This window comes from Theropithecus gelada, chromosome 10 (assembly GCF_003255815.1).
Source record: "Theropithecus gelada isolate Dixy chromosome 10, Tgel_1.0, whole genome shotgun sequence".
In the NCBI taxonomy this organism is placed as follows: Eukaryota; Metazoa; Chordata; class Mammalia; order Primates; family Cercopithecidae; genus Theropithecus; species Theropithecus gelada.
This window is the reverse complement of record NC_037678.1, coordinates 51,394,244-51,466,332: the sequence shown is the minus strand read 5'-3', so window position 1 is coordinate 51,466,332 and position 72,089 is coordinate 51,394,244. Positions and strand designations below refer to the sequence as shown.

The 72,089-nt window shown below is 45.0% G+C and overlaps 2 pseudogenes across 1 annotated transcript; one reads left to right on the top strand and one right to left on the bottom strand.

Moving 5' to 3' along the window:
* Window positions 1-29,575: 29,575 nt before the first annotated feature.
* Window positions 29,576-42,814, bottom strand: LOC112632464 (annotated as a pseudogene).
* A 6,181-nt stretch (window positions 42,815-48,995) lies between these two features.
* LOC112633501 lies at window positions 48,996-49,505 on the top strand (annotated as a pseudogene). Its single transcript, XR_003121538.1, has one exon. The product of XR_003121538.1 is annotated as a 40S ribosomal protein S12 pseudogene (transcript).
* Window positions 49,506-72,089: the final 22,584 nt, after the last annotated feature.

The following is a 72,089-nucleotide window of genomic DNA, read 5'->3' as shown; positions in this document are numbered from 1 at the left end:
AAGCGCATTCTTCACTGATACAAGCAAAACAGCCTTAAGGGAACCACCTCCCTCATTCTCCCAAAAGCCCTATCCAGAAAGGACTATCATTATCCCCATTTCACAGATAAAGAAGCAATCTAAGAGAGAATGAGCTATTTCCCAGCATAAGACAGCTGGGGAAGTTGGTGACCCCAGGTCCGCCTGGCCCCGAGACCTGGGCACTGCAGTGGTGTTGTGCCACCTTTTCAGCTTAGCTCTACATGAGGCTCATCCTCCAGCCGCGCTGCCAAGATCGCCACCACTCAGGCCGGCTTGCCCATCTCCCCACGTGCCCTGGGCCGTGAACTCTCCTCAGCAGAACCCTGTTGTCTGGCTTTGCAGTGCCAGTCTCTCTTTTTCTTCACTGTTTCCCAAAAGATTTCCCCTTGATGCTGCATTAGTTCGAGTTCAGGGAAGAGTCCAACCGCCCTCTGATTCTCTCTCACTCAAGGCATGCACCTTTCTCATTCACTAGCTTCAGGATTTCAAGTTAGAGACACCCTTTTAAACAGTGTGCAGAGGAATTACCTGGGGAGAGTGAGGACACATTGAAAATGCAGATTCTAGGGCCTTGATGTCCAGAGGGTCTGATTTAGCTGGTCTGAGGAGTGGGGCTCAGGAACCAATCTCTCAGGGACGGCTCCCCAGGTGACTCCAAGGAGCGTTCAGCCGAGGCTGGGAGAGTTTGGCAGAGTGATGAGGGCAGCACAGGAACTGCCATTCCTCCTTCTCTCTCACTGTTTTTTTTTTTTTTTGAGACAGTGTCACTGTATCACCCAGGCTGGAGTGCAGTAGTGAGATCTCGGCTCACTGCAACCTCCACCTCCTGGGTTCAAGTGATCCTTGTGCCTCAGCCTCTCAAGTAGCTGGGATTATAGGCAGGCACCACCATTTCAGCTAATGTTTTTGTATTTTTAGTAGAGACAGGGTCTCGCCATGTTGGCCAGGCTGGCCTCAAACTCTTGGCCTCAAGTGGTCCACCTTCCTCAGCCTCCCAGAATGCTGGGATTACAGGCATAAGCCACCATACCTGGCCCTCTCTCACTTTTTTTTTTTTTTTTTTTTTTTACTGCCACCTGATAAATGTTTGATTTGAGTAGGTACAGTCTGGTTGGTGTTGGCTACATAACAATCTCTGGAGGCTCTTGAGGAAAAGACAACGAATCAGGGCCGTGCGGTGCCCCGTTCAGATTGCTGGAGTTGCGAGGTGTGTTCAGCTCTGGGCATACGTTTGGAGACAGACAGCTGGGGTTCATTCGGACTGGATGCAGTATGGCAGGCCTAGTCTGATGTGTGGTGTCGGGTGATTAAAAGTGAGGTCAGGTGCTCTTGAAATGAGGCGGCAAGAGAGGTGGGATCTGTAGTTGGCAGAATGGCCCACAAAGATGCCCACACCCTAATCTCTGGAACCTGCCAAACCATATGTCGCATAGAAAAGGGGACTTTGTGGATGTTAAGTTATGGACCCTAAAATAGGGAGGTTCTCCTGGATTATCTGAGTGGGCCCAGTCTAATTACCAGAGCCCCTAAAAGCAGAGAAATTTCTCTAGCCAGAGGCAGAGAGATGGGACAGAAGGTGAAGTCGGTGGGATTGGAAGTGGAGAGTGTCCCATGGAAAACCTGAGAAGGAATGCAGGCAGCTGTTTGGAGCAAAGAGCGGCCTTGAATGACAGCCAGCAAGGAATGGGAACCTCAGTCCAACAACCACAGAAAACAAAATTGAACCTCGAATGAGCTTGGAAGTGGATTTTCCCCTAGAGCCTCCAGGAAGGAACACAGCCCTGCTGATACCTTGACTTTGGCTTTGTGGGACCCTAAGCAGTGGACCCAGTCAAGCCTGCCTGGACTTGTGACCTACAGTAACAGTAAGACAATACATCTGTGTTGTTTTGAGCTGCTGAGTTTGTGGCATTTTTGTTACGGCAGGCGTAAAATCTAATACAGGGCCCTATTTAAGAATCTGGGAGAGGACATACGCTGCGCCATCTTCTCATTGTGCCCTGCCCTCCTCTGACCAGCCCATCTCTCCTTTTCAGGTGGGTTGTTGCAGCCTGACATCGTGATACAGAGTGAATTCCCACCTGCACCTTACACGCTGCCCTCGGTCTATAAAACCATTTCCTCTGGTTTTTCCATCCTCACCCGCTTGCCTGCTCCAGTTAACATTTTGGTACATTTCTTTTCAGGGTTTTTCCATGCATTTTATTCCCAGTTGAGATGTGCAAAGTGTACCAACTTGTATCCTGCTCCTTTACGTTAAATATTTTCATATCACTAGCGTCTTTCCGTAAGCCTCACTGTTAATGGCTGTGTAGTAGTTCATCAGACGGAGGTGCTGTAACTTACTTGTTCATTCTCCAATTCTCGGACTTCAATTTATTTCCTTCCCTTGCATCCCCAATTATGAATAACTTAATTATTTTACCTAAAGATCCCCCTAGCATTCTACATTAAATCCTTATCACAGTTTCCCAGAAGAATTACTAGACCAAAATGCACACACCTTTTTGCGGCTCTTGATAGAAATGCTAAATTACCCTTCAGTTTCTGGGCACCATCTAAGCAGCTTACTTTTGCTGCCTAATTTCTTCTCTTTGTCTCCTCCATAGAGTCCTCCTCTGAGCCCTGAAGGGCTGGGGTGATCTATTAGTTGATAGAACTATAGGACATCCGGTAGAACGCACTGGGTGTTCCATTAGTCTCGGCAATTTATGTTGTTTCTTTATCATCCTCATTGACTCATCACGACGTCTATGACCCACACACAGAAATGGAAGTTTGGGAAGGCATGTGTATCCTCTTAGAGATTCATTCTGCCCTTTAGCCCTTGTTACAGACATGAATCTCAGCTGGCAAACTTCAGGTGTGCCCCAATTCCTGCATTTTGTTGTTGTCATTGATTTTTTTAAAAAATACATTTTAAACCCACTCATCCTTCTCTGAGCTGCTCTCCCGCAGGGCTACGGGAAGATTCAGCCTTGGTCATCACAGGCGTTTCCTCACCTGGTGTTGCACAAAGTCTTGGGAGGGGCATCTCAGACTGCAACAAGGCATGGGGTGGTTGGGGGGGGCTCCTCCAGTTATCAAGCATCCTCTGAGTGATCACTCTTTTTGTTTGGAAGCTTTGCTGCCTCTGACAAATGGAATTCTTTGTCAGCGACTTCTCTGGGTCTTGTTTTCCACTTGGTTGGTGGGGGCCTGTGGCTGGGGGGTGGTGGGGGTGGGTGGAGGGTACCACTTTGCAGGGCACTGAAGCCCCAGAATATCTTCTGTCTCTAGTTTTGAAGATTCTTTTATCTCTCTCCTTGCCTTTGAAACTCATCACCGTTTTTCTGCCGCTGGAAGACATGTCACATTCCCGTGCTGTTTCACCTGACTTATTAAAGGCAGAAAGCAACTTTGATTTGAGTCTGCTTCTCTGCCTATCCTGCAATAGTTCCCAGGGCCGGGAAGCAGAAATGGGTCTCCATGCCTTCTAGGAAAAAGACCCTGGAAAATGTAGGAAGGAAAGACACCTCACATATTAATTTTTCAAGAAAAAAGATTGTCCCTCTCTGTAAAGGCTCTGAGAAATCCTGCAAAAAGCAACTTGCCTAACTTCCTTCAAGCCAGTTTTTCTCAAGCTGAGTTTTTCATGAGGCCTTGTCTCTTGCATTACAGCTCATACTTTTCTGCAGAGTTGTACCAAACACACTGGAAAATATGGGTCTGGCTCAATGACTTGAGTGGTTGACAAATGAGGAGACTGATACCAGAAAGATTAAATGGCTTTTAAAGCCTCTCATGCCATGTTCATTACCGGTAATCTGACCCATGTATGAGGCAGGACTTAAATGTCTATCATCAGAGAGAGACGGTCCTAAAAAGGATGAAATAAATTACACTTCTTTTCAGGCAAGATGTATTTTTCTTCTGCCAAAGGGGCTCACTATTTGGAGCAGTCCCATTTAAATTCTTTTCATAAAGCAATGAATCAAACTCCCCCCTCCAGGTGATCCTTTGTATCTCCGGGTTTTGTGTTTCAGCTTTCCCATCTACCCTGGCTGCGAAATGTCACAGAGGACTTGAGGTCATCTCACAATTAGGAACCTGACGTTCCCAAGCCTTAGACCCCAGTTTCTCTCTCAGAAAACCCAGCAGTGGCCTGGCCTCACACAGAACACGTCAGTCTGCACGGCTTGGAAACTGCTTTCAAGACGTGAGTTGTTGATTATGTTCAAGAAGACAGAATGTGACATTAAAAAAGTACTGTCTGAGAGGCTCCCTGAGGAGTGAACAAAAGTAGAATTTGAGGCTGTTCCAAGTCAAACAATGTGCTAGGTGTTTTTGTTTTTGCTTTTTTTTAATTATATTTACTCTTTAAATAAGTAGTGCTTGTCCATGGAACCAAATTCATACAAAAATTGAGACATATCAAGGCTTTCTTCTGTGTTGATGTCCAGCTATCTGGTTACCCTCTGCTATGGATGGAATATTTGTGTTCCTTTCAAATTCATGTTGAAATCCTGACCCCCAAGGTGATGATATTGGGAGGTGGGGCCTTTGGGAGGTGATTAGGTCATGAGAGTGATCTCGTGAATGGGATTAGTGCCCTTATAAATGAGGCCCGAGAGAGCTCCCTTTCCCCTTCTACCATGTGAGAATGCAGCAAAAAGACGGCCATCCATGAACCAGGAAATGGGCCCTCACTGGCGTATTAGTCCATTTTCATGCTGCTGATAAAGACATACCCGTGACTGGGTAGTTTATAAAGAAAAGGAGGTTTAATGGACTCACAGTTCCATGTGGCTGGGGAGGCCTCACGATCATGGCAGAAGGAGAAAGGCACATCTTACATGGCAGCAGACAAGAGAGAATGAGCCAAGCGCAAGGGGTTTCCCTGTATAAAACCATCAACTCTCGTGAGACTTATTCTCTACCATGAGAACAGTATGGGGGAACCTCCCCCATGATTTAATTATCTCCCACTGGGTCCCTCCTATAACATATGGAAATTGTGGGAGCTACAGTTCAAGATGAGATTTGGGTGGGGACACAGTCAAACCATATCAACCAGACCCCAAATCTATCTGGCACCTTGACCTTGGACATTCCAGTCTCCAGAGCTGTGAGGAATAAATTTCTGTTGTTTACAAGCCACCCAGTCAATAGTAGTTTGTTATAGTGGTCAGAACAGACTAAAATGTCCTCCAAGGAGGTGACAACTGTTACAGTCTTCTTGTGCCCTTCTCCTGAATGCAAATACAGTGAACATAAAAGTCAGCTTCCTATAGATGCTGTTCTGCTCCTTGACTTTTTTGCTTGAAGGTTGTTCTACATCGGTTTGTATAGGGCTGACTTACTCTTTTTAACTGCTGAAGAAATTTCACTGGAGAAATGTGCCGTGATTTATTTAATTGACCCTCTATGAATAGACTTTTCCATTGTTCTTAATCTTTTTACACCAGGTCAGCAGTTCTCAACGGGAGCTGATTTTGCACCCTGCCTGCCCCGGGAGATATTTGGCAATGCCTGGGGAGATTTCTGATGGTTATACCTGGGAGATGGGGTGCTGCTCACTAGTGGGTGGAGGCCAGGGATGCTGCTAAACATCCTATGGTGCAGGGGACGGCCCCATCACAGAGGATTTTCCCACCCCAGATGTCAGCAGGGCTGAGGCTGAGAAGCCTGTGCTAGGTGATACCTTCAGGCTGCAGGCTGCAGGTGAGAAATCTGGAGGGAGTGAGCTGTCAAGTCCAAAGGCAGGGACAGGAGGAAATGCGCGTGCCATGGCAACACTGCACTTTGCAGGAAGGAGTAGGGAAAGTGCTCAAGCTCATGCCCCTCAGAGTCTAGAGGAGACAGGTCTGGAAGGGGCCGCCACCCAGAGAGGGGAGGGACTCCCCTTATTCCTTTTGTGCCCATTTATGCCCCTAGATTCTGCCTGGGAACACCAGAATAGTGGGTAAGAGATGCAATTATTCTCAACAAACCAAACGCAGTCATTAAACAGAATCTCAAAGCTCTTAATTACTAGCATATTAGCATATTGCGAATGAAGAAACAGCGTTTAGTATATAACAACAGAAGCTTTGGGAAGAAATGCCTATTTTTACCACTAATTAAGAGAATATTATAGAAGAGTTAGAGAATTAATTGTACTTCAGTATATCTTTATAAGGAGGATAATTGGGTAAAGATTGTTTCTTCATTCCCACATCACAATATTTGCAGGCAGATGGTATTGTTCGTGCTGAGAAACTGTTGTGGTATCAACACAAACCATTTTCTCCTTCAAAAATATTTAATACGTTAATCGGCCTCCTCTTTGCAGAATATTATTATGATTATTTACATCTGTGTTGCACTTCACGGTTTTCAAACACATCCATGATCCTATGGAATTCTCGGGGTGGCCAGGATACTATTATTCCCTTTTCACAGGGGATAAAACAGCTAGGAGAGACTTAAGTGACTTGTAAGAGGCCAGCAGCTTAACACGGTTGCAATCAGGACCTGAACCCAGCCCCCAGCACTAAAACATCTGCTTCTGGACCATGGATGATTCTTCATTTTCTCTGTAACCTGCATGATCTGGTACCTCACTGTGGGTGTGTGCAAAGTGTTTACCTGCTTGGGGTGTGTGTGTGTGTGTGTGTGTGTGTATGGGGGGGGTTCCATACTGAAGTGAGAATAGCAGGACCTATGTGGTCCAGGAGTCCTGGGTTCAAATCCCAGCTCTGTCACTTACCGTTGTGTGACTGGGCAAGTGAAATAATCTCTTTCAACTTCCGTTTCCTCATCTATAGAAGAAGGGTTGTGATTCTTATTTCCTGGGGTTGCTGTTAGGATGAAAAGAAATGATGTCCTCAGGGGCTCAGTACAGTGCCTGCCTGGTACGAGGTGGCTTATGGTTGTTATTGTTACCCCTGCCTGGATCTGCTCACTCATCAGACACTTCTGATTGTATCCAGGGGTTTCACATGTGCACACATATCAGCCCCAGCCACGTGTGGCTTCCGTGGCCACAGTTTCTGATGCCTCCCCTGAGACAAGCCTCTAAGTCCTGCTGCTCTGCCTGTGGTGGGGAGCAGGTCCCTTTGGTCACCCAGCCACCAGCGCTTTCTAAGCTCATGGTAACTGATCTGCACAGCAGCTAAGGAGGGGATGGTTCCTGACTTTTGCCATATGCTTTCGTGGAGGGCTACTGCAGTGGGCTGCTGGGACCCCGATGCGGCACAGTGCTTGGAGATTAGGCTCTATGCACTATACCCACAGCCTGCTCCTCCTCAGGGTGAGCACACATGGTCAAGGCCACCTGGCTAAGGTGGGGCTCAGAGTTTAGATACCAATGTATACTGAGAATCACGCCTTCCCTTGGGATCCCAGGCTCACACAGTGGCAGCATTAAGCCATCTCTCCTTGAGATAAACTCTCCCGGAGCCTCTACTGGGTGATGGTGGTTCTGATCTGACCAGCATCCCTTCCTCCTTATTTTGGTAACTGAGCCTTAGTTTGACTTTGATGAGTTACCAGTTCTCTGCTCTCAGACCCTGTGGTCCAAGAAGGGCTGACTCCAGACCCTTGGTGCTAGGAGGGGATGTATGACCCACGCTTGACATAGGAGAATGCATACTCCTCTGGTCACAGAGAGTGGTTTAGGGATGCACACGTGACCCAAGTTGGGCCACTCACAGCCAATCCCAGGACTTTTGCAGGCATTATGAAACGAGAGAGGATCTTTCTGCTGTGGGTGCTCAGCTGGTAGGATGTAGGCCTGGGACTACAGATGCCATTTTGCTAGGACATGGGGGATGCCCTCTAAGAATGAAACCAATGCAGAAGAAGACAGAGACCAGAGATGGTCAGAGATAAATTCCTGATTGCAGCATGAGTACCTGGATCCATGATGCATCCATGCCTGCAGACAGTTTGAGTTTCCATCATTTGCAACCAAATGAGCCCCAATGCTGCCCTTGACATTGAAGCTCTTCTCAACTTCTTCTCCTCCTGCCCACCAGAAGTGCTGGGATTTGCCTGAATTCTGTTAATGGGCTGACTGCAGGTTCTTTTATAGGCAGCCCTTGAGAAAACAGATAACTTCAAGAAAAGGATGAAGAGAAAGGAGAAGAAAAAGCATCTCCCAATGCATGCTTTCCATGCTAGATCTCCACCCCGGCTAAGATGCTGCCTTGTACTTTATCAGGCTCCTTTCCCCATTTACTTTCCACTGGACATTTTCAAGAGGAAATGACAGAGATTACTTTTTCATGATGGCTGCCTTTTGTAACTCAGCCGATGTTTAATTAAAATTTTTATTATCTCCTCAAGTTAACACAGAAATTCATCTACTATGGCAGCACAAGGCCCCATCTTTGAAACTGCCCTTTTATGAATTGAGAATTCCACCATTAGCCAAAGCCCAGCATCTTTCCCAAGCATCTCAGTGTATAGCGCAGGTGAGGATTTGACAGCCCCTCACTCCAGCTTAGATGTGACCTCCATTATGCTGCTTCTCTTGAGACCCCGCCCACCTATCCCCACGCCTGTTGCCTTTTCCCTTCCCTGCTCCTTTTGCATCTGCAGCACCTTATGCTATGACTTGTTTACCCGCCTCTCTCTCTAAGCTCCGAGGACAGCACCTCTATTTTCTTTATTCTAGAGTAGATGGGTATTTTGGCCTGGTTTGTAATTCATGACTATATTCCCACAGCTTCAAACAGTGCCCGGCACATAGTACATGCTCAATAAATGTTTACTAAATGCCTCTCTGCATCCCACACATGTGGCAGTCCTTAGCACAGCAGAAGGACTTGGGACCTGCAAGAATGAAGCGAGGGGTTAGATATACCCTTTTACTCGATGTGATGATTACACATTGCATGCCTGTATCAAAATATCTCCTGTACCCCATAAATATACCTTCTACATATGCATAACAATTAACATTTAAGATAAAAAAGGATAAAGTAGGGACGTTGGTTCCCAGCTCCCCCAGTATCATTGCTGTCCAGGACTCAATCATGGCAGGTTCTTCTGTGTCCTTTTATCCAATCAGACACCAATTGCCTTTCTTCACATTCATTCATTTTCCAGATCCCCTGCACACTTATTGGTGCCTATGCTGTGTTAGGTGTAGATAGGTGAGCGTGTACAGATTCTGCTTGAAACTCACCTGCTTCAGCATGTGCCACGAGGAAAGTCTCATCACTCCCATTTCACAGATGTAGGATCCAAGACTCTGAGAGGTAAGAGTCAGAGGTCACCTGATGTAAGAGGTGAAGTTTAGATGAACACCATTTTGCTTTTTCCTCAGTTGTCATATACATGCATCTTATCTACCAGCTACTGTAGGAAAAGCAGGATAGATATCCTACATTCTGAGAGAAAGACTTGGCATGAGGCACCCAGGGGGCTCTCAGTCAAGGGGCAGCTAAAACCTCATCGTCTGTGTTGCTCTGCCTTTTTCCCTGCGAGAGGTACCCTGTCGTCTTACCTTTATGAGGGACATGAATCCCTCTACTTCCTCCTGGCTTTCATTCTGAACCTCTGCACCCCTAGCAAACACCATCAGTTCTTCCTGACTTCAGAATGGACTGAGTAACTGACGCCAGAGACAGGGATGTTCCTAACACTGCCTAGAATGAAGTCACTTTTAACAGAGTGAATGCAAACACAATGTATGCATATTGCACATACAGAACTACCTGACAGTGCTAAATAATTCAGAGAGGATGCCGGCAGCTCAGTGCCTTTTAATAGTAAATAATTCAAGCGCTCTTGGCATCCCTCCTACCGAAACAGCAATATATCTGCCTGTGTCGGAGAGAAGCAGGGGTCTTACATGAATGAATGTGAGGGCCATTACAACCAGAACCTTCTCCCCCATGGATGTTTACAGAGTGCAGCGGGCAACATCATTTGCAATCGTTCTTTGATTTAGGTGGCCAGCTGATCAGACTTTCAGCGTGCTGGCTTTTGTTACATATATATATATATTGAGACAGGAGTCTCGCTCTGTCGCCCAGGCTGGTATGCAGTGGCACAATCTTGGCTCACTGCAACCTCTGCCGCCCGGGTTCAAGCGATTTTCGTGCCTCAGCCTCCCAAGTAGCTGAGACTACAGGTGTGTACCACCATCTCTGGTTAATTTTTGTATTTTTAGTAGAGATGGGGTTTCACCATGTTGGCCAGGCTTGTCTTGAACTCCTGACCTCAAGTGATCCGCCCACCTCGGCCTCCCAAAGTGCTGGGATGACAGGCTTGAGCCACCACGCCCAGCCAGTTACATATTTTTTAAAGTGAGAGAAGAAAACAGTTTCCCCAGACATCCGCTGTGATTAAAGACCAGCAAGTGTGCAGTTATGTACATATACGTTTGTTAGCAATTTAGGTCATCCTTGGCCTACTGTTCAAACTGAGTGGCTTGAGAGCAGAGGGCATCTTGAGTGGCATAGCAGCCTCGCATGTGTTCTATCTTGCTAGCTATGCAACTCTGGGCAAGTGATGAAACTTTCTTGTTCCTCAGTTTCCTCATCTGTCAAGTGGGGCCAATAATAGTTCCTATATCATAGGATTGTCATGAGGACCCCACGGAAGTTCACCTGTAAAGGGTTTAGCACAAAGTGGGGCACAAAGTGGAAACTGCCCTCTAAATAGAGACCCACTGCTAACAGTAAATCAAAGTCATCATTTTACTAATGAGGCCACTGAGGCTCAGAGAAGGACATAAACCCAAGGTCACACAGCCATGACTAGCAGGAAGAGGGCAAAGGTCAGGTGCTCAGTTTCCCATTCAAGTGAATTTATGGCAGAAGGGAGTAACAGCATACCCCAGGGACTGGAGTGTAGCCAAAAGATCCTTTGTAGCTGAAAAATGCTTTGGGCTATTAAGCTTTATCAGACAGAGTTTGAATTTCTCGATGTTTTAGTGTAACATAACGGCAATTACTTTTACTCAACACATGTTTCTTTAGCTCCCACTCAGTGCCTGGCACTGGAAAGGCAGCAGTGAACAAGACAAGGTTTCCACTCTCATGGAGACAACCAACAAGCAAACCAATGAACAGGTCATTTCATGTCATGGTAAGCACAAAGGAAACTCTAACACAGGGTAAGGGGCTAGACAGGGATTGGCAGCTCCTTCTATGGTGGGTGGGGGTGTCAAGGAAAGCATCTGTGAGGAGCTGGGCATGTGGCGAGCTGGCACAGGGGCTGAACCATCAGCTTGTGCAAGGGCCCTGGGGTCGGGCAAGTTTAATGCCTTGCCTTTCCTTCTCAAAGCATGGAGTACTTTTCAGGGTTGTATTAGTTTCCCTGAAATCTGCTGCTGCTATCGCAGATGGTCACAAATAGGGTGGCTTGAAACAACAGGAATTTCTTCTCTTGCAGCCCTGGAGGCCAGGGTCTGAAATTAAGGCATCAGCAGGGCCATGGTCCCCCTGGAAGCTCCAGGGGAGTGTCCGTGTTCTGCCTCTTTCACCTCTGGTGGCTGCTATCACTCCAACCTCACCCCGTCTCTGTCAGTCTCCCTCTGCCTACCTGCCTGCCTTTTCCTTCCTTCCTTCCTTCCTTCCTTCCTTCCTTCCTTCCTTCCTTCATTCCTCCATCCCTCCCTCCCTCCCTCCTTCCCTCCCTCCCTCCCTCCCTCCTTCCCTCCGTTTCTCTCTCCTCTTTTCTTTTCTTTTCTTTTTTGGATACAGGGTCCTTCCTCCCTTCCTCTCTCCCTTTCTCTCTCCTCTTTTGTTTTCTTTTTTGGATACAGGATCTCACTCTGTCACCCAGGCTGGAGTGCAATGATGCAGTCATAACTCACTACAGCCTCGAAGCCCTGGGCTCAAGTGTTCCTACTACTTCAGCCTCCCGAGTAGCTGGGACTACAGGCATGCCACCACCATGCCCAGTTACCTTTTTATTTTTTGTAGAGATGGGAGTCTTGCCTAGTCTGGTCTTGAACTCCTGGGCTCAAGTGATCCTCCTGCCTCAGCTACCAAAAAGGTTGGGATTACAGGCATGAGCCACCATGCTTGGCTAATTTTATTTTATTTTTGTGAGTTGGAGCTTCACTCTTGTTGCCCACGCTGGAGTGCAATGGTGTGATCTCGGCTCACTGCAACCTCTGCCTCTTGGGTTCAAGCGATTCTCCTACCTCAGCCTCCCAAGTAGCTGGGATTACAGGTACTCACTACAATACCCAGCTAATTTTTGTATTTTTAGTAGAGCCGGGGTTTCACCATGTTGGTCAGGCTGGTCTTGAACTCCTGACCTCAGGTGATCCACCCGCCTCGGTCTCCCAAAGTGCTGGAATTACAGGCGTGAGCCATCGTGCCCAGCCCCTGGCTAATTTTTTATTTTTTGTAGAGATGGGAGTCTCACCCAGGCTGGTCTTGAATACCTGGCCTCAAGCAATCCTACCGTCTTGACCTTCCAAAGTGCTGGGATTACAGGGATGAGTTACTGCACCCAGCCTGCCTGCCTCACTCTAATAAGGACACTTGTCATTGGGTATAGGACCCACCCAGATAATGCAGGATAAGCACCTCCACTCAAAATCCTTAAATTAATCACTTACTTTACCATATAAAGTAATATCCACTCTTTACTACACAAGGTAATTTTGACAGGTCCCAGGGATTAGGACATAGACATACCTTTTTGGGGCCACCAGTCAGCCCACTATTATGGCTGAGGAATATGTAGCAGGTTCTGGACGCTAAAAGCACCAATAAAAGGCAAAACTTGGCCTCTGTTTTGAGTTGAACTTGCAAGCACAGTATCCAGTTATGTTAGATATTGCTGACAATTTTGGCTCTGAATAAATATGTAGAATGAGACCTAAATATACCGCTGGGGATCCTGCAACGCAAGCTGAAATACGGATGCTTAACTCTGAAGTCCCCCTAGCCTGCACTTTCTCTGGTCCTGTTTTGATTTATTGAGGACTCTGGCGGACACTGTGCTAAACATGAACGTTCCCTGGGGAGCTTGTTAAGTGCATGCTCTCGGGTGCCCTCCTGGGAATTCTAACTGGACATATCTCGGAGAGGCCCAGAAATCTGCATTTTAAACAAGCATGCCAGGTGATTCTGGTTCAGATGCAGGTGGTCTGAGAATGACAGGTAGAGAAATGCTGATGTTAGGGGGTGGGTGATGCATGTTTAATTACCAGACAGTGGTAGTGGAAAAAAAATTCTGGCCTCATACTCCATTTGAGGCAGATATAATTGAAATAACTACATATACTTTTGCAAGAAGGCTCAGGTTGGCCAGGTGTGGTGGGTCACACCTGTAATCCCAGCACTTTGGGAGGCTGAAGTGGGAGGATCACTTGAGCCCAGGAGTTAGAGACCACTCAGGGCACATGGCAAAACCCTGTCTCTACAAAAAATACAAAAATTAGGCTGGGCACGGTGGCTCATGCCTGTAATCTCAGAACTTTGGGAGACTGAGGTGGGCAGATCACTTGAGGTCAGCAGTTCAAGACCAGCCTGACCAACATGGTGAAACCCCATCTCTACTAAAAGTACAAAACTTAGCTGGGCATGGTTGTGGGCGCCTGTAATCCCAGCTACCGTAATCCCAGCTACTTGGGAGGCTGAGGCAGGAGAATCACTTGAACCCAGGAGGCAGAGGTTGCAGTGAGAGGAGATCATGCCACTATACTCCAGCCTGGGCAACAGAGTAAGACTCTGTCTCAAAAACAAAGTAAAACAAAACAAAAAACCAAAAATTAGCCAGGCATGGTGACATGTGCCTGTAGCCCCAGCTACTTGGGAGGCTGAGGTAGGAGGATCACTTAAGCCTGGGAGGTCAAGGTTGCAGTGAGCCATGATTGTGCCACTGCACTCCAGCCTGGGCGACAGAGTGAGACCCTGGCTAATTTTTTAATTTTTTGTAGAGATGGGAGTCTCACCCAGGTTGGTCTTAAATTCCTGGCCTCAAGCAATCCTCCCGCCTTGAACTTCCAAAGTGCTGGGATTACAGGGATGAGTTACTGCACCCAGCCTGCCTGCCTCACTCTAATAAGGACACCTGTCATTGGATATAGGACCCACCCAGATAATGCAGGATAAGCACCTCCACTCAAAATCCTTAAATTAATCACTTATTTTACCATATAAGGTAATATCCACTCTTTACAAGGTAATTTTGACAGGTCCCAGGGATTAGGACAGGGATGAGGATTTGTCTCATAAACAAACAAACAAACAACAAACAAATAAAGCTCTGGTTGCCTGGAATGATCTTGTACAATATGAAGCCCTCAACTGGCGGGATGAATCCTATGTAGGCTTCATAAGGTTGGAGAGCGCTTTCGGGAAGTGACCCAGTGCAGGCGCCTTGGGTTAGGAGTCTGAACCGCTCAGGCTGTCATCTCCACTCTCAGCTTACTGGACCTGGAGTCTTGGGCAGGCTGCTCTGCTCTTTGAGCCTCAGTTCCCCCTCTGGGAACAGGGCTATCCAGACTTGCCTTACCCAGTTCACAAACATGCCTTGAAGAGTCATTGTCACTGTTTAGAAGTTACAAATCCCTAGAGTGTCTGGACTTTCCTCCTCTCTGAGAGCTGTTGAGTGAGGCTGAGTGGGTGTTTTCTCAAAGGCTGTCACACTGATGGCATGCTGGAGGAGCCCCAAGACCACCCTCAGGATTGACAGTTCGGTAGGAAGCCTCACCAGGCCTCAGCATACGGTTATCCTCCTGGCTGTGACTTATGACGAAAAGACACCAAGTGAAATCAGCAAAGGAAGAGGCTCATAGGTGAAGGCGGAAACCAGGCAGAAGCTTCCAAGGGTCTCTCCCGCTGCATCACACAGGATACCTAATTCCCCAGCAACGAGCTGTGACAGCACATGTGAGATGCTGTCCATCAGGGAAGCTCACTAGAGACTTGGGGCCTGGGATTTTTATTGGAGGCTGATCACGTGGCAACCTCGGCCTGGCAGGTACCAAAATTCCAGACTCCCAGGGGGAGCCCAGGCGTTCAGCACAAATGCTATTCTTTGTATAGGTATTTTAGGCACAGAAGCCATTCTTATCAGTTAACGGTGGGTAGGACCCTCATGAAATCTGAGTTCCCAGACTCTAGCCAAGGGCCAACCTCATAGAGATTTTTTCTTGCCTTCCAAAGGATGGTGACTGGGCTTGCTGTGCTCTCTTTGTGTAACGGTCATCTCTCATTCTTTTGTTGACATTTGGGTATTCAACCTCCCTTCCCATGCCTGGGGAATCTCCCATCTTTTGAGACAAAAATCCACCTCTCATGATAGAAGCTGAAAATGTCACTCATTTTCCCAGCCAGCTTTGCAGCTAGAGGACAGTCACATGACCCCCATCCTGCCAATCAGATGAAGCACTCAAATTTTGAATTAGAAGCTAGTAACATAAAGAAGGTGGAGCCTGGGCAACATGGCAAAACCCTGTTTCTACAGAAAACACAAAAATTAGCCCGGAGTGATGGCTCACGCCTGTAGTCCCAGCTACTTGGGAAGCTGAGGTGGGAGGATTCATTGAGCACAGGAGATCCAGGCTGCAGTGAGCCATGATTACATCACTGCACTCCAGTCTGGGCAACAAATCAAGACAATTGTCTCTGAAAGAAGTTGGGAGCACGCTGGTAGTGAGGGGTTGCAGCAGCTGCACTCTATTTCTAGGGGTGGTGGCAATGGCAGCAGCTCTGCTGTCAGAGGCCGGTGAGCAGTCCTGATGGTGGTGGTGACACCTGTGCCCAGCACGAGCTTCCAGGAACCTTCCCTGGGCCAGTTCTGCAGGATGCTTTGAGCCCCGCCCCTGAGTCTCTGGCCCTCCCGGAGTCTCGGTGAGCTCACCGTTCACTTCTTTACAGCCTCTTGTCTTTCCTTAAGTCAGACAGGCTTGGGCTTTGTTTCAAAGGTTTGTTTGGGTTTAGGTTTTGTTTGGTTTTGTTAGGAAGATAATTCTAAGATGTACTCATACATGATATTAACCAAAATTGAGTCACAGGGTGAAATGGTCCTTTTTCATTCTCTCTCAGACTTTCTGCTTACTTAGGAGAAAGTCTCTGTTTGTTTCTGGAGCCCTTAGCCCCTTTAAGCCATTTCTAGCACTTGCAAATTTCCATTTTAAACAAAGACAGAGCATGCCTGAGGCTAGGATGGTATCTAGCTAGAATTTGACAACAAGGATATTGCAAAATGTTTATTTCATGGTTACTTTCTATTTATGGCAAGTATTACATAGCAATGATACAATGTTTCCTTTTAAAATAAGAACATTTAAGAAAAAGTCCGAATCCAATTCCTGACCGTGAAGTAGTAACAGCACAGTAGTGTAAGGATAAGGCGGTAACAGGAACATGTTCTTGAATGAGAGAAGTAGGGGGAATGATGTGGCTGGAACTCACATTTGGGGTCTGCAAAAAGTTGTAGCAGATTCTCAGAAAGAGTAGGCAAGCTCCCTGAAACCTGAGGGCTGTGCTGGGGAACCAGGAACCCCTCAACCCCAGCAGGGAAGATGTGGTGACTGTCCCCTCCACCCCAGCATTGTATCCATGGCATGTGGACAAGAGAAACCCCCCAGGGCCATCGTTGAACATTGTCCAGCCAGCCCTTCTCATTGCAGAGATCCTGTTAGGGAGGATCTGGGTTTCAGGACCAGCCTTAGGTCTTGCAGTGAATCTGGGCAAGGTCCGACCATGAGCTGGTGGGTAGGGGTCCTGGATCCTCCCCTCAAGCTGCACTGAATGGCCCCCAGCTCTGCTTAGGTCAGTGCCTTCTCACTCACTCTCCAAGCTGCAGCCACACCGACTCTTCCCTGTCTCTTCAGCTTAGCAAACACTCTCCTGCCCTAGGGACTCAGCCCTTGCTCTTCTCCCCCTGCCTGGAAGGTTCTCCCCACCCACCTCCCACCACTGCGTGGCTGTGTGGCTGCCTGGCTCCCTCTAGGCACCCGCTCAGGGAAGCCTTCCCTGACAGCCTCGGCCAGGCCACCCTCACTGGTTGGCACCCACCACCTTGGTTCACTTTCTTCACAGCACTTCTCCTCTGGGGCTTGACATTTCAGATTCACTGTCTGTTGTCTCCCAGTAGAATGTGAGCTCCCTGAGGGCAGGGACAGAGCAGCTATACAATTTGTGGGACCCAGTGCAGGGTGAAAATCAGGGCCCTTGTCTAAAAACAGTTAAGAGTTTCCAGACAGCCACAGCAGAGCCTTAAAGCGAGCTCCGGCCCTCTTGAGGCCCGGCTGCTGTTCTGCATCTCCCTATGGCTTTGCAACTGGCCCCGGCCAGGGACTTTGTCTTGCTAACCACTGTCCCCTGAGCATCGGGGACACAGCCTGACACATAGTGGGCCCTCAATGAGTATTTGTTGACTGAATGAATCAATGAATGAATGAGCTGATGGCTTTAGTTGCTACTTCATCTGCAAACCAGAAACAAAACACCTGCATCTAACCATTGATGACTGAGATCAAGTTACCCATTAAGATGGAAAGACAGTCAGATGACTGGGAAGGCCCTGCCAGGCTGGCTCTAAGAGCAGCTCTAAGGGCCTCAGGAGCCTCTGGAGCAGGGCGGTGACCAGTGGGGTTCTGCTGTACTGTATCACCCGCGCGGCTTGTGGGCAGCACAGTGAAGGAGGTGCCAGAACAGAAGCAGCACTGGGAGCCAGGAGGCCTCACCAGTGGTCTGATAAGCACAGTGGTGGCGGAGGAGGATGAGAGAGAGATGGGATATGCTGATCCAGGCTGGGAGGATGAGAGAGGGAGATGGGATGCGCTGATCCAGGCTGGGAGGATGAGAGAGAGAGATGGGATGCGCTGATCCAGGCTGGGAGGATGAGAGAGAGGGATGGGATGTGCTGATCCAGGCTGGGAGGATGAGAGAGAGGGATGGGATGCGCTGATCCAGGCTGGGAGGATGAGAGAGAGGGATGGGATGCGCTGATCCAGGCTGGGAGGATCACACCCAAATTGCACACATGCAGTGGGGGAGACTGAAAGACTTCAGTGATGTTTTACGTCTCTAGGGTGATACCTTGTGGTGTAGGTTCTAATCATCTGGGTCCCAGAGTCTGTCCTGATGTTGTCACATGTGCACATTCTCCATGTTTCAGCCCTTCCCCTAGTCCTGTGGGACAGAGGAGATGGTTTATGCTGACAGCACTGCATACCCCATAAAAGTTAAGTGTATTTATATATAACAGGCAGGCCTGGAGAGCCCACAGTGGGATAGTTATGAGAAGAAATGTAGCCTTTGGAAGAAGCCTCTTAGAACCAGTGACACAGAGCCAGGGACTCCTACTGGAGGGAGTGTGCCCTCTCCGGAACCCGGCAGGTTACAGTTCAAGCTTGCGGTGGCTCTGAGGGGTGAGAGGAGATGGATATTTCAGATCCAGCTGGTGTTCTGGGTCATTAGTGGCAATGTCAGGTGGTCCAGAAAGCATCTTCCCACGGCAGAGATAGCTGGTTCTTTTGGAGATTACCAACATGTGAAGTGAGGAGAAAAATCATACCAGGAAAGACCTCAGTGGAATTTCCTATATGCCAGGCACTATTCCAAGGCATTTACATACACACGTTTGTTTACCTCTGACAGCAACCCTGGGAGGTGTGTACTAATATTATGACTGGGAAAACTAAGGCACAGAGAAGCTAATTACTTGCCCAAGGTCATGGGCCAGAGGGCAGCAAAGCCGGAGTTGGAATTGAACATCTGGCTCCAACTCCATGCTCTTAACCACCACTCAAGGTCAGGGACCAGGGGTGCCACTGTCTCGTGTCCTCATGGCTGTGGCAACACGAGCTTGCTGTACTGGCCAAAATGCTTGGAGGCCTTTGCAGGCAGCCTAGACCTTATTTCATCCTTGAGGATGGACACCCAGGACCAGCCTAATGGTAGGATTTGGTGTGAATGATCACATTTGATTCTTATGCTGACCCTTTGCAGCAAGGGCTGTGATTGTCCCCATTTTACAGATGAGGAAACAGCTGCAGAGTGGCTATGCACCTTGTCCAAAGCGCCACAGCTACTAGGCTACCAAACTAGGCTGGACTCCAGGGCTGACCAAAGCTGTTGCAGTTTTTTCACGTCAGCCACTGGGCTTTTCTGTTTTTCTGAAACCTTTCGGCTGTGGGACTGTCTTTCTATGGCCTTCAACGCCAGAGCATCCTTGTCCCTTCAATAGGCATTGAGAGCAGAGAGGTTCAACACTCTGCCTGAGGTCACACAGCTGGTGAGTGGAAAAAGGGGATTCAATACCAGGCTGGTGCATGTCCAGCCTTCATGCCTTCTTTCTTCCATGCTTTGTTTCTAAGCAGTTTAGACTAACCATGGTTTAAAATTCTAGGGCATCTTCCTTTTTAAAATGGACTTTCCCATGGGAGGGGGTGCTAGGGACAATCTATAGCCAGCCCAAAACTTGGTCTGGGGAGTCAGAGAGGTCTGGGTTCCATTTCCAGATCTGTCTCTCACCAGCAGCATGGCCACAGCTGGTCATACTCCTCTCTGAGCCTCCATAAGATGACAGTAACAGCCCCACCTCCAGGATGTCAGGATGAAGGGACATAATAACGAGGCTACTAGAAAAGTTCAGACTCCACAATGTGCCTGCATGTTCCATTATCTAAATCAGTAGAACATCTCTGGAAGGAAATGAGGGAAGGCGAGGAAGAAGGGAGGGAACCATTAACATGATGGCTATTAATAGGCCCTCATCCATCTTCAGATCATCCTTCTAAAGTACAAAGAGCGCAAAAGCAAATCTACCCCCTTTGCAGGTGGAGAACCGAGAACCTGAATGTGCAAAGGGAGAGCCTTCCAGAACAAACTGTGCTCACTCACATAGATTTCTTTGCTGCTTTGTTCTTAATCAGGATCTTTTAAAATTTCTTTCCACCGTTAAAAATGTCAGAACTTCAACATGACAAAGTTCAGGACACTCCCTGGGGAGGAGTGGCTCAGCTCCCTCTGCCGCCCGCTGTGTCCTCCTGGCTGGGCTCCCCAGGACTGTCTGCCAAGATCCGCGCATCCTTGAGGCAGTGCGCCCTAGCACGGAACAGTCTCTCCAGGGCTGCCAGCAGCAATCCCCCGCAGATAACATGTTCTCTTCCCGAGGCCTGGGCTCACAGAACATGTAGCCCTCGTAGGCTCAGGGGTTGATTCTGGAGGACTCTGTATCTCTTCACAGAAATGCAAAATTGAAATGTCAGCCTGGACATCTTCCCAGGGAAGTCCAGGTCTTCGCAAGGGATGGGATACCTGTTGGACAAATTTCTAGCTAATTGATTTTCTTAAGTCTAGCCTTGCTTCCTAGAAGCTTAAAATCGAGTGGGGAGGCATCCTGAGGGAGCATGTGCTGTTTGGTTTTAATATGGCTAACAAATAGCGTCATTCTAAACCCTCGGAGTCCTCTGCCTCCACCCACGCTGTTCACCTGGGATGCCTTGGACCTCACTGATGTCCAGCAACTAAAGGGTTAATGCCTAGCCCAGCAGGGAATGCTGCCCAAAGCTGGAGTCACAGTTTGTTCTGATTTAGTCAATACTTGCTTCTCCCTCATGACACTGATGGTTAAATATTTAGAACATTACTCCAGAGGCAATGTATACAGTCATGAAATAAGTCACGGTACAAAGTGCACAGAATGTCTGTCATAAGGGCCAGAACAAGTGGCAATGACCCCCCTGCCACCTCCCCCATCCAACTGGCAGCAAGCTTCTTCTCTGGAAGGTGTCCATCCTCTTCCTCAGGCCACCCCCACAATGAGCGAGGCCTCTTCCTGTCTCACCTGGATTCCTCCCTTAGCCTCCTCTCAGGCGTCCCTGCCTCTATCCTCACCCCTGAGCCAATCCATCCTCCTTACAGCAGCCAGAAAAACAGATGTGGTCACACCAATCCTCTGCTTAAAACCACCCCGTGGTTTTCTGTGCTCAGGGTCAGGTTAAGGCTCCCGGTTCCCTTTAGAGCAATCTCTGCAATGTGCAGTTATACATTTGTTTGTTTTGTTTATTTTGCCATCCTGGAATGGCAAGCCTCAGCAAGACTCCCTAGTGTTTATATCCAGCGTCTAGCACCGTGTCTGGCACACAGTAGGTGCTCAATAGGTGTCTGCTTAGTCAGAGAAAGAATAAATGAATGGATGACCGAGCACTCACCGTGAGGTCTGTAAGAGCCCAGAAGGACCGGAGTGTTTCCTCGGCAGGTTCGAATTTGCAGAGGCAGAGAAGAGATTGCCATTCAGGGCAAAGGAATGGCCAGGGCAAAGGCTGGGAGGTGGCGTGTAGGCGGCTTCCTCTGCCCTAGAGGGCTCTGTCAGCAAGAAGACAATACATGGAAGGGACTGAGAACTTGCGGTTCCGAGTCAAAGGGCCTGGGTTCAAGTCCTGGCTCCACTATGATTAGCTGATGACCTTGAGAATGAGGTCACCTTTGTTTGACTCAGTTTTCTCATCTTACAAATGGGGACAATGATGATCTCTACTTTATAGAACTGTTTTGAGGACTAAATGAGATAACATAAGTCTGGGTGAAGAAAAAGGCTCAATAAATGTCAGTGAGTATGTTTGATTCTGGGAAAGAAATAACGCTCGTCAAGTATTTTCTGTGCAGAGCAGGTACTGAGCCGCTCATTTAATCCTTTTAGCAACCCAGTGAGGTTGACTTTGGTATTTCAGTTTGACAGATGTATGTGACATTTTCCCCTGTTATGGGTATCCCAGCACCTGGTTTATTGTGGTTGGTTCAGTGCAGTGATGTTTAACCCTCACCTGGGCATTAGAATTACTTGGGGAGTTGCTGTAAAATACCCACACTTCCCACCACCAGCCAGCCAAATAAATCAGAATTTTTGGGAATGGGCCCAGGTGTCAGTATTTTTTTAAAACTCCCTGGATGATCCTAATAGACCAGTCAAATGGTCTAAGTTTGGATGTGTGGTTGTCACAGTGAGCCCCAGGACTGGGGCTAGGACTTGAGGACGGGGGCTGTGAATCACTTCTTACTCTGACTACTGACAGCAAAGCCAGACAAGTCACTTCATAGAGGAGACTCAAAATCTGTTACCACCCAGTGTGGGCATGCCTGAAGTGTGGCTTTCAAGTGCTCAGCAATATTGCTTGGTGGAGTCTTCCAATCACAAGCATGCCTCACTTTTAAGGGGCTGTCTGCTCCAGGCATCCAATTTGTATTAGCAAAAGCTCCCTTTCCTTCATAGGAGGGTGTAACAAAAGGGAATCCAAGACATAGATTTTCTCTCTGCCTGTTGGAGGGCTCACTGTTCCCAGATCTTACTGAAAGAGGCCGGGCATGGTGGCTCACACCTGTAATCCCAGCACTTTGGGAGGCCGAGGTGAGCAGATCACTTGAGGTCGGGAGTTCGAGACCAGCCTGACCAAAATGGAAAAACCCTATCTCTACTAAAAATATAAAATTAGCTGGGTGTGGTGGCACATGCCTGTAATCCCAGGTACTTGAGAGGCTGAGACGGCAGAATCACTTGAACCCGGAAGGTGGAAGTTGCAGTGAGTCGAGATCATGCCATTGCCCTCCAGCCTGGGCGACAAGAGTGAAACTCTGTCTCAGAAAAAAGAAAAAAAAGAAAGAACTTTGGGGCCCGAACCTGACTTTTCCTAAAACTGCTGGACCGCTATATTGCTTTCAACCCCTTCCTATAGCAATTTGCAAAATAAGTCATTTCTCTAATTAAAAAACCAACCAACCAACCAACAGGATGCCTAAATTAGAAATGTAGTTACACAATGAATAACATTGCATGATACAGTTTTAAAAAATTACTGGTTGTGTACCTGAAATTCAAATTTACCTGAGTGTCCTGTAGTTTATCTGGCAATCCTACCTGGGTCTCACTTTCTGGGGCTACTTCAGAGTTAATAGCATGGACATTAACACACCACAGACATCCTCCTTGGAACCCAGCTCTGTCCCTTACGTGGTAACTGAGCTGCAGGCAAGACATTTAACTTTCCAATGGTAAATGCTTCTTTTCCCATAAGCAAATACAGATAATAATAGTACCTGTTTCCTGCGGTTATTATAACCACAAGAAAATAAAAATCATCTATCTAAAATAAAAATAAATAAAAATAAAATCATCTATCTAAAGTACATACTAAGTGCTCGATAAATAGTAACTTTTACTGTATTTACTGTATCAGGAAACAATATCAGCAATGTATTTTTGGTTTATAATGAGAAGAATTATAAATTCCTTTTATCCTGTCTGTAAGAAGAATGTATGTATATTATGGAAAATCAGAAAATGCAGATATGAGAAAGAAAATCTACTCACATTTTTAATATTTGGTGATTACTCTTCCAGGTTTTTCCTTAAAAATATATCTATATCTGGCCGGGCGCGGTGGCTCACGCCTGTAATCCCAGCACTTTGAGAGGCTGAGGCAGGCAGATCACCTGAGGTCAGGAGTTTGATATCAGCCTGACCAACATGGAGGAGCCCCATCTCTACTAAAAATTCAAAATTAGCCAGGCGTTGTGGCACATGCCTGTCATTCCAGCTACTCGGGAGGCTGAGGCAGGAGAATCACTTGAACCTGGGAGGCGGAGGTTGTGGTGAGCCCAGATCATGCCATTGCACTTCAGCCTGGGCAACAAGGGTGAAACTCCGTCTCAAAAAACAAAAACAAAAACAATTATATCCCTATCTATCTATCTATCTATCTATCTATCTATCTATCTATCTATCTATCTCTGTACAGAAAAGTTTGTTTTGTGCTGTGGGTCCTGCTTTTTTTTTTTTCCCACTTAATATTATATGACAGTTGACCTTTGAACAACATGGGTTTGAACTGTGCGGGTCCACTTACAGAAGGAGTTTTTTCAGTACAAGTGACACCCAGCGTGCCTGCCTTGCCTGCCTTGCCTGCCTTCCCTTCCACCTCCTCTCCATCTTCTGCCTCTGCCACCCGCAAGACAGCAAGACCAACCTCTCCCTTTTCTCCTCCTTGTCAGCCTGAAGAGAGGATACACATCTTTATAGTGATCCACTTCCATTTGATGAAGAGTAAATATATTTTCTCTTCCTCATGATTTTCTTAAGTTTCTTTTCTCTAGCTTACTTTATTTTAAGAATACAGCATATAACACACACAACATACAAAAATATGTATTACTTGACTATTATTAGTAAGGTTTTAGTCAGTAGTAGGCTGTTAAGTTTTGGGGAAGTCCAGAGCTCTCTGAAAATTTTTGACTGCCTGGGAATCAGTGCCTCTAACTCCTGCATGGTTCAAGTGTCAACTGAATAAACATTTCTCTAAGTTGTTAGATATTCCTTGAAAATCTAATTTTCACTGTACAGATATACACAAATGTACTTAGTCAATCTTATGCTGATCAAGTTTTTGTTGCTGTTATAAACAGTCCTGCAATGAACTCTTTATCTTTTATTAAACATTGCGCTAGAGCTCAGTTGGCCCCTCTGAGGCCTGTCTCAAAGCACGGTCTTCTGGCTTGTGTTTCTGGCTGCCTGGCCGCTGCTTTTGCCAAAACCCAAGACAAATGGATTTCAGCCTTGATGGGTAGGCCCAGGGCTGCTCAGAGGCCCATTTTGTCACTCTCTGTCTTTGGAAGTGGAGCTGGCTCTCTGCTGAAATGTATAAACACAGAATCCTTTTTGATCAAGGGGAGATCCTTTGCTAGCCTTGGGACTCGGTCCCTTCTGTTCCTGGTTGCATGTGTGCCATCTCCGTTGATTGCCCTTGTCTTTCGTGTTTCACAGAACTGGAAAAACAAAACAAAACCAAAAAACTTCCAAAGTTCTGAAGTCCTCATATCCTTAAAAATCCATCAGAAAGCCCCGAAGCTTTCCACTGCTGAGTTTGCCTTTTCCAGCCTTGCCTGATCTCACTTGGGAACATAACTACCCAATAACTCAGTTGCAGCAATGGTGGGAGAACAGAGCCACCACATACAAGCAACGTCCCAGAGAGAAGGGTGCTTACAGCAGAGGTGAGGCACACTGAAGCAATCAGTTCTGCTGTACAGGTTTTCTTAATGTTTTGACATCTTAAGTTCAGAGAACATAGCTTGGTTTTATAAAATAGTTTTAGTCCAGATGGCAGAGGGCACAAAAGTCTCCAAACAAGTCCTTCCGGGTGGAAGACACTACAAGTGGCTCTTTACCTGCTTTGCCATCATCTTTGCCCCAGAACCTTATGGAATATGTTAAGTCACTGCATAGGTCCACTTGTACAAGGAGTTTTTTTTAACCGAAGTTACACTCAGTGTGCCTGCCTCACCTACCTTCCCTTCCGCCTCCTCTGCCTCTGCCACTGCTCAGACAGCAGGACCAACCCTTCCCTTTTCTCCTCCTAGTCAGCCTGTTCAACATGAAGACAGGGTAAAGATGTTTTTAATGATCCACTTTCTCTGATGAATAGTAAATATATTTTCTCTTCCTTGCAATTTTCTTGTTTCTTTTCCCTAGCTTTTCTTCCTACAATTACTTTTGCACCAACCTAATAATATTCAGTGCAGATTTGAGGCAATGAATTGATTTAATTGTAGGGCTCATTTGAGCCCCTAGCATGTCTTTCTGTATGCACAACTTTTTTTTCTAAACTGGTTGAGTTTAACAATATAATAACTTTGCCCAGACCCACATAGCCATTTTCTTCCCAGAGAATCAATGTAATTTGCATGTGTTATTTGGCCACAGGACATCCTAGAGCAGTGCAGCTCTTGTTGATTTTGCGGAGCTGCTGATGGCCTTGTTTAAGAAGTCAGGGCCCAGGAGGGCAGCCAGGATGATGCAGGGCTTGTCAATTTCCAGGTGAATTCAGCAGGCAAATGGGAGCGGCAGGTGCTGGTCAGCTTGGGTTTCAACCTCATCCTTCACACGTGCCAGCTTTGAGACTTTGGCAAGTTACTTCAGCTTTCTGTGCCTTGTTTTCCTCACCTATAAAATGGGATAATAATAGACTCTACCTCATAGGATTCTTTTGACTCATAAATGAATTATTAAGCATTAAACACTCCAAACACTGCTTAGTTCATTGTTAGTATTATTTATTATGCCCCAAGTGGTATTTGGACGTCTTAAATGAGAATCACCAAAAGCAGGGCTTCTCAAACTTTAATGTAAATATAAAACACCTAGAGATCTTGTTTAAGTACACATTCCGATTTAATAGGTTGAAGGGCGGGCCTGGGAGTCTGCATTGGCAGGTGCAGAGCTATCGCAGTTGATAGCCGAGATGCTGTTTGAAGACCTTGCTTTGAGGTTCAAGGACTTTGAGAACTTAGAGTAAAATTGCAGATTCCCAGGCCCCAACCCAGACTGTCGGTTTCAGGACCTCTAAGGGTGGGTCCCAGGATCCAAGTGTTTAACGAGCCTCCTAGGTGATTCAAATACACCAAAGCTTGACAGGCTAGAATGAGGAAGATGTGGCTTGTTCATAACCTTTGTGGGAGAGAATGAGTCATTCTGTGTTTAGGACTTAGGTTTCTTCTTCTCTCCTTTCATTTTCCGTCTTCTCTTTCTTCATTCCTCCCAGGCCAGGCAGCATAGCTCAGTGGTTGGAGCGTCTCCTCTGGATTTGCCTCACGATCTCACCATTAGCAGTGATACCTCTATGGAGGCATGTGCTATGAGAGGACTGTGAAAGGGAATCCAAGGGTTGATTTGGGAAGCTGGCCGTCATCAGCCAAGTCCTGACCGTTTTGGGCTGACTGCTGCAGAGGCTGCAGGTCAGAGTGTATCATCGTATATGTTCTGGCCACTGGCTTTGGACAGTAGCAGTATGTGTGGGTGTGTGTTCTCCTCTGGATGACAAACAGCTCAACAACAGGGCCCTTTATTGCTCCTCTTGGGCCTTCCCCAGCACAAGACTTGACATCTGGGCTCATCAATGCTTCCTGAATGAGTGAATGAAAGACATGCTGCAGCCACTGAGTCATGCACCACTGAGCTATTGTGAGCTGAAAGGAACTCAATGGTTCATAAACACTGGCTTTGACCACCTTCGCTCAATTCAAGTCAGCAAATAATAGTGATCATGTATCTTGCATCAGGGCCCATATCCGAGGCCACAGAAAGGCCTGTGGGGGCAGCCAGATCCGATAATTATAATTTCTCTGTAAGTTTTCCTATGCCTCACTTATATTTGAAGCGTGATTACAGTGGAATGAAACTGGCCATTCAATCAGTATTTGTAAAATAAAAAAGAAATCAGCTCTACATGCTGTCATTTCCAAGATTATGTGTGTGGAGGTACTCTTGTTTTATCTTCACAACCACATTATGAGGTAGGTATTATTATCATCCCCATTTTACTGATGAGCAAACTGAGGCTCTGAGAAGATAAGTAACATATCTGACACCTGGCAGTGGGGAACTTGAACCCGGGTCTGGAACTCTGCCTGTTCCACAGGCTGGAGGTGGGGCATAGGAAGCGGGTCGTGGACGGACTTGGGCAAGAAAAATAGAGCTGCAGTTCCCCTGAGAAAGGAGGAGGGATGCTGGTTATCGGGGCACAGCTGAGCTCACCACACCACATCCCCTCCTCCAGGCATGCACAGCATCATGGAAGGGGGCTGGTCTGTCGCACCCTCAACACTGAGACCCATCAATGAGAAGAATTTCCTGAGTTTATAAAACAGCAACAGGTTAGGCAGCCTCGTGAGTGAATCGATCGCTAAGCTGAATCTTACTTAACTCCTAGCTTTAAAATAATCAGCAGGAAGGAGAACAAAAAGCCACAAGTGTGTTTACACACAGGCACCCCTCTCTGCAGGCCCTAAATAGAGGTTCAAATCAAGGCAGCCTTTCCTGTGGGTGTGGGTGCTGGCACAGGAGCCAGCTTTGCACTTAGTGCAGACTGGACAGCCACATAGTTTAGCAGGGGCAGCATTGACAGAAACCAGAGAGCTGTAAATGCCACACTGGGATGGCTGGGCCACATGTGCTGTTAACCAGACAGTCTTGTTCCACGGCTGGAGCCTGAGCACATTTTAGGCCCTGGTGGCTGGTAGCACCCTGTGAGGACCGTTAACCACTTGGCTGAGACCCACTGGGCTGATGTCTCTGAAATCTATGCTGGTCCGAATCCCACCTGGGGTATTTTGTGCTCTTAGGGACACCATAGTAATTGATGTAATATGCCTAAGATGGACTGAAACTGTCTGATATTGGAATAAATTCAACCTCACTGGTAATAAAAGCTAAGTGCATGAAAATAAGATGTCATTTTATTATAATTTTCCCTGGCCATTTTATTTTATTTTATTTTATTTTATTTATTTATTTATTTATTTATTTATTTTGGAGACGGGGTCTTGCTCTGTCACCCGGGCTGGAGTGCAGTGGTGCCATCTTGGCTCACTGCAAGCTCTGCCTCCCAGGTTCACACCATTCTCCTGCCTCAGCCTCCCAGGTAGCTGGGACTACAGGCGCCCGCCACCACGCCTGGCTAATTGTTTGCATTTTTACTAGAGACAGGGTTTCACCGTGTTAGCCAGGATGGTCTCGATCTCCTAACCTCGTGATCCGCCCACCTCGGCCTCCCAAAGTGCTGGGATTACAGGTGTGAGCCACTGCGCCCGGCCATTTTATTATAATGTTTAGGTTGGCCAAGATTAAAAAAGATGACAGCTCTGTGGGCTAGAGGGTGGAGAGACAAGCCCTCTCCTACACTGATGAGGAGTATCAGGATTCTGCAGCAACACCTTTGAGTGGGCATAACCTTGGACTCAAACAATTTTCCTTATAGGCAATAACCTACGAAATAGTGGGATATACGGACAAAGATCTATGTGCCAGGATATGTGCTGGCGGATTTATATTTGGAGAAAATTAAATGTGCAATGAGAGGTGAGTAGTTTGGTATATCCATAGAATGAAATTCCAGGCAGTCATAAAATGACGCCAGCTTTTATGTGTTGTTATGGAAAGATGTTCCAGATATATAATTGGGTAGAAAATATAGGTTACAAAATAACATGTATAGTATGAGCTCATTTTTGTTAAAAAAAAAAAACCCAAACTATCTATATCTAGATGTGAAAAATGCATGGAAATATTAACAATAGTTATCTTTGGGTGATGGGGTTATGGATGAATCCCATGCTTTCTAACATTTTTTAAAGGGAAAGTGATAACTTGAATACACAAATGGACTGTCTTTAGAGGCAAGAGACCAGGCTAGTAAGGCCTGCAAGAGGGTGGCATGGCAGCTGAAAGGAGGGTGCTGGGGTTACTGTAGGCCTGACTGTAGCTTCTGCTCAGACAGGAATTGTCTGTGGGGCTCTGGGCAGGTGGTGCAAGCTCTCTGAACTTTGGTGTCCTTATCCAAAGAAGGGGGTCTGAGGATACCTACTTCACAGTTGTATTGTGAGGATTAAGTGGGATAATTTCTGTAAAGTACTTGGCACATGATAAGCATGCAATAAATCTTAATAATATATAAACATTCTATCAATATTGAATGCTAGCATTATCTACCTCTCTAAACACACACACACACACACACACACACACACACACACACACACATTAATCCACATATCTAAAAGAGTGGACTTGTTTTCTTTTTCTTTTTAAAAGCATTTTTAGAAACTGGTGTTTATTTTCTGTCAACCTTATTTCCATGTTGCTTCAGAGCCTGTGCAAGAACAGTGTAAGGCCATTCAGTGGTTGGTCCTACCCATTCAGTGGCCTGAGCAGGGGGAGTGGCAGACCAGTCTTCTGTGGCAGGCTGAGCACTCCAGTCTTGGGTAGGGAACTGCTGAATAGGCAGAGAGGGCACCTGCATGCCGTCAGACCAGTCTGCAACCTCAGGCTGAGTAGCAGTGAACTCAGGAGCCGGAGCAGTGTCCATTCACCCTGAAATTCCTCCTTGTCACAGCCTTTTCAGCAGCAGCCTGCTCTTCTTTTTCAATCTCTTCAGGATCTCTGTAGAAGTAGAGATCAGGCATGACCTCCCACTGCTGTTTGCAGGCAATTGAGCCGCTGCATGGGCAGAATTTCCTGGGCCAGTATCCACATCAAGCCCACTGAGTGAGCTTCTTGTTGCATGGGATGGCAATGTCCACATGGCACGGTGGAGAATCTGTGTGACACAGAGCAGTGGTAGGTAGGTTGTAACATAAGATGCCTCTGTGAGATACTGGTCGCTGGCCCTGCAATCAGTAACCACAAGAACCCGTGGATCTGGGAAGGTTGCCTAGATCTGGCTAGTGAAGGTTCCAGGAGTGAAGTGGCCAGCAATAGGAGTGGCTCCAGTGGCAGCAGCACACTTCAGCACGGCCCTCTGGCTAGTGCTCCTGGAGGATATGACACTGGCATCAGCAGGGTTTTCTATGGCCACGATGGTGTGAGCCACCAGCAGAAGCTTCTCCCAGGTCCTCTTTAGATTCATGACGTAGATGCCGCCACTTTTCCTCTTACAGATGTGCTGTTCCATTTGGAAGTCAAGGTTGGTACCATGTAAGTGGGTTCCTGCTGCAAGGAACTTAAGGACATCCTCCTCTTTCATTTGCAGGACATCAAGGGCTCTGGACCTTGTGAAAGTTTCCCTTTGAGTTATGACGGGAATCCAGAACAACACTCTGTGGACCCCCCTCTGTGGGTAGCAGGGAAAGCGAGTAGACTTGTTTTCTAAAACTCCCAAAGATGGACTCCATAGACAGCGTCACAGGGAAACCAATGTCAGCTCCAAATTAAGAAGAATCTCCTAGTTATTCAAAGGTGAAAATGGGAGGCCCGTAGCTGGAGGTATTCCAGTAGCTTGTGGGTAAACAGATAGCAGGGGTATGGGAGGTGATATATGACAGTGAGATGATTGGGTTGACCTAGCCAGTGGCATCCCCTTCAGTCTCCACATTGAAGCCATTGGCAAAGGGGATGAGAAGCTGGCTCAGGGTCAGGCTACCTGGGGCCTCGCAGCAGCTCTGCCCCTTTCCTAGCAGGTGGGATGCTGGGAGTCCTCTCTCCTCTCAGTCCCAGTATTCACAGGGCCAGAATAATTTCTGCTGTGCAGTTGTAAGAATTGGAAATAATGCAATCTAGCTCCTCCTTCTATTAGTGGTTTTGTTCTGAAAATAGTGGAGCTAGGACTTGAGCAAATATTCCTCCATTCACTCATCTGTGCCTGCATTCATTCACTAGACAAATATCTATGGAGCTGTGTGCCCAGCTTCCGTAACAGGCAGGGCCCCTGGAAGGCTCCCAAGCTCCACAGACCTGCTGTCGAGGGTCTGCAAAATCCTAATCCCACTGTCAGGCTTTATTGTCGTGTTCTGCATGGGCACCAAAGGGCAGCGCTCGGTGATGATGAAGCTGGGCTCCTTGCCAGAAAGACAGCAGGAAGTTTTGCCGCGATGTGCAGCCTTCCTTGAACACAGGGAGGGAAACAAGAAAAACCCCATGGCCAATGTCATGATGTGGGAGTTATTCCGGCCATGCTAAGATAATGTGCCAGATAAAGGGCATCTCAAACTCGCCAGCTCTCCCTGCCTCTACCCTCCTCCCTCCCATTCCCGAGCTGTGAAGGTGGCAGGAGGAAGAGAGCTTGGAACCACGGGGACCCTGCTTGGGAGGGATTGTTCCTTCTGGACTTTCTGCCTCCGAAAGTCTGCTTCCATCTCAGCTCCAGCTCAGCTGCAGGTCTGTCACAGATGTCCCCAACCTTGGCCCATCTTCCCCATCCAGCAAACACAGTCACACTTTGACCACGGGCTTACCCCTGCATTATGACTGTGTGCAGGTGTGAGTTTGGCCTCCGCCACACCCAGGGTCCTCTTCAAAGTGGGGTGCGTGGAAAGAAAGTAGCAGCACTGGGGACTTTATAACTTTGGTTTCACAGTCTTTTGCCTGTTTTATAATGTGTGGGATAGACTGGAAAAGTGGTATCCACGGCCAGGTGTGGTGGCTCATGCCTGTAATTCTAGTACTTTGGGAGGCTGAGGCAAGGGGATCACTTGAGGTCAAGAGTTCAAGACCAGCCTGGCCAACATGGTAAAACCCCATCTCTACTAAAAATACAAAAATTAGCCAGGCGAGGTGGCGGGGACCTGTAATCCCAGCTACTTGGGAGGCTGAGGCAGGAGAATCGCTTGAACCCAGGAGGCGGAGGTTGCAGTGAGCCGAGATCATGCCATTGCACTCCAGCCTGAGCTTCAGAGAGAGACTCTGTCTCAAGAAAAAAAAGAAAAAAAGTGGTATCCACAAGCAATTTATAAGTAAATACATATATAATTAATAATTCAAGTATTAATTAGGAATAAAAAGGAATGATCATTGCTTCTGAGCTGCTCCTGGTTCATCACACCAGGGGCAGCTCAGGAGCTATGGTCATTTCTTCCTTTTTATTCCTAATTAATAAATAGAACTTTGTTAATTATAACAACAGATATTATATTTTATAATTATATTTTATATCTTATAATAAAATATATTATTATGTGTAATTATGACTACATGGCTGGGTGCAGTGGCTCATACCTGTAATTCCAGCACTTTGGGAAGCTGAGCTGGGCAGGTCACTTTGAGGTCAGGAGTTCAAGACCATCCTGGCCAACATGGCGAAACCCCATCTCTACTAAAAATACAAAAATTAGCCGGGTGTGGTGGTAGGTCCCTGTAATTCCAGCTACTCAGGAGACTGAGACAGGAGAATTGCTTGAACCCAAGAGGCGGAGGTTTCAGTGAGCCGAGATCATGCCACTGCACTCCAGCCTGGGTGACAGAGTGAGACTCTGTCTCCAAAAAAAAAAAAAATTATGACTATATAATAACATAATTATTATTATATAATACCATAACAATAAATAATGCTGAATACATATTAATAATTGATACATATTAAAGGCGAGTGTTTAGCAATTTTTAAAGTTAGGAATGCGTGATCAGATAATTCAGAGCCAACCATCAAAGACCAGGAGCAATGGTTAGGTTATTTACAGCTTTTCTCAGGGTTCTCTGAGCATAGCTTGCTCCTGGTTGGGGATCTTAAGTGTTTGCGAAATGAATGAATAAAAAAATCGGACTCCTGGTCTTTTGGGAGGCTGGAAGTAACTTGAAGGTTCATATGCGTTGTGTCAACAGAAAAAAAAAATCACAAATTTATAAATTTAGAAAGGAGACTATTTCTTATAAAGGATTATAGCCTGGAAAGTGGCCATTCTGCCAGACTGGAAAACATTGCCTCTGGAAGAGGCCGGCCATTAGCAGATACTTTGAGGGAGGGAAAGATGAGACAGGAATCCATGGGTGGGTTGGCCAAGTAGACATATTCAACAAGTTACAGGAGGAGCTATGAATATTCATGAAAGGGGTTCTGATGTATGTATGAGCAAACGTGTGTGTTATGTGTGCCTTATGTTCTCTTTGGGAAGGAGACAGTGTTTAAATGCATTCTAGTTAGGCAGTGTAGGTTGAAAGGAAAAGTAGGGCCTTGAAGGCACTCAGTGTGCAGCCTCTATAAACCGGCCAGAACCTGTTTACAGCTGGTGGTCTCTTATCAGGAGGAAGTACTGAAATCAGCCTCTGTCCAGTCAAAGCTGAAGCTGTGGCTTGCGGAACAGAGGGGCAGTTAGTCAGCATATGGCGTGAGTTGAAGTTGTTTAGTGTTGCCGATCTTGAGGTCAGTGCTTGTTCAGATGCTAGAGAAACCTTAGAGTCATTAGAACATGACTACAGTAGTTTCTTTAAGGATGGGGTTGTGTCACTTAACCCTTGCTTGGCTTGGCCTTAGATCCTGTTTATAATTTGGTACCTTATTGCCACAAAGAGTCCATTCGATCAGTCTTATGATTTCTATGTTCACATTAACGTTGGTCAGTTATTGTGTTCAAGCCACAAAAGGGAAGGGGTTTATAACAGGGTGAGTCTGACCTCCTGTCCCGTGATGGCCTGGAGCTCAGTTTTTACAGTTTCTCTGAGGTTCTCTTGGCCAAGGGGGGTCTATTCAGTTGGTTGGGGGCCTTAGGATTTTATTTTTAGTTCTTAGTTGAGATGGAATAGTCCACCTTACCTCAATTCAAAAAACAAGTATCAGTGGTCACTGACTGTGTGCTATGTTCCACATTCTGAGGGTTAGGGGTTCAGAAACCATGAGTCCCTTCCCTCTATGAGCTCACGGTGTAGGAGGGGCAGGAAGACAATCTATACAGATGACTCTAACAGTTAAAAGTCACAGACAATGAATTGCACTCGAATTCTCTTTTATTTATTTTTAAAATTAACTTATTTTATTAAAAAAATTTTTTTGAAACAGAGTCTCACTCTGTAGCCCAAGCTAGAGTGCAGTGATGCCATCTCAGCTCACTGCAACTTCTGCCTCCAGGGATCAAGCAATTCTCAGCCTCCTGAGTAGCTGGGATTACAGATGCCCACCACCATGCTTGGCTGATTTTTTGTATTTTAGTAGAGACGGGGTCTCACCGTGTTGCCCAGGGTGGTCTCGAACTCCTGAGCTCAGGCAATCCACCTGCCTTGGCCTCTCAAAGGGCTGAGATGACAGGTGTGAGCCACCGCACCTGGCCTAATTCTCTTTTTATATGAAGACTCTGTCTGATCTTTAATATTTATTTCTCAGCCTTGTATAGTGAAGATGAGGAACTAGCAAAGTATTTCTGAACCTTCAGTCATTTGAGTGTCCCATTTATAATTTTTGCCCTATTTGCATAAGACTATATACATTCAAATGATATTTCCCTTTAAATTGACTTTTTACCTAAATAAGTTTAGGTAAAAAAGAAACTATATTATCACCACGGTTGAAAAATCAGTATCGCTTGCTCTAACGAGAAAGTAAAAGTAAAAATAAACAATAACAAGAGCTAATATCGATTTAACACTGCATACCATGTCATGTTCTAAGCACTTAATGTGGATTAACTCACTTCAGGCTCATAACAACCTGCTGAGGTAGGTGCTGTTATTATTCCCACTTTACAGAGGGGAAGGCTGAGGCTCAAAGAAGCAAAGTAACTCTCTGGAGTCACAGAAGTGATAAACTGAGGAGCTGGAATTGCAGAGTCCAAGCTGGTGATGAGCACAGTGGACTTCTCTTCTGTGGCCACCATCCTACTCTACAACAGAGTCTACAAATTATGGCCGTGGCCAGATCCAGCTTGCCGCCTGTTTTTGTGCTGTTCCCAAGCTAAGAAAGATGTTTTCATTTTTAAATGGTTGGGAAAAAAATCAAAGGAAGAATAGTATTTCATGATATGTGAAGAATATTTAAACTTTCAGTACCCATAAGTAAAGGTGTATTGCAACACAACCGCACTCATACTTTATGACATTTTGTCTATAAACTTTAGGACTTTTTGTCAATGGCTGCCTTTGCCTTTGATTGTGACAGAGACCATGTGGCCTGCAGAGTCTGAAATCGTCTCTCTCTGGCCCTTTGTGGGAAGTATTTGCTGACTCCTGATCTATAAGGAAAATTCTAGCTGGGCAGCGTGGCCGCTGACCTAACGCCTATTGTTTCAAAATGAAGTGTTAAAGAACTAGTAACGTCAAACAGAGACTCCTTCATCGATGTAATGGGAAAGATGAATTGAAAAGGGAATGTCTTTCTTGATAGGTGGATTTAAAGATTTTGTTACTCATTGCTGGGCTCTTGTACTCTTAGAAACATCTCATGGTGGGCTGGGTGTGGTGGTTCGTGCCTATAATGCCAGCACTTTAGGAGGCTGAGGCTGGAGGATCACTTGAGCCCAGGAGCTCAAGACCAGCCTGGGCAATATAGCAAGAACTTGTCTCTACTGAAAATTGAAAAGTTAGCTGAGCATGGTGGTGTGTGCCTGTAATCTCAGCTACGCGGGAGGCTGAGGCAGGATGATCACTTGAGGGCAGGTCAAGGCTGCAGTGAGCTATGACTGCACCACCACCACTGCACTCCAACCTTGGTAACAGAGTAAAATCTTGTTTTTTTTTTTTTTTTTTTGAGACATAGTCTTGCTCTGTTGTCAGGCTGGAGTGCAGTGGCGCCATCTCGGCTCACTGCAGCAACCTCTGACTCCCTGGTTCTAGCAATTCTCCTGCCTCAGCCTCCCAACTAGCTGGGATTACAGGCATGCGCCACCACACCCAGCTAATTTTTGTATTTTTAGTAGAGACAGGGTTTCACCTGTTGGCTAGGTTAGTCTCAACCTCCTGACCTTGTGATCCGACCACCTCGGCCTCTCAAAGTGCTGGGATTACAGGTGTGAGCCACTGCGCCTGACCCTGTTTTATAAAAAACAAAACAAAACAAAAAAAATCTTATGGTTCTTGTTTTACGGAACCTTAGTTGCCCTAGGTAATGTCTAAAAACTGTTCCAGCTCAAACTGTCTATATTCCTGAGAGCTGGGTCACTATTTCTCCCAGCACAGTAAGATCCTGTAAATGGAGTACTTCAAGGGCCTGGCTAAAACCCTCTCCATCCTGCCTAGTGCTAAAGAGTTTATTTTCTTTCCTGGCTTCATTTAAACTGTGAGTTTCAGACTTTACTCTTCAATGTGGCCAGGAAATAACGCCGTGGGTGCAACAAGTTGAATCTGCCCAGCTGTGGCATGTATTGAAATTCATCTTCATTACTGAAAATCTAATTTTGTTTCTCAAAATCTTCGCTGGAAATATTGAACTGGAGCAGAGAATTAAATTAGCTCAAGTTCAAATGTGGTTTGCTGTCATTCGAGCAAAATGAGTCTCTCTCCTGAATTTCTACAACTTCCTGTCCATTATTTTGGTAGACTTTCCTGAGGAAAGTGGTCATTTGCTGAAATCAAAACATAGTAAAAATGGCCCCCATTTTCTAGGATCTTAAGCAGGTGGAGCTGACTTTATTCAAATCCTGGAGCAAAGATGAGACACAGACTTCCGTTCTCTGAGCTGGCCACTGTGTTGGACAGGGGGCACTGTCAGGAGTTACACTGGTTTCTTACAACAGTTTTATTTCCCCCTTGTTGTTTTTCTTTCCTCCTCCTCCTTTCTTTTTCTTCCTTCTTCTGCTTCTGCTTCAAGAAAGCGTCTGTCTCTGTCACCCAGGATAGCTGGAGTACAGTGGCATGATCACAGCTCACTGCAGCTGTGATCCTCCTGCTTCAGCCTCCCAAGTAGCTGGGACTACAGGCACACATCACCATGCCCAGCTAATTATTAACTTTTTGTGAAGACAGGGTCTCACTACATTGCCCAGGTTTGTCCTGGACTCCTGGGCTCAAGCAATCCTCCTGCCTTGGCCTCCCGAAACTCTGGGATTTTGAATGTGAGTCACTGCACCTGGCCTCCTCCTTGTCTTTTAAACAAGCACAAATTGAACTTAACATCTGCGCTGTCTGTTTCTCCTCACATGTACCCCAAGGCCCTGAAAAGTTGGCCTGCCCATCTCTCTAGCCACAGAAAAGTTTAGCAACTTGCTTAAGGTCACTCAGGAGGACATGTGAGAAGCTGGAATTTGAATACAGGTCTAGCTGACTCCTGAGCCTGGGCTCTCTGGATGTTGGAGCCCCTGGATCACTAATGTGAGCATGGACAGGGCAGGGATTGCATGCCCACAGGTGTTAGTAAGTGACCTTATCCTTGCAGAGATGACCAGGGGACAGGATGAGGCACTGATGGCATCTGCTGCAGGGGCCGTGTTTCCCCTCCTTCTAACCTTCCAGGGGCTCCCTATCGCCTTCTGGGCAAAGTCTCAACTTCTGAGCGTGGCCAACAATGTCTGTCCTTCAGAAAGTCTTCCTCTCTACTGTCTCTGCAGGGGTTTGTACTTTTTTTTTTTTTTTTTTTTTTTGAGATGGAGTCTCACTCTGTTACCCGGGCTGGAGTGCAGTGGCATGATCTCAGCTCACTGCAACCTCTGCCTCCTGGGTTCAAGCAATTCTCCTGCCTCAGCCTCCTGAGCAGCTGGGATTACAGGCCCATGCCACCACACCCGGCTAATTTTTGTATCGTTAGTAGAGACGGGGGTTTCACCATGTTGGCCAGGCTGGTCTCAAATTCCTGACTTCGGGTGATCCGCCTGCCTCGGTTTCCCAAAATGCTGGGATTACAGGCATAAGCCATGTTTTCTTAAAGAGTTGAAAGAAATTTTCACCTTAGCAGGCCACCCACAGTCTCTGTTGCAACTTACACAACAATTCAGCTCTGCCCTTGCAGCAGGAAAGCAGCCCGAGGCAATATGTAAATAAAATGAATATGGGAGTGCTCCAAAAAATGTATTTACAAAAAAACAAGCATTGGCCGGATTTGGCTCAGAGCCTAGAATTTGCTGATTCTTTTATGGCAGATGGGAACTGGACAGGTCAGTAGGAATGGGAGTATTATGAGGATGTTGCTAATAATTATTATAAATAATTATCAACAAACAAAATATCTTAAACATGCCCTGAGGAATGAGGAGAGCCCACCTGATCTCTGATTACACAACACACGCAGACGAAATCCAAATTCCTTTCCTGAGTATTGTGTTTTCTCTCTGAAAATCTCAAAGCAGCATTTGTACTAGATGAAATTTAATTTGAACCACAAAGAGATCTACCTTATACAACTAACTGCCTGGTTTAGCCCACAGTTAATTGAAGTCATTGGAGAATCATTTGAAAGTGGATTTTGTTCTCCTCCAATCTGGGGGCCAGACCCTATTCTTGTCATTGTAATCAAGTCCTGTGGTTCTCTTGCTTCGGAGAGCATCTGTCAGTAGTTGAGTGGATATTTAATTCCATTTGCCATTTGGGGTAATTTTCCTGAGAGCTGAGATCAGCCATTCTATCACCAAGGGTGATTGTCTTTAATTAAAGGTGTCAGTAAAAATAGTTTAGCCTGCCATCCAGAAAACCTCTTTGCTTTTCTTTATTGAAAGAATCCCAAATATGAATAGAAATTTTTGGTTTTTTCCTTGCCTTTAGTACCTGCTTCAAAATAATACTCTGCTTTCTATAACAGATTTTGGAATGGGATAGATCCAGGTTTAAATTCAAATTTAGTTATTTGCCTATTATTTGGGTGACTTGAGGACAATCCATTGTAGCCTCTCAAAGTTGTAGGTTCCTTACCTACAAAATGGGAATGTTGGTGCCTAACTCCTTCTCACTTACTCCATCTCCCCACCTCCATAATAAAGATAATCACAAACATTTATAGAATATGCCTATGGGGCAGGCACCTTGGAGAAAATGTTACAGTTATCATTTTGTTCAATTACCACACAACACTATGAGGATGAGATTATCTCCATTTTAAAGATGGGGAAACTGAGGCACAGAAAGGCAAAGGACCCCGTTAAAGTCACATGGTGAGTGAGTGTCAAAGCCAGGACCTGCAGAGGCTATGATGGGGGAGGGCACTTGGGGGAAATGGGAAGGAACCGTCGCAGGGACAGGTCTCACCCTCACTAGCGCTCACTCCATTACTTGCAGAATACATTGGGAGAAACACGCCACTTCTCTTGACCCATCTTTCTTCCACACGGTGAGCTTTTGGCTCCTCAGCCAATCGATATTTCTCTGTTTTGTTCACTTCCATGTGGCCGACATGGTGAGACTGGCCCTGGGGGTGCCTCATGCTCGGGGGGTGCCTCCTAAACCTTGGAAGTCCCTACAGGGTCGCGGGAGGGCTCAGACAGAAGGAAACTAGGGCATGGGCTGCTCTAGACTTTATGGGAAAAGCAAAGGTGTTCTTGAGGGTCCCATGGTATGTCAGGATACGTTTAGCTGCAAGTTACAATGTAATGAACTAACAGTGACCTAAGCAATCAGTAAAGGAGTTTGGAGGTGGGTTACTCCAGGGTTGGCTTGGTGGCTTCACTGTGTCACCAAGGACCAAGGCTCTTTCTGCCCCTCAGGCCCACCCTGCTGAATCTGACTTTTCATCCTTAGGTTTGTGCCTTGGTCACAAAACGGCTCCACGGCTCTGAGCATCCCATCCTTACACAACCTCATTCAAGGCAGACTATAGGAGAAGGTCTCATCCCTATTGCTACTTTTATCAGGAAGTGAAAACCTTGCAAGGAACAAAAACCTCACCACATCTCCTCTTAACGTCTCATTATGCAGAACTAGGCCATAAATCCTAAACCAATCAAACCAAGCTAAGGAGAGTAAAATTACCATGCTGCGGACCATCTACTGTCATTCTTTGGGGTTGGGTAGGGGAGGAGCTCACCTTCCCTGTACATGATAGGCCCTGCACAAAATTGAGGCCCTGTAATCTTAAGCAGGAAGAAAGAGGAGGGACTACATGTTGGGTGAGTAGGAACCACCTCTGCCACCAAGAGGGCCATCGTGATAAGTGGATTAGAAGCAGATCAGTCAATTTCCTCCTCTTGTATGGACCTAAAATAAGATGCCCTGACTCCCTGGATTAGAGAGACCCCACCCAGGGAAAAAGACTGAAGTCCCAACTCATAGCTGAGTCCTCTAGGCTGCATATACTTCAGCTGACTGTGCCTCAGTTTCTCACCTGTAAAACTGGGATGATATGGTACCTGCCTCATAGAGTTGCTGCAAGGATTAAGCAAGCTAACTCACTTACAACGCGTAGAGCTGTGCTTAGCAGAAGATGCAAATAGTATGAATATTGTCCACTATGTTTATTGGGGCCAGGTGCTACCCAAGATAACTGACCATCTCAGTTCTTCTGGGACTGAGAAGGCTCCCAGGACATGAGACTTTCAGTGTTAAGGCCAGAACCATCTGAGGCCAACCAGGATGAGTTGGTTACTCCATTGGAAACACACAGGAGCGAAGTGGGGGTAGGGATTGAGGCAAACTGGGGAGCCTGTGCCCCGGTCATTTGGTTCCATCTGGTTGGTGCCATATTGTTGGCCCAGTATGTTCAGATCTGATTTTTCCAGGAGAAGCTTGACAGCTGGATTTTTATGTTAAATCTCTGAATTTTTACATATTTTTAATGTTATAAAACAAAACAACAAAACACTGCGTGGTCCAAACAAAACACCTTTGCCGGCCAGTGTGGGCCCTCGGGCTGCCATTTTACAACTTTTTCCTCGTTCTTCTCAGCCCCTCCCACTTACATAACGGATGGGATGTTTCTTGATTTGGATACATACATATTTCCTGTCTTCGTAGAGCGGCTCCCTCACTCAATCTTATTTGTTTCTGCAGGAAGTACGGGACGGAAATTAAAGGAGAAAATGGTTCCACAGGTTTGGTGGCTACAAAAAGATTTCCTCGATAAACACTGCCCCCAATCACTCATCTGTGAAAGCTGCATGACGTGAAATTAAACTTGGGCAGAGTTGCGGTGGGTGATTATGTCTTAGTGGCTTAGGGAAATGAAAGCCATTCATCTCAGGCAAATGTGACAGGCAGGACCATTGGCCTTCTGTCATCTCTGGGCTGCCTTCCCATGGCGGTGGTCTATGCAGGCCTTACGTTTGTGCAGCAAATTTGTAAAGAACCAATCAGTGGCCTTCATGTCAGGCAACCTAGGAAGGTTTTGGAAGTGGGACTATTTGCCTCACTGTTAATGAGTATTAGGTATCCCTCTAGGAAGGTTCAAGAGCCCATACAAGCCAGGCGTGGTGTAATCACGCCTGTAATCCCAGCACTTTGGGAGGTTGAGGTGGGCAGATCACTTGAGGTTAGGAGTTCAAGACTAGCCTGGACAATATAGCAAGACCCTGTCTCTACTAAAAATACAAAAATTAGCTGGGTATGGTGGTGGACGCCTGTAGTCCCAGCTACGTGGGAGGCTGAGGCAGGAGAATCTCTTGAACCGGGGAGGTGGAGATTGCAGTAGAGCCAAGATTGCACCACTGTACTGCCTGGCAGCAGAGTGAGACTGTCTCACAACACATACACACAGAGAGGAAAAAGAAAACAGAGCCCACAGAAAACATCTTGTGAATGCTTAAACGCACGTGGCTGCTTTTACAAACTTCTTTCCACTTCTCTTGAGTACCATGTGAAAGTTCTCACTGCCCCCACCTGCTTCTCACTTTCTCCTTCAGACTCTCACATCTGTCTCTTTCAGTCTCAAGAGGTGCTAGAAAAAATGTTGGATTACTTAAAGAAGTGTTTATACTGGAAACCAGCATCACTTGGAAATGGCTGGTCCTGACCCCGAGGAACTTATCTCTGGCGGAGGTCGGTCAGGCTGGTACCCGTCTGCTCCCAACTGACCTTCATTCCTTCCTGGTTGGGTGGTAGGAACTAAATGGCCAGGCCCCTTGGTGTGGGTTTCTGGCTTCCTAGGTTCCCTGGGGTCCCATCTTTTGTTCTCATCATCATCTGTCTGTTCCCAGTGAAGCAGAACTGCTTCAGGGCACTGTTCCTCAAATTTCACTTCTTTGCACACAACCTTCATGGTTTTTGCTCCAGTTATGTACAATTAAAGCGACTATTAACTTAATATTTTTGTTGACATAAACTCTCAAAAGTTTACTTAAACTTATGTCACTAAGGTAAATGGAAAGCCAATATCATGCTCTATAAACAGAAATACAGTGAAAATCATGTTATTGTCTACTAGCTAATACTTTTGCCTAAGAAGGCTCTTAACCTGAGACCTGCCCGTCTTTTGTTAAGAAGGATGATGGACATGTGTTGGAGAAGGGTTAAGGACCTCCTAGCACCATCCTGAGCCCTTCTCCTTGATTTAGTTGAATGGACTGAAGGAGGATAGAAAAAGAGTTACTTACTCTGGGATTCAATGCTGTTTCAAGTGGTGGCCCCTCTACCATGCAAAGTCACCTGGGTTCCCATGCTTTGGGAAACACCATTCCAGCACATACTGTATCTTCAGATCCCACTCGTTCTGGCCTGGAGATCCTCTATAGGGGGTCCCCAAATTGGGTCCTCCTTGAATTAGGAATTCCAGGTCTTGGGCAATTATTAGTGCTGGAGCCATTGTTGCTTAGGGTATATTTTCCCAGTAGATGTTGGCCTTAGATTTAAATTAAAACTCCAGGATGGGGTCCAGAAATGAGCTCATATCAGTCTTCTCCTGGGGGGGTCTTATGAGTGTTAAGGTCTGTGGGACCTCTCATCCCCACCTTAGCTTCTTGTCAGCTCCATGGGGACTTTGAAGGAAGAGGATGGTCTTCCCAACCCCCACAGCATCCTCCACAGACACAGCAAGGAACTCTGAAGGGTATGCATTCACTGAACACATATTAAGTGTGTGCCAAGTGACAGACACTGTGACAGCTATGGTGGGGCTGGGGGCAGGGGTCCTAGAAAGAGGAGGAGAGCATGGATGCAAAGCTCAACCCTGACTTTGAGACGATTGTTTTTTAAGGCTGTTTTTAACACTTGAAGGTACACGTCTACCTCCAAAAACTTTTCATAAACAAATGGGAAGGTTTTGCTTTCAGCAATGGCAGCTAACTTGTTTTAGACAAATCCTCCTTCTGAGAACAACTAGAAAGTCTGGGCATAAAAAAGAAGATCTGATTTAAGGCTTTGGAAAACTACCAAAGGCAACCAGGATTCAAGGGGCCAAGACCCCAGAAGGAAAATAAACCCTTAACGCTCAGTCTGATATTTCAAACCACTTTTCCCCCTAAGGCATTCATTGATTTGAAGGCAGATTTATGGAGCTGGGGCAACAAATACGGGCATTCAGAGCCAGCCACAGAAGGATGGCCCTGGTCAACACCCTAGGATTGATTTAGGACCCCGGAGAGCTGCCGCTTAGAAGTAAGGGAGAACTAGGAACAGACCATCCTTCAGAAGGACTGAAGCTCGGCTCTGAGCCATTAAAATCCGTGATTGAATCAGGTTCATCTTTTCCTAACCCAGTTGCCTGTTAGAAGCAAAATACATCCTCTTTGGAAAGAGACTGGAAGTTTTTTCCATCCCTCCTCATATCTCACTGTTCTGTATTTTATTCCAGCCACTGTTGCCACAACTAACTTTGTGCAGGTGTAACTCTGCATCACCTGTCTCAGCCTTTGCTGTCTCTAACTTCCCATGTCAGGGCTACTCTGATGCCTCTGGCCATGGGAATCTACCTTTCGATCATGTACATGCATCCTGGAAGTGAAACAGAATTAACCACCCATAAGCAACCCTTGATCAATGGGGAATGCGAGTTGGGGAATAAATGTTTCTTCATTCTTTAGGCAGGACATTTTGAGATGCAATTAGATTTTTGTTGTTGTTGTTTAGGAGGTCTTAGTTTGGATCAATCCTCAGTTACCCCCAGTAATGACCAATTCAAGTGTGTACCCATGAATTGGCTTTCTCTCTTTCCCTGTCATATTCTTCTCAGAATCCCACTCCTGTGCACTTGGATTACTAACAAAATTAACTACCTGCACACAAATCAAGGTCTCAGGTTCTCCTTTCTGGGGGAATCCAGGATAAGACAAATACAATGTAGGGGGTTAAAATATTCTACACTTTAAATCTACAAGGTCTAGCATACAATTACAAAAATCCTGGAAAGACAAAAAGGCAAGATTAGAACAAAAACCAAGAAAAATACAGTCAACAGAAATAGGACTATAGGGAATTCAGATACTGGCATTGTCTGACAGGGACTTTAAAATAATAATTATTAAAATGTTCAAAGCACTAGGTGACAAGATGAGAATTTTGGTGGAGAATAACAAACTGTAGAAGAGAATCAAATAAAATTCCTACAACTGAGAAATGCTTGAAAATGAGAGCTCAGTGGATGTGTTTTTGATAGTAGATTAGATGCAGTTGAAAAATTAGTAATCTGAAAAATAAATCAGAACATATGTAAATGAAGCAAAGAGAGACAAAAGGTGGAAAATGAAAGAACATGAGACACACAATATAAGGTGCAACAGTCTAAAACATGGAATTGGAATCACAGAGGAGAGGACAGAGTGAATATGGAAGAAATACAATTAAAGACATTCGCTGAGAATTATTCAAAAATGATAAAAGACATTCATCCATATATTAAAGGATCTTTAAGAACCCTATGCAGCAAATGCAAAGAAAATCATCCCTAGTCACATCATAGTCAAACTGCTTAAAGGTAAAGAGAAAAACTTATAAAGCATCCAGAAATTAGATATGTTACTTTCAAAGAGACAAAGATAACAGCTAAAAATAATGGAAGCCAAAAGGCAATAAAATGATAGCTTCAAAGTGCAGGAAAAAAAACTGTCAACTTAGATTCTCTATCCAGAATACTACTTTTAAAAATGAAGGAGAAATGGAGACATTCTTTGACAAAAGCCAAGATAATTTTTCACCAGAAGATTAACACTAAAGAAAATAATAAATAGTATTTTCCAGGTAGAAAAGTGATCCTCAAAGGCAATTTAGGAATTCAGGATGAAATAAAGAACAATGCAGAGAGTAAATAAATGGATAGATCTAAATGAACACTGATTGCATAAATTAATATGTTTATCTTTTTATATGATAGGTTTATAATGATAATACATTTATTATTGTAGTATGTTTATAATTATTACATTAAGATAATATACAGTTGACTCTTAAACAACACTGGGGTTAGTGGTGGTGACCTGCTGCACAGTTAAAAATCCATGTATAATTTTTTATTGATTAATTTTTAACCAAAATTTTTTTAATTTAAGAGATAGATTTTTACCATGTTGCCCAGGCTGGTCTCAAACTCATGGGCTCAAGCAATCCACCCGCCTCAGCCTCCAAAAGTGCTGGGATTACAGGTATGAGCTACCGCACCTGGCCAAAAATCCATGTATAACTTTTGATTCCTCAAAAACTTAACTACTAATAGCCTATTGCTGATCAGAAGCCTTACTGAAAACATAAACAGTTGGTTAACACGTATTTTACAAGTTACGTGGATTATATGCCATATTCTTATAATCAAGTAAGCTAGGGAAAAGAAAATGTTATTAAGAAAATCAGAAGGAAGAGAAAATATATTTACTATTTGTTAAGTGGTGTGTGGATCATCATAAAGGTCTTCATCCTTGCCGTCTTCACACTGAGTAGGCTGAGGAGCAAGAGGAAGAGGAGGGGTTGGTCTTGCTGTCTCAGCGGTGGCGGAAGTGAAAGAAAATCTATGTATAAGTAGACCTATGCAGTTCAAATGCACGTTGTTCAAGAGTCAACTGTACATAGAATTGAAACACATGACAATAAAAACATTTAAATTAGGAGGTAGTAAATGGAGTTAAAGTGTTCCAAGGACCTTTTGTTTTCTGGCAAATGGTAAAGCACACACACATGCACATATATATGCATGTGTATGTGTGTGTGTGTGTATATATATAAATATGTGTGTGTGTAGATGCAACTTAGGGATTCAGAATGAAATAAATGTGTGTATATGTGTGTGTGTGTGTGTGTATGTATATACTATTTTTTGAGATAGGGTCTTGCTCTGTTGCCCAGGCTGGAGTGCAGTGGCACAAATATGGCTCACTGCAGCCTCGACTTCTTGGGCTCAAGAAGTGATTCTTCCAACTCAGCCTCCTAAGTAGCTGGGACCACAGATGCATTCCAACACATCCAGCAAATTTTAAAATTTTTTTGTAGAGATGGGATCTCACATGTTGCCCAGGCTAGGTTTATTTTTTGTGATACATCACGGATATATGTTGCAATCTCTAGGTAAATCCATAAGACAGTAACAGAATGTATAAATAATAAGATAATTGAGAGTGTTATGTAATAATATATATTGAATATTTTCAAAAAGAAAATAATGAAGATGGGAAAAAGGCCTATACTGGATGATACAAAAGAAAGGTAACAAGATGATAATATATTTAAAATCAGATGAATTACATATTTTAATTAAGAGATGAAGATTATTAGACTGGATAGAAAAACAAATCCAACAATATGCTGCTTACAAAGACTATCATAAACAGAAGGATAGACTGAAAATAAATGGATAGAAAAGGATAGATTAAAAGAAAGCTAAAATAGCTTTGTGAATAACAGACAAAGTATACTTTCAGGCAAAAATATTACTAGAGATAAAGAGTGATATTTCTTTTTTAATTTTTTTTGAGACGGAGTTTTGCTCTTATTGCCCAGGCTGGAATGCAATGGCGCCATCTCGGCTCACAGAAACCTCCGCCTCCCAGGTTCAAGTAATTGTCCTGCCTCAGCCTCCCAAGTAGCTGGATTACAGGTATATGCCACCACACCCAGCTAATTTTTTGTATTTTTAGTATTCTAGAATTCTAGAAAAAATTCTAGAATTTTTTGTATTCTCCATGTTGGCCAGGCTGGTCTCGAACTCACGACCTCAGATGATCTGCCCACCTCAGCCTCCCAAATGGCTGGGATTACAGGCATGAGCCACTGTGCCCAGCAAAAGAGATACTTCATAATGATAAAAAGTATAATTCGTAAGGAAGATTTGGCAATTTAAAATTCATTTGTATCAAATAATGTAATCTCAAAGTCAACAAAACTGAAAAGAAAATAGATAAGCCCACGATCACATTAAGGGATTTTAATATGATCCGATGAAATAAAAAGGTAAGGATTTACAATACTTGATCAACATGATTAATAAGTTGGCCTAATTGATATACATACAACATTGCACCCAACAACTACAGAATACACATTATTTTGAAGAGCTGATGGAACATTTAACAAAGCAGACCATATGTTGGGCCATAAGGCAAGTCTCAACAAATTTCAAAGAACTGAAATCACACAGAATATGTTCTCTGGCTATAGTATATTTAAGCTAGAAATTAATCCAAAGATAAGTAGAAAATTTCCCATATGTTTGGAAAATAAACCATACACTTTTAAATAACTGATGAGTCAAAGAAGAAATTACAATGGAAATTAGAATATATTTTCAACCAAATGATAATGAAAAGATTACATATAAAAACTTGTCAGAATTTTTACTCTGGTCAAGATGAAGTGCAGGGACTGGATTTACCCTTCTGCTTTAAACTACTAAAAAATAGAAAAACAAATGAAACAACATACATGATCACATATAATGGTGATTATATGATTAATTAAATTTCTATAACAGAAACAAGTGCACAAAAATGAGAACTCAGTGGATGGGTTTGATAGCCGCTTAGATGCAGCTAAAGAGAAAATTATTGCCCTGGATACAGGAGCATAAGGTTATTTTTGGGAAGTGATACAGCTCTTCTCTATCTTCATCATGGTGGTAGTTACACAATTATATACATCTGTCAAAACTTGGAGCTGAACACTAAAAAGTGTGATTATCATTTTATGTAGATTATACCTTCATAAAAAATGGGAAACAGACTGGGCACAGTGGCTCACACCTGTAATCCCAGCACTCTGGGAGGCTAAGATGGGCAGATCACCTGAGGTCGGGAGTTCAAGACCAGCCTGATCAATATGGAGAATCCCTGATCCCCTAAACACTAAAAAAGAAAAAAAAAATACAAAATTAGCCGGGCATGGTGGCGCATGCCTGTAATCCCAGCTACTCCCGAGGCTGAGGCAGGAGAATTGCTTGTACCGGGGAGGCAGAGGTTGTGGCAAGCCGAGGTGACGCCATTGCACTCCAGCCTGGGAAACAAGAGCGAAACTCCATCTCAAAAAAAAAAAAAAAAAAAAAAAAAGGAGAAAAGTCTTATTGGAGATATCTAAAACTGTACTTAGAAGGAAATGTATAGCTCTAAATACATATATTAATAAAATAATGAAAAGTAGAAATCAGATCTAAGCATCTGTTTTCATAAATTTGAGAAAGTGCAGCAACTTACACACAAAGAAAATAAAAAGAAGGAGATAATGATCATAGGAGTAGCAAATAATGAAATTAAAAACAAATATACTAAGGAAAGGCCACAAAGCCCAAAGCTTGTTGAAAAGACTAATAACGTTTTTATTAATTTTTGATCCTTAGCAACTGATGAGGAAAAACCGAAAAGGCCTAAAATGATCCGGATCAGGAATTTAAAAAGAGTATCACTATAGGTCAAATGAAAATGAAAAAATATAACAAGAGGATATTATGAACAACTTTAGGACAGTAAGTTTAGATAACATGAACAAATTCCTTTAAAAAAACACATCATAAATCTGATACAAGAAAAAAGTAAAGATATAGAGTCCTTTACTAAGAAAATTGAATCTGCTCTTTCCCTGCCGCCGCCGATTAGCGCGGAGGCGGAGGCTTGGGTGCGTTCAAGATTCAGCTTCACCCGTAACCCACCGCCATGGCCAAGGAGGGATTGCTGCTGAAGGTGTAATGGACATTAATACTGCTTTACAAGAGGTGCTGAAGACCGCCCTCATCCACGATGGCCTAGTACGTGGAATTCGCGGAGCTGCCAAAGCCTTAGACAAGAGCCAAGCCCATCTTTGTGTGCTTGCATCCAACTGTGATGAGCCTATGTATGTCAAGTTGGTGGAGGCCCTTTGTGCTGAACACCAAGTCAACCTAATTAAGGTTGACCACAACAAGAAACTAGGAGAATGGGTAGGCCTCTGTAAAATTGACAGAGATGGGAAACCCCATAAAGTGGTTGGTTGCAGTTGTGTAGTAGTTAAGGACTTTGGCAAAGAGTCTCAGGCCAAGGATGTTATCGAAGAGTACTTCAAATGCAAGAAGTGAAGAAATAAATCTTTGGCATACAAAAAAAAAAAAAAAATTGAATCTAATTTAAAGCATTTAACAAAGGAAACTTCAAAAAAGTCTAGATGGCTTCTCTGGCAAAAAATTTTTAAACATCTATGGAAGAAATAATACAAATAGACAAATCCAGAGGATAATAAAGACTCCTTTCTAACTCAGTTTAGGAAGCTATTATAACCCTGATAACAAAATCTGACGGGAACACTATAAGAAAGGAAAATTTTAGACCAATCTCTCTTTTAAGTATAGGTGCAAATACTCTAAACATATTAACACATTTTAAAATCTGGTATATATTAAGAGTAATATGTTAATTTGTGCAAGAAATTAAGCAAAAAAAGTAATATGTTGTGATCAGTTGGAAATATTTTAGAAATGCAAAGATAGTTTAACATTTAAAATTCATCAATGCAATTTCCCATATTAATATTATAAACGCATACAATTATTTGATTATCTCAATATAAACAGAAAAAAGCTTTTGATAAATTCCAACATTCATTAGTATAAAAATTCTTAGTAAACTAAGAGTAGAAGGGGAACTTTCTTAGCAAACCAGGAATAGAGGGGAACTTTCTTAGTCTGATAGGGTGTATCTATAAAAACCTTGGTAAAATGTTGAAAGAATGGATGCCTGCTCTCATGACTGGTACACAACATTGTACTGAAGGTCCTAGTCAGTGCAATAAAACAGACAAAAAATGTATAAAAGTTAGAAAGGAAGAAATAAAATGATCAACAGATGACATATTTGCGTAATCAGAACATCTGGAAGAATCTGCCAATAAATTATTGGAATAATAAATTAATTTTATCAAAATCCCTAGATACAAGTTTAACATACAAAAATTGACCTCATTTCTATATAACAAAGGGGAACAATTATAGAATGAGGTTTTAAAAGCAATACTATTTACAATAGTATCAAAAATCAAATACCTAGGCATGAATCCACTGAAAAATATGTCAGAGTCTCTGCAGAAACTTCTAAAACGTTAGGGAGAGAAATGTTAAAGGACATAACTAAATGGAGAGAGATACTATATTCATGAATTGGAAGGTTCGATATTGTAAAGCTATCAGTTCTCACCAAATCTACAGGTACAGTGCAATCCTCACAATCTCAACAGCTTTCTTTTTTGTGTGTGGAAATTGATAAGTTGATTCTTAAATTTATACAAAAATATCTATACAAAAAAGTCCAGGGACAATCAAGACAACCACAGAAAGAACAAAGTTGGAGGAAAGACTTACTAACAAATGACAATAACGAACAGAGTGTAATATTTGTGCAAGGATACACAAGGAGACCAGCCAAAAAGAATAGAAGTTTCTAGAAACAAACCTACAAATCTAAAGTAACATGATTTATGACAAAGGTGGCCTTTCGGAGTAGAGGGGGAAAGAGTGGTCTTTTCAACAGATATAGCTGGGTAAATCAGCTATCCATAAGGAAAGTAGTGAAACTTGACCCTACATGAGAATAATCTTTCTTTTTTTCTTTTCTTTTTTCTTTTTTTCTTTTCTTTTTTTTTTGACAGAGTCTTACTCTGTCACCAGGCTATAGTGCAGTGGTGTGATCTCAGCTCACTGCAACCTCCGCCTCCAGGGTTCTAGCGATTCTCCTGCCTCAGCCTCCCGAGTAGCTGGGACTACAGGCGCCTGCCACCATGCCCAGTTAATTTGTGTATTTTTAGTAGAGATGGGGTTTTACCATGTAGGCCAGGAGGTCTTGATCTGGACCTTGTGATCTGCCCGCTTTGGCCTCCCGAAGTGCTGGGATTACAGGCACGAGCCACCGTGCCCAGCCCCAGGTGGATTTTAAATCTAAATATGAAAGGTAAAACAATGAAGCCACTGGAAGATAGGAGAATATCTTTATGACTTTGGGGCAAGAAAAGATTTCTTAAGTAAAGCACAAATAGCATTTACCATAAATGAAAGAACTGTACATTGGATTACATTAAAATTAAGAACTTTTGTTCATCAAAGGCACATTAAGAAAATGACAATCAGAATGAGTGAGGTGTTTGCAATACAAATTACTGAAAAAAGGGTCATATTCACAGTATGTCATGAATTTTTACAAAGCAATAAGAAAAGGAATAGAAAAAAAATCTAAACAAACTTCACGAAAGAAGATATTCAGTGAACTAATGCTCAGCCTCAATGCTTGTCAGGGAAATGCAAATGAAATTTGCAATGAGATGCTACTACAGATCCACCAGAATGGCTGATATTAAAAGGACCAACATTACTAATGATGTAAAACAGCTGGAACTCTCACCCACTGCAGTTGGGAGTCTAAACAACTACTTTTGAAAACTGGCTAAAGTATCTGCTAAAGATAAACATACAAATATTTTCTGGCCCATTGTTTCCTTTCCTAGTACATATTCAACAGAATTGTGTATATCTGCATACCAAAGACATAAATATCCTCAAACTAGAATGTATCCAAATGGTCAGCAATAGTATAATGGATTAAAAATCATAGTATATTCCCACAGTGAAATATTGTATGGCCAAGAAAAAAATAACTTACAACTACTGCAACAATATACATAAATCTCAGAAACAATGTTAAGTGAACAAAACCAGACGTGAAAGAGTCCTATTGTATTCATATAATGTTAATATAAAATATAAACATACAAATTTGAAGTTATTAATATAAAGTTTTAAAACAGGGAAAACAATTTTTGTCTGAGAGGTCAATAATGTGATTACCTTTGGAAGCAGGGGCAGGAAAGAATGATTGCTAGGAGACCTACCAGGTCTTTTGGGACCCTTTGATGTTCTAGTTTTGACCTGGGTTGTGGCTGCACATGTGAGCTTGCTTTGTGATCATTCAGTGAGCTGTACACTTAGGACTTTCACACTTTCCTAAATGTGCTTTGTGCATCAACAAAAAGTTTAAAAGTGTCAACTAGAAATAATAAATATTTGGATAAGTAATTTCATTTAGCAAACATTTAGCGGATGGCTCTGATGTGCCAAGCACTGTGCTGAGGAAACAGTGAACAAGTTGGTCAAGGTCCCTTCCCACAGGGTCCCTTCCCACAGGGACCTTCCACAAGGTCCCTTCACACAGGGCACCTGACATTCCTGCAGGCAGTGGTTTCTCTGATGGGAACTGAAGGAAGACTAAGAGTTGAGCAGGTACTGATCTGCAGTAGCTGAAAAAGAAATAGGGAAAAAAGGAAGAGTTAAGCAGGTAAAGGAAGTGAGGGAACAGTATTTCAGGCAGAGGGAATAGCATATGCAAAGGCTCCATAGAGGTAAGAGAACATACATCACTTTTAACGAGCCCAAAGAGTTCATTGTGAGAGAGTAACAGAAAGGTACAAGAGTTAGGTAGTAGCTGAATCATGTAGGTTCCTCTAAACAATGCCAAGGAGGCTGGGAGACTGGAGTTTTTTCTGAGGGCAATAGGGAGCTATCGAAGGATATTAATGGGTGAAGGGAGTGGATAATAGGGTCAGATTTGATCCTTGAAGAGATAACAATGGCTTCTGGATAGTCAAGAGTGGAGGAACAGAGAATGCTGAGATGGATGCTCAGAGGAGATACAGGAATTGTAGCCGAGAAAAGAATGCGTGAGAAAAAGATGGAGTTTGAGAAAGGTTTAGGAAGAAGAATAGACAGGCCCAGGTGCTGGGTTGGCTTGAGAGGTGGTGGGGCTGACTATCTATACTTGGGCAGTAGCAAGTCATTTCCAACAAGATTTGCTGGAGGTAAGCAGGTGACGGAGGTGACCCAGCCGAGAGAGACCCTGAAGCCTCATCTAGCATTCACCGCACAGCAGCTTCGGCTGCTGCACCATTGCAGTCCTGCTGCTTCTGGCTAATCTACATCCAACCTTCTGTTCAGAACCAAGCCCTAGGGAGGCCGCTGGGGGAAAGCAAAGCCTGGCGCTAAATAAGCATCCTGACAAAATAATTACAGCGTCAGCAAGATAGCCGTGAGTTGCAAATACAATTTAAATAATCTGAGTGCTGCATCCAACCTGGGGGGCTAATTCAAATACTCTATGCTTCAACTGGGGAATCCTTGAATCACCTGCTGACCTGGACTCCCCCCTTCCAGAAGCTGGGAATTGAGGGTTAAGTGGTCTGGGTAATTGGGGACCACCAGGGGACCCATGATCTGATATTGGCAGCAGGTCAGCACAGTCCCATGAACCTCCTGATGGCAATGTCTGCAATGACCATCTGTTGTTTTGACCAACCTAGCTCACATTCCTTCTTCTGGAAATAGCATCTTGGTTTTTTTTTTTTTTTTTTTTTGGTGTGTATGTGTGGGAAACCTCCCCTTCCTCACTCTTAGTCCACTTGGCTCAGATGGATCTGACACCGCTCTCCCGCTCCGACTCCACTGCAGATGGTAGTGGGGGCCTCCTGCAGAAAGAGGGGTCTTCCCATGAAGTTCCTGCGAGGATTGGATTGGGCCCGTCTGGGTTATGTACCCATCCATGACCCAGTTTCTGTGGCTGGGAGATGGGGCACTCTGATTGGTGATTGGATGGACGGGGGCCATATGCCACCTGTCTGATGGAGAGGGTGCGTTGAGTCACTCACAGTTGCACAAGGGCAATAGGGCAGCTATTGAATGACATTTTTTTCAGAAATGTGTTCCTCTGAGCAATGACGGGGGAAAGGAGGGCGGATGACCTCTATTCCTGCTTCAGCTCATATCTCCAGCTTCCTTCCTCGCAAATTCATGTATTTTTGTCTTCCCAGCCACTGTCTCCCTTCTTTTGACAACAAAATATGAATTTTCCCATCTCTCTTGTGCAGCTGGACCGTTGGTCCAGGCTTCCTGCCCTCTCCTGTCAAGAGCTGGGCCTGGAACTGAGGCCCTTGAGTCTTTGACTCAAGGATTAAAAATGGCGGGTACTGCCTGAGGCAGGATGAAGCCTAGCAGACTCTCCACCCACACTACCCAGGACCACGGGGTTGCCCTGGTTCCTGCCCTTTCCCAAACCTGGCTTTTTAGCTTTCCTTTCATCTTTTGGGCCAGCCCATATTCCTTTTATTTATTTTTTTTAATCTTAACACTTTAATCTTTCTTTTTCTGAAAAATTATGGTAAAATTCATGACATTACACTAACCATTGTAAAGCGTACAATTCAGTGGCATTTAGTATATTCACTGTGCAACCAGCACTTCTATCCCTTTCCAAAACATTATCATCACCCGGAAAGGAAACCCCCTACCCGTGAAACAATCGCTTCCTCTTCCTGTCTCTCCCCAGTCCCTGGCAACCACAAAACTGCTTTCTGTCTCTATGGATGTACCAATTCTGGATATTACATGTAAATGGAATCATACAATACATGAATTTTTGCATCTGGTTTCTTTTAGTTAACAAATGGTGTTTGAGGGTCATTTGCGTTGCAGCCTGTGTTAATGCTTCATTCCTTTCTCAGGCTGGAGAATATTCCCTTGTATGGATAGACCATATTTTATGTAACCATTCATCAGCTGATGGCCATTTGGGTTGTTTCTACCTTTTGGCTGTTGTGAATAGTGCTGCTAGGCTCACGTTCTCTCAGTACAATTTTTTTTTTTTTTTCACTTAGGTTTTCCAGAATTGGCTTCTGTTCATAGCTATTGAGAAATCCTTACTGATGGAATGCCAAAAAGGCTTTATTTTGAGGGCTCCAGAACACATAGTCCGAGGAAGGTAAAAATGTAAACAACATCTCTGATGAATTAGGATCAGCAGGGAACGGTCCCAGTTCCAGGAGGACTTTTGTGAATGATCACTGAAAGCCGTGGTTGGTGCCTCAGCTCGGGGCCCTCTGAGAGGTGCCATTTGGTGAGAATGCTTTGGAGAAAGGAAGCCAAGGAGGCCCTCCTCAAAGGATGGCAGCTGGGATCATTTTAAATTTTTATCTATCCCCTTTGGAATGGGGAGGAGCTAGGGAAGCGAGCCTCTGGGGACTCAATGATTGCAGCCCTTCCCCCAGCTGGTCCAACAGTAAAGAGACAAATACATGCTGAGAGAACAGAAGCTTTTAGGTGCTGATTATAACCTGGGTGACAAGTGACGAGATGCAGGCAGGCCTGGGTAAGATAAAAAGATCACAGCAGCTGACAGCTATTGATGCTTCCTGCGCACCCTGCTCTGTGCTGAACCCTCTGCAGGCATCCTCTCATTGAACCCTCGCAGCAGCCTACGGGAAGGCACTAGTGCTAGCCTCACTCTGCAGAGAGGAAGGGGGTGCACGGAGTGACTTAGGCACTCGTCCCAGATCACAGCAGGAAATGGCAGAGTGGTGCTCTTAAAACAGCGAAGAGGAGGCTGTAAAAGGCAGCCCAGCATCTGGCTACATGTGTATCTGTGTCCTGTTTCACAGATGCCGTGAATTCTTTTCCAGGGAATCATACAGGTTCCTCTCCAGGGAGAAGTGGGGCTAACTGAGTAGGAAGTTTGGGGGTTCAGTTCCATGAGGTTCCTGGGAGGTTTGGATTGGCCCTGTGTGGCCATGTACCTGTCCATGCTCCAGTCTCTGTGGCTGGGAGGTGGGGCACTCAGATTGGTGGTTGGACACAGGACGTATGTGCCACCTCTCTGACAGAGAGGGTGGGTTGAGTCACTCACAGTTGCACGACTTCAGAAATGGGTTTCTCTCAGCAATGACAGGGGGAAAGAATGGTGGACGACCTCTGTCCTTGCCTCAGCTCACACCTCTAGCTCCACAAAGAGCAATGGTCCTAGAGTCACTTACTAGCTGGGTGAATTAGGCAAATGACTTAGACTCTCTGAGCCTGTTTTTCTCATCTGTGCAAAGGAAAAAAAAGCAGGCTCTCTCTCATGGGATGATCGTGAGGATTAAATGAGTTAACGTTTGCAGAAGTCCTTTATCAACTGTGATCGCCCCATGGATTTGCTTTATCTTCTACTTGGTACCCCTCCCTGTCTCCCTTATTATTAAGGTGTGTCTGTGGCCTAGTCACCCCAGGACAGGAGTGGTCTGCTCCTTGCAAAGTGAGTGCTCGTCTAATAAGCCTGTTGAGTGCTGATGGGTTAAGAGCACCCCTGTGGGATGGAGAATAGCTAATAGTGGTCTTCTGGGATATGTTTCAAGCACTGAGCCAAGGGCTTGCCATACAGTCACGTGACCCTCACACGAGTCCTCCCAGGTAGGGTCTGGTATTATCCTCACCTTATTGATAAGGACACTGAGGCTCAGAGAGGCAGGGAATGTGCAGAAGGACCCTCAGCTAACAAGGTGCAGAGCTGGAACCTGAACCCAGGTCTTTCAGATTCAACCTGTGGCCTTACCAACTGTGCAACAGCCCTTTGGGCTGCTAAAGTCAGCCTTCCCACACAGCAGAGAGTGCTTAGGAGAGCAGCTTCTGGCCAGCATTTGACAGGGGCATTTCTTGATTCATTAGAGCAATCCAAATGGGTAACTTGCCGCCTTTCCTACCTGTGGGCTGCTCCAGTATCTTGCAGAGAGCATGGGGTGGGCGTGGGGAAAGATGAAGAGACACAGGGCAGTCCTTGAAGATGGTAGCATAAGTGTGCAGCACCAGTGCTAATAATCAGCAACTCAGTGAGTGCTTATTCAACACACATTCATTCATTCATTCATTCATTCATTCATTCATGTGTGGGAGTCAGGTATGCTTTATTTTTAGTGTTTATAGGGACCTATGGGGAAATGAAGGGATGCTAAGGTACATTCCTTACTGTGGCGGGCATCTGATGTTATAAATCCCTCTTTCCCACATCTTCTGATAACAGCACCAGTGCTCTTTTGGAGGACATACCCACTCCGGTTCAGGTGGCTGAGGAGGGGGCTAAGCACCATATCCTCTGACCGAGGTTAGCAGTTCCGGGGTGGGTCAACCTGTGTGGAAAGCAGCAGAGCTTGGAGATGCAACATCCAGAGGGGATCTCTTAGCCTTCTGGATCCAGTTAGATGTGTCCCTAGAGTTTTCACTTATGAGAGCCAATAAGCCCCTTTAAATAATCAACCCCATTTGAATACAGTTTCTACCATATGCACACTTGACTACAAGCAGTTTATGATCTCACTGAAAAAAACAAGAAGGAATAGCCTTCTACTTGATTATTATACTTGCATGTGCATATAGGTATATATATCTGTTTATGTTTAAGAGATTATTCTATGTTTAAGAGATTATCCTATACCCACGGAGAGCTGGATTTTAGTTCTGGCTTTGACTCTAAATCATAGCATGAATATGGGCCAACACCACTTCCTCTCTGGGCCTCACTCTTCCCATCTGTGAAATGAATGCCCTGGGCTCTCTGCTCCCTAAAGCCAAGTCCCTTTCACTCTTTTTTTTTTTTTTAGACGGAGTTTTGCTCTCATTGCTCAGGCTGGAGTGCAGTGGCACAATCTTGGCTCACTGCAACCTCCACCTCCTGGGTTCAAGCTATTCTCCTGCCTCAGCCTCCTAAGTAGCTGGGATTACAGGCATGTGCCACCACACCCAGCTAATTTTTTGTATTTTTAGTAGAGACGGAGTTTCACCATGTTGGCTAGGCTGGTCTCGAACGCCTGACCTCAGGTGATCTGCCTGCCTCGGCCTCCCAAGGTGCTGGGATTATAGGCATGAGCCCCTGCGTCCAGCCCCTTTCACTCTTATATACTAGGAATTTAAGATTAGTATCTGTGGGATGGCTGGAGACAAAATAACGAGAAACCAAGAAAACATTGATGTGCTCTCTGCTAGCCTCAGCATTCTGCTTGTTGATGCAGAAAGGAGAAGGACCTAGGGCCTGACCGGAAGGAGGAGCGGGCATTTGTGTATGGGAAGCTGCAGCAGCCTGGGCATGGGTTCTGCTGCCTCCCGCAGATGCATAAAGCATTGATAAGAATGATGCCTGCAAAGCGCCCTTCACAGATGGCTGTGGGCTGTACCCGGAGTGCAGGGAAGGAGATGAGAAAAGTAAGAGCAGTTGGCATCAGATCAGCCCCAGATAGTGGCATGGGGATTGAAGCTTTTAACACAGACCTTGAATGCCCGTGACCCACAGGAACAGTAGCCAGTGTTCTAAACTAAGGAGATGCAAAAACATCCAGCTCAGTCTCCTCTGCCTCTCAGACTCCAGACATGTCAGAGGAGGATATGACAACAAGCTTACAGAGACAACTGGCTTTTTCCCCGAATCTCTGGTGGAACCCATCCTCCTGAGCTGAGATAACCATTTACACTATTGATTGACTGACTGATTTCTAAAGGTAAAAAGCATGTTTGTTAGGGTCTGTTTGGCTCCAAAACCCCTAAGTAATAGCAGCTAAAAGGATAAGAATATTCACTCCTGTCTTAACAAGATGTCTGGGCAGAAGTACCAAAATACCGCACGTCATAAAAATGTCATCAGGGAATTAGGTCCTTTCCCAGTCTCCTTTCTGGGTTGGCCGTCTGTCCTTGAATTTGTTATCTCCAACCCTAAGATGGTTGCCACAGCTCCAGTTGTGTCTCTGATCCTCTTCTGCATCCTACGGAGGAGGCAGGGCATAGGCGAGAGGCTCTCTTTGTAAGCTGAAGTCTTTCGATCTGAAAGATTCACTTTCTAGTAGCCTTTGAGGAGACCTGCTTATACAACTCATCGGCCAGAATGCACACATCCCACTCCAGGCTGTAAAGAGCCTGGGATAAGTGTTAGTGCATGGAGGCAGAGGAGAAAGGGGCTGACCAGCTGGCTGATGGTGGACCAAGGCAGAATAGGGATGGACAGAAGCCCTTGGAGGGGTCTCCCATCTGTTTCTCCACTGGGGGCTGAGTCTGAGGTTGGCTTACAGATTGTCCGGTCCCCGATTCTTCTCTTGGTTTGACCACTTGCTTACCACGTACCCACAAAGTACAAGACAGAGGTTTCAGTTTGCGGAGCAGAGGCTGGAATTGAATCCCAGTGGGAATGAACTAATTTGCAGACGCTATCTCCAAACTTAAATATTTGATACCCATTAAGCCTGTCTAACCAAAGCATCTCCCCAGGCATGTGTCACCAAACTTGACCTGCCCTCCACCCTCAGATCTAGTCAGGCTAGACAACACTACTGTCAACAAATTTCAGAATCTCTGTGGCTTAACCTGGATGTTTACTTTTCATTCATGCAGAGGCTACAGTGGATCTAGAGCCTCTCCATGGAAGCTCCCTGTGGATGGGTAGCTCCAGTCTCCAAGCTACACGTGGCTTCCATCCTATAGCTACACGTGGCTCCAGGGTCCCTGTAGCAGGGGAGGAGACCCATAAGCTTATGCACTGGCTCTTAAATGCTTCAGCCCAGAAGGAACACAGCTCCCTTCTGCTCACAGTCCATTGGCCAGAAGTAGTTACATGGCCCTACCTAACTCCAATGGACCAGCCCACGAGGAGGGGTGCATGGATGGACCGCAGTGGAAACTGTGGCTCCACACCTGCCTTGTGTGACTCCCCGCCACCCTCAAAGTCAAGTCCTTACCCTGACTTCTCAGGCTTCCCCACGCCCCACTGCACAGCCCATGCTTCAAGGACACAGAGGCACGTTAGTACTCACAGCAGGCTTTCCGCAAGATTCGCTCCTTGCCTTCACACGTGCTGTCCCTCTGTCCCTTCCCTTTTTCCTGGGTGATTCCTTCTCATTCTTCATGTCATGGTTATTTATGTGTCAACTTGACTGGGCTAAGGGAAGCCCAGATTGTTGATTAAACATGATTTCTAGGTGTGTCTGTGAGGGGGTTTCCAGAAGAGCTGGGCATTGGAATCCATAGACTGAGTAAGGGAGACCGCCCTCCCCAATGTAGGCATGCATCATCCAGTCCACTGAGAGTCCCAGGAGAACAAAAAGGTGGAAGAAGCATGAATCCGCTTCCTCCGTTGGAGGTGGGACCTCCATCTTCTCCCGTTCTCAGACACTGGTGCTCCTGGTCCTCTGGCCTCCAGACTCAGAGTGGGAATTGTACCCCAGGCTCTGAACTTGAACTGAATTACATCACTGGCTTTCCTGGATCTCCAGCTTGCAAAGGGCACATCACAGGACTTCTTGGCCTTCAGAATCATGTGAGCAAATACTCATAATGAATCTCCTGTTATAAATCTCTCTATATCCTGTTGGCTCCGTTTCTCTGGTGAACGCCAACTCAAACGCTTGATGGCTCATCTTGGGTTCTGTGTTTTCCTTTCTGTTCAGGGGATTGGGTGTCTTCGGTGGGCTCCCCTCGCCCCTCGGTGTACACCATTGACGGGTCATCACCTGGTATTTTATCTATCTGTTTCCTTGGCTCTCCTGCACTAGCCCACAAGCTATGCCTTGGTGCTGCTAACCGTGTATGCCCAGCATCCAGGGCAGTGTCTCACACCGAGTGGGAGCTCAACAGCCATCAGTTGATTAAAAAAAAAAAAAAAAAGGCAGCGAAGAAATGTTTATTTCAGTTGGTTTGAATCCTTAACCTGGAAAATATGGAGCTAAGAGAGGTAAATAAGTTTCGTTAGAGATCCTTCTGTAAAAAAAACGTAGCTTCCTGATGACATGTGGCTGTTTCCTGAGGACAGAGAAGAAAGCTGCATCCCTGCCTGTCCTTTAGAGTAACACAGGCTGGGACTCCAATGCCAGCCCTGTCACCAGGAAGCCACAGGACCCCAGGATAGTCACTTCCTCATTTCGAACCTCGCTGATCAGATGGGGATAACAGTATCTGCTCAGAAGTCTCATCAAAGAGGGCGTGTGAAGCCCTCAGCACTCTGCAGGTACATTACATGCTCTCAGTGAGCGTCAGCTATTGGTGTGATGGTTTATTGTTTATAATGATCAAGCCATGTTAGTATTGGGGCTTAAAGAATTCTTGAAAGGATGCAGCTTGTGCTGGCATTTAGAGATGGGAGTGCATTCTCATTCCACAGCCAGCTGGGGGGGAGCCCTTGGTTCCTTCCCCTCCACAATGACCCTCTCTTTATTTCACTAGTTTGTTCTCAAGGTCCTGTTAAGTAACTACAAAATCTCCTTTCTTTACTCAAGCACACCAGCAAGCACTCCTGAATGCTTGGTGTGGAGGCTATGAGGGTAGCTCTGGCGCTGGGTTGCTAGAGTTGGACTCCCAGCTGTGCCACTGGCTGTGTGGCTAGAGCTGCTAACCCAGCCTTTCAGTGCCTCAGTTTCTTCATCTGTAAAATGGGGATACCAACAGTACTTATGACTTGCGGGAATTGCATTAAACACATCAAACATTTAGAAAGTCCTTGGAATATAGTAAGTACTCAATAAATGTTGGTTGATATGATTCTTGTTATTATCAGATGCTAATGACAGATATGGAGGATGGAGTGGTTCCTCCCCCCATGGAACACATGGGGAGCAGAGGAGTAGGAGAGGTAAATGAGCAATCAAAACCCGGATAGAAAGTTCTACATGCAGGGCATTAAGAGGGAGCCGGCACAAGCGTGGGCCCAGGAGCCAGACTGGCTTGGCTCAGAATTCTCGCCTAACCCTTACTAGCTGTAAAAAGGGGACTGGCACCAGGAATTACCCACCTCACCCGATGTCGGGAGGATGAACTGAACACCAGCGCGCTCAGAGCAATACCACTCTGCATTGCCAGAGGGGTTAGGCATTCTTTTCTCTGCCAACCCCCAAAGTGGAAGACAAGGAAAGCTGAGATGAGGATGAGTTGGGGGAAGGCACAGGGGTGGGGTGGGCTGGAGGCAGGTGATGGTGGAGAAAGAAAGAAGCTCTATATGGCCCCCGTGGGATGCGCGAGGCAGCAGAAATAAGCACCAAGGCTGCAGATGGCTGGGGCCATCTTATGCGCTCTTTCAACAGAGGTTTACCGAGCACCTTATACGTCCAGGCCCTGGGGGGACAGTAGTGCACAGGGCTCAGCTAAGGGTTTAGCTCAGGGTAATGGGAAGCCAAGAGGGGGATATTATGCAGGGAAGAAAAGGAAAAAATATGCCTTTGAGAAAGATGTGGAAGGCCAGGCATGATGATGCCTGTAATTCCCACATTTTGGGAGGCCAAGGTGGGAGGATTGCTTGAGACCAGGAGTTCGAGACCAGCCTGGGAAACATAGTGAGACCCCACCCCCTACCATCTCTACTACTACTACTACTACTACTAATAATAATAATAGTGATAATTAGCTGGGTGTGGTGGTGCATGCCTGTACTCCCAGCTACTTGGGAGGCTGAGGCAGGAGGATCACTTGAGCCAGGAGGTCAAGGCTGCAGTGAGCTATGATCACACCATTGCACTCCAGCCTGGGCAATAGAGTGAGACAGCATCTTAAAAAATAAAAATTAAAAAAAAAAAGATGTGAAGGCTGAATCAGAGAGGATCAGATCCCAGATCCCAGCACAGACGTGAAGGGTGTCATCCTGGCCTAGTCCTGATAGAGTTGTCCTGATAAAGACCAGCACTGCAGCCCTTGACCCTTTTCCTCCCTTACTCTCAGACATCAAGGGCCCATTGGAAGGGTTGCCATGTAAGATGCAGGACACCCAGTTAGATTTGGACTTCAAATAAACAACAAATAATTCTTTAGTATGAGGATGTCCCAAATATTGCACAAGACATACTTATATAAAACACCTGCTAACCCTGGTTAGCCTACCTCCACGGGGTCGCATCCCGGAGCTGACGGGTAGCATTTGGTGGAGTGCCAGGTACTTCAGAGTGTTCACCTGAGCTCAGCCCACAGCCGGATGAGGACAGGGCTAACACCAGGGACGTTTTCTTTGCAAGATAAGTCAGAGAGAAGACAGAGGAGCTCTGCCAGCCTCCTCCGGCCCCCAGGTTTACTTCTCTCCTCTTTTTCAACTGACCAGGGTCTGTCTCCCCTGCCTAGGAGGACTTAAGCCAGGCAGCTTCCTTGAGTCAGTTCAGATGTTGAAGTGGACTGATGTTCAGATGTTGAACAGATAAGACACAGCTCTTTGTGCCCTGGGAGCTGAAGGATGCCAGCTGCATGCGAGATTCTTCAACTGTCTTATGAAGGCAGTCTTTGCAAAGTGCCCCCTCCAGGGGCAGAAATAGCAAACACTGCCATCGTTTGGGTCTGTATTTTATGACAGGCTTTTGGGAATCAAATGTCTTTTGGTTTGAGTCTTAGTTCAAGCTGCTTCTCCCTCCTGGGTTCAGTGGCCAATCTCATGAGCTTGTGGGGAGTTGAAATGAGCAGATGTGGATAAAATGCTTAGTTCCATAGTGCCTGGCACCTGGTCAGGCACCCAGAAAATCTATGGTAACACAACCCAAGAGGTATCATCTCCATGTTGCCAACAAGGAACCAGGCTCCCAGGGGCAAAGTCCAAGGGTGGGCATCCAGTAACTGGCTGAGCCAGACCTTGCCCCTGGCCCCTTTGCTGAGATTCACCTTCCAGAAACTTCATATTGGATCATGAAACGCCAACCCAGAAGGGTTCTCCAACTCCCAGAGCCCAAGGACTTCTTGGAAAAGCTGAAACTTATTTGATTACGAGACTAATGCATATTCATTGCAGATAATTTAGAAAATGCAATTTTGCCAAAAGAGAAAAATAAAACTCACCAGCACTCTCACCACCCAGAGATAGTCACGGCTGACGTGCTGTGGTGTGTATTTTAAGGCCTTGAGGGAAATTTTAAAAACTTAAAACTGAGATTGCCTGCACTGTCTTTAATCACAGCCTAGTGCTTCGGCAGGGTGTCTCAGCCTCAGCACGGGTGACATTCTAAGCTGGATGGTTCTCTGTCGTGGGAATGTCCTGTGCACTGTGGGATGTTTAGCAGCATCCATGACCTCCACCCACCAGATGCCAGTGGCACCCCCAGAGGACAACCAAAAATGTCTCTAGATATTGCCAAGGGCTAAGTGCAAAATTGGCCCTGTGGACCATCGTTGGGTTTAGGTGTAGAGGCTCTGAAATTGGCCAGATCTGGCTTTTAATCCCAGATTAGGCATAGACTCAGGCAAGTTAGCTAATGACTATGAGCCTCTCCGTCTCCATCTGTGAAATCGGGCCAATACCTTCCCATCTGGCAGCATTTGTGTGAGGGTTAGAGGAGATAGTGTTTGGGATGTGGAAAGCATTCAATACGAGAAAGCTGCTATTGATTTTGGCATCCTCACAGCCTGTGGCTTCTCTGATGAGGACTCACTTCACAAAAAACTCAAACAAATCAACAGTGGAAACTCACCTGCCTTTGGAAGACCCTTCACTCCTGAGATGTGTAGCTTGTCTTAGAATGGCAGCAAGAGTTATGATTGAGAAGGTGGCTATAGAGCCAGCCCCCCGATTTGTGTCTCATCTCTGTCCCCCACTGCACGTGTAAGTGACCTTGGGCAGATGACTGAACACTTCTGTGCCTGTTTCCTCTTCTACGACATGAAGGCAATGGCAGTACCCCCACCTCTTGGGGTTGCAAGGACTAAATGAGTTCACCCAATAAATGGCTTTATTAATAAATATTTGGTCAGTACAAAAGTAATTGCTGTTTCTGCCATTAGTTTTAATATTACACATGGCCAGTCTGGTGTAGGAGGGAAAGGGTACATTGGAAACTACCAAAATGAAATTGTGCCTTGGAGGAACATTGAGTGAGAAGGAGGCTGTGGACGGAGGAAATGACCACATGTGCCTGGCTATATCTCTCTTCTTTCTAGACCCTGGGCACAACTGCTGTCCCTATTGCCCCAAGGCTTGTGAGTGACGTTGGACTGGCCTCCATAACTGGAACACTGGAGTCTACACCCCAGGGAAATTTCAGTTTAAAAAATCCATTGTGTCCTGGGGGCTTCCAGCTGCTTTTTGAAAGTTAAAAAAAAATTATGGTGAAATGTACAAAAAATTGACCACTTTAAGTGCGTAATTCATTAAGTACATTCACACCCTTGTGCATAACACAAAATTAACCCTTTTAAGTGTACAATGCACTAAGTATAATTGTATCATTGTGCAACCATTACCACTCTCCATCTCTAGAGCCTTTTCATTTTCCCGAACTGAAACTGTACCCATGAGCTCCCCTCTGTACCCATGAACTCCCCTCTGTACCCATGAACTCCCACCTCTCAGCCCCTGGAAACCACCATTCTGCTTTCTGTCTCTATGAATTTGACTATTTTCAGTACTTCATATAAATGGAATTATGCAATATTTGTCCTTTTGTGTCTGCCTTATTTTACTTAGCATAATGTCCTTAAGGTTTATCCATGTTGTAGCATGTGTTAAAATTTCCTTCCTTTTTTAAGGCTGCGTAATATTCCATTGTATAGATGCAGCACATTTTGTTTATCCATTCTTGTCTTGATGGGCATTTGGGTTGCTTCTGCCTTTTGACTATTGTCAAAATAATAATATTGTCAAAATAATGCTGCTATCAACACTAGCGTCTACGTATCTGTTTGAGACCCTGTCTTCAGTTCTGTTGGGTGTATACCTAGAATCAGAATTGCTGGGTCATATGGTAACTCTATGCTTAGTTTTTTGAGAAATGACTGTACTGTTTTCTACAGTGGGTGTACCATTTTACATTCCCACCAGCAATGCATAAGGGTTGCAATTTCTTCACATCTTCACCAATCCCAAGTGTTTTTAACCCAGCTGTCTTTTGGATTTTTATACACCGAAAACAGTATAGCATGTGTATGGGAGGGGCCCTTCTTCATAAAAATCCTTTGTATTTCTAAAGAGCTTCAAGCATTTCCAGTAAGCTGATGCATGTTTGAACTTCACAACAGTACAGCAAGGTAGAAAAGGTTGAGACCACCTTTTTTTTTCCCCCCTCAATCAATCTCTTCTTTTTGAGAAAGAGAGGCTGAAGAACAGCTCAGTGAGTCTGGAAGATTCCAAACTAGAACTCAGGTGTCCTGACCTCTTTGGGCCTTTTCCTAGAGCAAGCAGGTTGCCTCCTGTGGGTTTCCTGTTCCCAGCTGTGTTGCCTTGGCCTTGGGCTTGGGCTTGGGAGACTGTTCTTTTTCTTTCTTTCTTTCTTTTTTTTTTTTTTTTTTAAGACAGGGGCTTGCTCTGTTGCCCAGGCTGGAGTGCAGTGGCACAGTCTTGGCTTACTGTAGCCTCAATCTTCTGGACTTAAGTGATCCTCCTCAGCCTCCCAAAGTGCTGGGATTACAGGCGTGAGCCACCACTGCACCACTATGCCTGGCTAGTTTTTGTATTTTTTGTAGAGATGGGGTTTCACCATGTTGCCCAGGCTGATCTTGAACTCCTAGGCTCAAGTGATCCACCTGCCTCAGCCTCCCAAAGTGCTGGGATTACAGATGTGAGCTACTGCGCCTGGCTGAGACTTTCGACCTGCTTGTAAGCACAGAGGCAGCAGGATCCGTGAAACTTCCCAAGCCAGCCTCACCCGCAATGCTCAGGGGCTATGGACATGCCAGGTGAGTCTTCAGCATGGCCTAGATTACAAAACCTCAGGGTTTGCCCCTCAAAACTTGTCTGCAGGGACCAAAAAGTAAAGGGAGAGGGAAAGACCCTCATAGGATTATCTCCCCTGTCCTGGAGCACACCACTGCCTTCACACCTGGGAGGCAGATATCAGAGATGTTTAAAGCTCTACTGTTTGAGGGACAAGATTTCACATACGTGCCTCTTTTATCTGTTTTCTCTTTCACATATTTCATGAGATGATGGGGCAGTTTGAAACATTTGCTGTTTTTGGTGATTGTCATTTCTTCCTGTAGGTTAATTACCATTTGATATCATTTCGGAATGAAAAGCTTTCTAAGTTGTTCTTATAGGAGAAGATTATGGATTATGGTGATGAATTCTCTCTGTCTTTTTTTATTTGAAATATCTTTATTTTGCTTTCTATTCTTCACTTTTTTTTTTTTTTTTTTTTTTTTGAGAAAGGGTCTTGCCCTGTCACCTAGGCTGGAGTGCAGTGGCACAGTCATAGCTTGCTATAACCTGTAACTTCTGGGCTCAAGTGATACTCCTGTTTCAGCCTCCCAGGAAGCTAGGACTACAGGCATGTACCACCACGCCCAGCTAATTTTTATTTTTTATTTTTTTGTAGAGACAGGGCCTCTCTTCATTGCCAAGTCTGGTCTCAAGTGATTATCCTGCCTTGGCGTCCCAAAGTGTTGGGATTACAGGCATGAGGCACTGTGCCCAGCCTTGTTTTCATTTTTGAAGGATAATTTCATTTGATAAAGAATTATGGATTCTTGTTTTTTTTCTTTGAACATCATAAAGACGTTACTCCCTCCTCTTCTGGCCTTAATTGGTTCTAATGAGAAGTCAGCCATAATTCTTATCATTATCTGCTAGTATATAATACGTTGCTTTTCTCTGACTACTTTCAAGGCTTTTTCTTTATATTTGGATTTCAGGAATTTGACTGTAATGTGCCTATGTAGAGCTTTTATTGTATTTATCTTATTTAAGGTTTGCTGAACTTCTTGGACTTGTAAGTTGATGTCTCTTACCAAATTTGGGAAGTGTTTGGCCATTTTAATTCTTCAAAATTTTTCTTGCCCATGCACTCTCTCCTCTTCTTCTGAGACTCCAGTTACATTTATATTAGGTGACATTAAGTCCCTGAACATGTTTGTAATAGCTGCCTTAAATTTCTTGCCTGAAATTATTGCAACATCTGGGATTATTTTCCATTAAATGCTTGTTTTCTTTGATGATGATCCACCTTTTCCTGCTTCTGTGTGTGTTTAATGACTTACGATTCACTACTAGATGTCATGAATGATATGGTGTAGAGATTCTGGGTTCTGTTGTGCTCCTTTGAAGAGTTCTTATTTTTTTCTAGAAGGCAATTAATTTGGATAGGCTCATCCTCCAAACTCCACCTCCCTCAACGTCAGCAGGAACTCTGACTCAGTTCTCTCAGTTTCTCGCTGCTGCTTTTTCACTGTAGTTCCTGGGTCTTCCCTGACCGGTGTAGTTTTGTAGTCAGCTAAGAATTTGGGTGCATTTTATATAGAGATGTGAGGGCTAATTCCAGTGGCAGTTCCTCCTCTCCCGGGATTGACCACCTAATCTTCCAGCTGCTTTCCAGCGCTCTACCTTTGACACCTCCAGCTGGTAAACTGCAGCTTTTTGTCACTCTTAGCTGCTTGTGGATTGGCGAGTACCCTCAGGCAAGAAGTCACTAATATGCAAATCCACCACTGCTTCCTGTCTTTAAGGGTAGAGTCTCCTCTTGTTTCTCTGTTTCTGGTTGTTCTCCAGAGCCTTCAAGTAGTTGTTTTTAAAAATATGTGGCCCAGATTTTATAATTTTGTGTGGGTGGGTTAGTCTAACTCCTTGACCCCCATCTCATTCCTATAGCATTTTACAATAACTTGGAATTTGAGGCCAATATAAAAAGTTGAAATATTTCACAAAAATATGATTTGGAGGCTGCAAAAAATCAAATTTTTCCAGTGTGACCAATTGATTGGAATCAAACACAGCCCCCTGGCCTCCCCCAGCATCACCCCGCCAGAAAAAGCATGGCTTCTCCACTTTGATGTTGTCCCCACCACGCCCTGTTGTCTGCCCGAGCTAAGGCCAACTGTTAATTTCTTTGTATCATTTTCAATGTGGTTTTATGGGCCATTGTTTGCAATCATAGCCTATTTCAGAGTTTTTCCTTGTACTCTCACTCAAGTGTGAGCCCAGTGGCTTATTCTGTGACCTACTTGCCTATCCCCTCTTTCCCCTATAATGCTATCTGTCCTCAGAGCTTTTTTTCTCCATGCTCTTAAACATTCTTTGACATTTTCTCCCCTTCCTCCAACCCTCTTTCTTTCTCCTTCCTCCAATATTAACTGAGCACCTACTATGTGCTTAGCACTGTCCTAGGAGCTCGGGAAATAGCACTGAAGAAAACAGGAAAAAAAGGCTGGGCAAAATGGCTCACACCTATAATCCCAGCACTTTGGGAGGCCAAGGTGGGCTGATTGCTTGAGACCAGGAGTTCGAGACCAGCCTGGCCAACATGACGAAACCCCATCTCTTCTAAAAATACAAAAATTAGCTGGTGCACACCTGTAATCCCAGCTGCCTGGGAGGCTGAGGCACGAGACTCACTTGAGCCTGGGAGGTGGAGTTGCAGTTAGCCCAGATTGCGTCACTGCACTCCAGCCTAGGTGTCAGAGCAAGACTCTGTCAAAAAAAAAAAAAAAGAAAGAAAAAAAAATAGTGTCTTCATGGAGTTGATATGTGAAGGTAGGATCGTGACCGTGAACAATTCATATTATAGTGGTAAGTTCTGAGAAAGATAAGGCTGGGTAAGAGGATGTGGTCGTGGGTGTGCAAATGTTTCTGTCTTGCTTGCTCCGCCCCAAGCTAAGTTTTCACTGAATGAACAGTTCTGTACTTGTTCATGTTTTATGCCCCTCAGGTGGCAGGAAGTGCTTTGTATTTCAGTCTTGACTTTATTCACCTCCTAGCTATGTGATTGAGAAATTTCCCCACTGCTATACCTCAGTTTCCTCATCAGTAACATAGGGATAAGAATAGTACCTACCTTTTAGGGCTATTGAGAGGATTAAATGAGTTAATATATGTAAAATGTGTGTTTAACATAGGGTCTGGTGTATAGTGAATACTTCATAAACATTAGCCAATAAAGATATCAATTACCCAACACAATGACTGACACATTGTGAGCAAGAAATAAATAGTAATGTAATGGTCACCATTGCAGATGGCCCCTGATTTATGACTGTTTGACTTATGACTTTATGATGTTTCAAAAGCAATGCACATTCAGAAGAAACCATACCCATACAACGATTCCGTTTTTCACTTTCAGTACAGTGTTTGATAAATTGCATGAGATATTCAAGATGTTGTTATAAAATAGGCTTTGTGTTAGATGACTTTGCCCACCTGTAGGCTAATATAAGTGTTCTGAGCACACTTAATATAGGCTAGGCTAAGCTATGATGTTCGGTAGGTTAGTTGTGTTAAATGCATTTCAGACTTACAGTATTTTCAACTTACAGTGGGTTTATCACGATGTAACCCCACCCTAAGTCAAACAGCATCAGTATTTCCCCAGTTCTGAATACTGGTATCCAATAGATTGCTTTTCTTTCTACCAGGTCACCAGTCTCATCTCCCTTGCTGGAGCTAATGGAAAATGGCAGTGAGAATCAATAACAGAGAAATCACATATTGGCAGCATCATGGAAAGCTGCCTGGGAGGAATCCAGTGGGGAGCTGGGGCTAGAGGTGGCTGCTGTTGGGAAGGATTCCACCTCTAGTTATTGTTAATGTACGAAATAACAATTCAAGAAGTGAGAAAATGCCATGGTAGAACTCCAGGGGCTGAACCAGCTCTATAGACCCAATAGAATTGAGTCAACATTGGAGATGCTTCAAGAAACATCCGTTCTTTCCTTCCTCTATCCAACATCACCTTCCGTGCCTGTCCAACGTGTTCCTGCCAAAAATGACTCCCTCTTTCCCTGCCATCTCTGGGTGGGCATTATTTGGCTTGGGCTCATTTTCCCTCTATCCCCTAATTAAGTTTGAATTGCTCTTTATTACTGTCATATACTATTTCCCAAATTCTTGGGCAAGCTCAGGGAAGGAGGTGTCAGAATTCTGCCAGCCTTGTTGGCTTTGATCGATATTTGCCAGTGCCTGGTAGGGCTGCTTTGATTTTGTGTTTCTGAGTTATTGGTGAGGAGCTGGCTTACAGGAAACACATCATTAAGAGGAGCTGTCAGAACAAACTGCTTTGTGGTCCCAGATTGCTTATAGGTGGCAGGTCCTGAAGCCTTGAAGCCAGGCTCTACCTGAGTGGGTAAATGTTTACCAGGTGCCATCTGGGGATCCTGACTCAAGTCACCTCTCTCCTCCCACAGTCCCACTGTGGGCCAGGTGTTCTGTTTCCAAGAAAAAAGGGACTTGTTCTTTAAAATGGGGACATTGAAACTTTGGCATTTTCCTTCCTCATTATGACTTTGTATTTGTTATGAAAAGGTCTGGCTGTGAATAACAGAGACCCAAATAACAGTAGCTTAAATAAGGTAGAAGTTTGTCTCACTCTCTTGTAACAGTCCAGGGGGAGGCAGTGTAAGGCGGGCAGGGCAGTCTGCTCCATAAAGTCTCCAGGTGGCCTGTTGCTTCCCTATGCATATCTTCCATTTCCCAAGGTCAACTCATTGTCCAAGAGGGCTGTCACAGCTCCTGCCATCATGGCTGCATTCCAGCCATCAGGAAGGAGAAAGGACAAAGGAAGATCACTCACTTGAAGGACTCTTCCCATCTCTTCCACTCACATCCCTGTTGGCCAGCATTGAGTCACATGACCACTCCTAGCTGCAAAGAAAGCTGGGAAATGCAGTCTTTATTCCTAGTGGCCATGTGCTCAGCCACAACGAATAGCTGCTAGGAATGTGAACTCTGTCACTAAGAGAGAAAGAAAAATGGTCGCTGGTGGAGAACTAGCAGGTTGTTTGGAAAGAGTGATGATGCTATGGAAAACATTGCTGAATGGAATCAGAAGACCTATAAGTTTGCATTTCAGTCTGTCCTATAACTTTCCCAAGTCTCAATTTCCTTACTTATGAGGTGGGGATGATGGTGACTACCTCACAATTTGTGAAGATTAAATGACATGGCATATTGGAAGATGTCTTCTAAGCTTCTCAAAACGTCACATACACTTGAGGACACGTTGTG